The sequence below is a fragment of the Haplochromis burtoni genome, unplaced genomic scaffold, assembly GCF_018398535.1.
Source record: "Haplochromis burtoni strain Fernald_Lab_line unplaced genomic scaffold, NCSU_Asbu1 Contig_375, whole genome shotgun sequence".
Classification (NCBI taxonomy): domain Eukaryota; kingdom Metazoa; phylum Chordata; class Actinopteri; order Cichliformes; family Cichlidae; genus Haplochromis; species Haplochromis burtoni.
The window spans coordinates 17,082-88,823 of record NW_024582736.1 but is presented as its reverse complement, the minus strand read 5'-3'; the positions used below and the strand labels follow the sequence as shown (position 1 = coordinate 88,823).

The 71,742-nt window shown below is 39.2% G+C and overlaps 4 protein-coding genes across 17 annotated transcripts in view; 1 reads left to right on the top strand and 3 right to left on the bottom strand.

Annotated features, from left to right (window-relative positions):
• LOC102290566 (zinc finger protein 469) overlaps positions 1–10,925 on the bottom strand; it is a 218,745-nt gene extending 207,820 nt beyond the window's left edge. For all 4 annotated transcript variants that reach the window (XM_042229024.1, XM_042229025.1, XM_005943707.3 and 1 more), the window contains exon 1: positions 10,627–10,925. The gene's annotated coding sequence lies outside the window, so the exon portion shown is untranslated. The remainder of the gene's footprint in view (positions 1–10,626) is intronic.
• A 3,133-nt stretch (positions 10,926–14,058) lies between these two features.
• LOC102290878 (BTG3 associated nuclear protein) lies at positions 14,059–50,993 on the bottom strand. Of its 6 annotated transcripts, XM_014340540.2 has the most exons (15): positions 50,806–50,993; positions 47,604–47,659; positions 47,108–47,293; positions 46,483–46,561; positions 46,190–46,299; positions 45,899–46,098; positions 45,705–45,794; positions 43,209–43,381; positions 41,890–42,129; positions 39,753–39,911; positions 36,747–36,868; positions 34,577–34,648; positions 32,538–32,582; positions 19,036–19,176; positions 14,059–15,103 (listed from the first exon to the last, which is right to left on the bottom strand). In XM_014340540.2, the coding sequence occupies exons 4-15, from the start codon at positions 46,550–46,552 to the stop codon at positions 14,987–14,989; spliced, it is 1,539 nt and encodes a 512-aa protein (XP_014196026.1). In that variant the 5' UTR covers positions 46,553–46,561; positions 47,108–47,293; positions 47,604–47,659; positions 50,806–50,993; the 3' UTR covers positions 14,059–14,986. The 6 variants fall into 6 exon arrangements, with proteins under 6 accessions (XP_014196026.1, XP_042084964.1, XP_014196025.1 ...); XM_042229030.1 differs by lacking the exon at positions 47,108–47,293; XM_014340539.2 differs by lacking the exon at positions 47,604–47,659.
• Positions 50,994–56,040: 5,047 nt separating this feature from the next.
• Positions 56,041–65,072, top strand: fbxo31 (F-box protein 31). Of its 2 annotated transcripts, XM_005943709.3 has the most exons (10): positions 56,041–56,642; positions 58,579–58,650; positions 59,231–59,317; positions 59,716–59,792; positions 59,904–60,071; positions 60,204–60,278; positions 60,398–60,507; positions 60,632–60,785; positions 62,507–62,874; positions 63,297–65,072. In XM_005943709.3, exons 1-10 carry the CDS (start codon positions 56,219–56,221, stop codon positions 63,517–63,519), a joined length of 1,758 nt encoding a protein of 585 aa, XP_005943771.1. In that variant the 5' UTR covers positions 56,041–56,218; the 3' UTR covers positions 63,520–65,072. The 2 variants fall into 2 exon arrangements, with proteins under 2 accessions (XP_005943771.1, XP_005943772.1); XM_005943710.3 differs by lacking the exon at positions 59,231–59,317 and having other exon boundaries at positions 56,053–56,642.
• A 396-nt stretch (positions 65,073–65,468) lies between these two features.
• ces2b (carboxylesterase 2b) overlaps positions 65,469–71,742 on the bottom strand; it is a 7,042-nt gene continuing 768 nt past the window's right edge. The window contains exons 1-13 of one of the 5 annotated variants that reach the window (XM_005943717.3): positions 70,076–70,404; positions 68,232–68,424; positions 68,011–68,152; positions 67,591–67,724; positions 67,311–67,464; positions 67,119–67,223; positions 66,920–67,018; positions 66,619–66,762; positions 66,451–66,534; positions 66,220–66,367; positions 65,974–66,123; positions 65,802–65,874; positions 65,469–65,728 (exon numbers count right to left, since the gene is read on the bottom strand). In XM_005943717.3, coding sequence (XP_005943779.1) covers positions 65,542–65,728; positions 65,802–65,874; positions 65,974–66,123; positions 66,220–66,367; positions 66,451–66,534; positions 66,619–66,762; positions 66,920–67,018; positions 67,119–67,223; positions 67,311–67,464; positions 67,591–67,724; positions 68,011–68,152; positions 68,232–68,424; positions 70,076–70,151 — 1,689 coding nt within the window. In that variant the 5' untranslated portion in view covers positions 70,152–70,404 and the 3' untranslated portion in view covers positions 65,469–65,541. Of the gene's footprint in view, positions 65,729–65,801; positions 65,875–65,973; positions 66,124–66,219; positions 66,368–66,450; positions 66,535–66,618; positions 66,763–66,919; positions 67,019–67,118; positions 67,224–67,310; positions 67,465–67,590; positions 67,725–68,010; positions 68,153–68,231; positions 68,425–68,725; positions 69,131–70,075; positions 70,405–71,742 lie in introns of those variants that run through there. The other 4 variants (XM_005943716.3, XM_014340537.2, XM_005943718.3 and 1 more) reach the window with 4 other exon arrangements.

The window sequence follows — 71,742 nt, the reverse complement described above, 5'->3', positions numbered from 1 at the left end:
AGAGGCAGAAAGACAGCGCTCTAGCGTGTTTGTTTCACGCTCTAGAAATCAGATATTGGCTTCATACTTTGGTGATAGTGTTCACATGCTCATTTTAGCTGGCTAGATGGTTGCTAAGCATTGTTATCTGGGAATGGAGTCATTCTCTCAGCAGCTCCTTCAAGATCCCAGTCAAAAACGTAGGAGTTTCCCAGGATTAACTGTTTAACCTGCCAAAATACTAACTTTTTTTTGTTGTTTACTATCACTCAGAGAAGAAATGACTACGAAAAGATAAAGTCAAATGCCCAGTTGGCTTAGGCAGGCTGAGGTCTCATCTTCCTTTTTCTCTCTAAAGTTACGGATTTCCTTCACCGCTGATGCCTCTGGCTTCCCACCATCATCACGAGAGCTAGCCAGAAAGATGAGCTAAATAAACTGTATCACACTGCAACCCCTTTTTCAGTGGAAAATTGTGTTTTCTTGTGTGTTTGAGAACACCCACAGCTGTTTTTGCCACTTCTTCTGTGCTTTTCCTGACATAGATCATTTAGGCAGATGTACACTCCACCTGGGAGTTTGGTTGGGAACAGCCAAACCTCTCGTGTTTATTATGGATATGAAGCACGTCCTGTCTTAAAGAATTATCAATGAATCGCTATTCTGAATTGACCCTGAGCTTCTTGCCATTAAACAGATCCTAACCAATGAATGATCCATTCTTCCCAGAAGCTAAACACAAATGCAGAAGAAAGTAGAGACCTGCAATGCCTTCAGAGAACACAGAAAATGCGTGCATAGAGATGTATGTACTTTGGCTGGAAGCGCCATAGAAAGCCTAACATCAAACATGTTATTCTAACAGTCATTTTACATTTGAAATATTTCCGAACAACATTTATGAAAATGTAGTGCAATCAACCAAAAATCTTAAGTTGAAAACACTTCAGATAACCGTTCGTAAATTATCCAAGGTAACTAAGGCCACTGTGTATGCGTAGGTGTTAGTTCTCAAGGATTGGAAGTACTCATTCCAACTCTGAGAACTGCCAAGTGCACCAGTCTTGCCAAGATGTTGATGAAATGATCCAAGAAATTAAAGAAACAATTTGGTGTAAAGAATGTAAGCTGACATGGCCCTGCACCATGGTGCTTGGAGTAATTAGGAACAAATCACATTTTAGTGAGGGAACTAAATGTATTTGCTCACTTATACACATGGCAAGTGTAAAATTCACCTAATTTATGTCAGAAACGATGGTCAGCCATTGCACTGCACTAATTTTATAAAGTTATATTTTGCATTTGTGTGTTAAAATATGGATCCACTGTCCTTACATGTGGTAATGATGGTCAGTTATGCACCCTGGGATCACCAGATCCAAACTCACCCGTATGAGAACATGAGCAGATCTGAGTACCAAATTGGACAAACTTAATGTTGCTAACCTAAGTTGACACAAAACATCCCTTATTTTAAAAAATCCTCTGCAGCTGGTTGGTTTTTTCCATGTATGTTTTTTTTTTCTTTGTTCCGTTTCAGTTTTTACAGTAGATCTATACATACATGGTCCAAATTTCTGTCAGCAGTACTGAACAAGCCCATGGATGTGTCTTCGAAAATCTCCTAAATCTGCCCAGCATGTTCCTCTATTCCCCCTTCACAGTCCCAACCCCCTCATCATCTTCCTCATCATCTTCATCTGATTCCAGGGAACTCTAAGGCCATTTAAGCTCCTCGAGACATATGAGCCCCTAACACAACAGCAGATGCTATAGCACTGTGTGGGCCTAAAATGTGAAAGCATGCATAGCAGAAAGAGCAGAATTGATATATTGAACTAATACACACACACACACACACACAGTCACACACACACGCAGCAACAGTTCTGACAGAACTGAAACAATAATGACCGAGATCTGTCTAATCAAAATGCAATCACTCAGCACAAGCAGTGACTTCTGATTTTAAGCCCCGGAGTGGAGGTCCTAGTCAATAATGACCTAGATCAGATGTCTTATCATAAGATATAAATGTGAATACCTCTGTTGTACGGTAATATTAAATATCATCCAGAACTACTGTTTACACAGTAATTCAGTTCTACAATGATGTAATGTGGCTAAATTTATAAACAAAACATAGATCAATGAATAAGACGAACAAAGATAAAATGCTGCTTTTTAGAATCTAATAAACCATTAAGATCACATGGACTGCTCTGAGTCTATATGAAGAATCCAGCAGACCCATTTTTTGATTTCGTTTTAGAATGACACCATTGTTTGCACTATAATCTGTTTGATATTACTGTCGGTTACTGCATTTTCCGCAAAACTGCAAAATGTCTAATAAAATACATAATGCATGTGCTTCCAAACCAACCAAACCAAACCTGCCAACTTCAAATAATAAACAATAAAATAGAAACAATCATCAGAAATTCTTAAGCCCACAGTTTTAGAAGCAAGTATGCAAAACAGCATATTGAATTTGGGTGCAGGACAGAGTGAAAGAGTTTAGAAAAACAGTCACTGAGTCTCCGTTCAATTTACTTCATTTATATTACATAATTACAGTTAGGTCCATAATTTGCTGAGCAATGACACAAAGTTTTCAAATTTTCCTCTGTACAAAAAAACAGATGTGTTTTGGGTGTTTCAATAATCAATAATAAAGAAGTGGTGGATGTGCAGATTTTCACCTTTGATTCAAGGGGTGTAGCAAATGTTTTCATTACAGAAATTATTTTACATAGTATCAAATTTTCAAGAGGCTCAAAATTAACTGGACAATGAACTGTCAGTTTCAAGGCATTTCAGGAGAAATTCATCAGGGAAAAGATTTGGATTTGATTCAGGCACTTAACTTGAATCCGGTAGCTGTTCTCTGGAAATCTCAATATGTGGTCCATAGAGATATTGAAAATGAAGGACTGCACTGGCCAGCTCAGCAACACCGAAATGCCTGGGACTCCACAGAAGCCACTGAATTCTTTCCTTGGTTAAGAAAATTAACATCACAATCTAACTAAGCCAAGAAGACATTTAAGAAGGTAGGCATATCACTGTCAAATTGTACAACTAAGAGAAGCATTCATGAATACAAACACAGAGGATTTACAAAAATGTGCAAAACAAACCAAATGTATTTGGACTGAAAATTAACTTGTATGTAGAATGTACGGAGAAGGAAAGAAAGAGCTCATGATCCAACGCATATCACATTTTCTGTCAAACATGGTGGGCGCAGGGATACCAGTGGGGATTGGGCAGTAATGTCCTTTGATGATGTGACTGCTAATAGAAGCATCAAGATCAGGCTATACGCTTTAGTCAGATTTAAACAAATGCTGTTAAAAGAATGCAAATGAATAATGACCTAAAGCTTACTAGCTTCTCAAGTCAAAGAAACTAGATGTTCTTCAATGTCCAAGTCAGTCACCTCATCTCAGAAGAGCTTTTCAGGTACTGAAGACAGAACTGAAGATAAAGAGATCCACAAATGAGCAGCAACTGAAGTTGAATGCAGTAAAGCGCTAGAAAAGCATAATCCTCAAATGCAGGTGGTGTTTTAGGCTTCAGGTTTATTCATTTAAAATTATATTATATTATATTATTACTTTTGAGCCTCTAACATCGGGAGGTTGTGCAGAAAAATGACTGTAATTCCAAAATATTTATTACAACAGTTTCGTTAAAGCTGAAAGCCTGCACTGACAATTGTCTCATTGTTGTCCCTGAAGTGTACCTGTGCTATTTAACCGCCCAGATCAATATCCCACACTTGACTAACAGAAAGCCAAAAGACAAAGCTCACAAATAATGCCATTATTTTATATTAAAATATAAACATAATGTAAAAAGACACAGGAGAGTAATATAAACTGGCACCCCTGTCAGGCACTCATACACAGACAGTACAGCTAGCACACATTCTCAGGAATCCACTGTCATGTTTCTGTCAATATTTCTTCAGGTAGCACTCGCTGCATTGTCGCTAGGAATGTTTCAAAGGCAAAGAGAGAGCCAGTTCACTAACGCTCACTTCTCGTTCATTCCTCTAATTCACATCTGCTATCTCTGACGGCAAATTGATCTCAACACAACATCAATAACCGCTTTGTGACCTAATTGTAATGAATGACTTCAGCAATTACATCCTGAAAGTGTAATTAATCCCCTCCTGATTTCACTGCAGGGTGTATCTATCATAACTTTAACAGCAAGCTGTTAATCACTGAGGTTTTTGTGCATGTGTACAAAGCATTATTGGGAAGTAGAGATGAAGAAGGCAGGATAAGGATCGACAAATACACTAGGCTCTATGTGGTGCATTCAATTTGGTTATTTTAATACTGGTTTAGCATATGAAGATTAGCTTAGAGGACCTACATATCGATGACTGATTATCTTAGATGAACCCTTACTGGAAGTTAGAAAGGTCAGGGGGGAAAAAACACATAACCTGTGAGAATGTGCAATTGTGTTTTTCTCATGAGAGTCTAGCTAGTCCCAATAATCATTAAATTATGGTAGACAAACTTGGAGTAAAGTTAGGTTTAGGTTTTAAGTCAGGCAACTAGTCATTTGGGCTGTGGATAGGGGAAGATGCCAGGAAATGAATATAAGTCAATGTAATGTCCCACAACATGAATAAAACAGATGTGTCGGTGCGTGTGCTTGCACCAAACTATTTTACCCACAGATCACATGATCATGAAGAGCTGAACCAGATGCTGGAGAATCACTTTCATAACAAATGACCATCCAACACACAAACCAACAACTTCAGTGCTAATTGTATCATACACTGCAAAATGTTACTGTTACTACATTGATCTTTGATAATCATAACATTATCAGTGACGATCAAACATTATTATGCATGTTATTGTGCAATGACCTTGTGCCACCTTTTTTCCTTGCAAGAAATGACTGATGTCATGTGAAGTGTTCTTTAAAGCAAGATCAGAAGTTTTTGGTTTTCATTTTTTTTTTATTCCTCCTTGTTAACATTTGATTCATCCCTCGGTCTTCTGGGGTCCACTACCATCCACACTCACTTCATCACGTTGCTCAGCAGTGACAGCACAGCCTTTGGGTGTTTCCTGATCTTGTCTCTTACTTTGTAATTGCACTAAACTATTGCTGATCCAAGGCACAGCTGGGTGCAACAGCATTCACCTAATTCTCTTCGGCTGTGCTGAGCTATTCAGGCAGGGCACATCCCTAAAATGAAAAGGTTCTTGTTCAGCACTGATTGCATACATAACTGTCAGAGTTGGAAAGTTACCCCCCTCCGCCCTGCCCCTCCACTTCCACCATAATCATCAAGAATGCACAAAACCCCCGATTGGACCTGAACACCAACACTTGAGCCAATAAACAGTCTGAGCAAAGAAGTTCACATCACATCCGCTTTCCTCTGTTCCTAAATAAAACCAAGCATGTGATATACTTGACTGTGAGTGATTTAATGAGGATCTGTTTCTAGTTTTCTTTTCAATTTTGCCACACACCTTCTGGAGGTTGTTAGGGAAAATTAATAGAGCAACGTGATGTGACAGGAAGCAGATCAGAGGATGATTAGAGATGAACAGTGTGTACTAATCATGACCAATAAGTGAAGAAAACCAGATTTTGGGAATGACTTAGAGTTAAAAAACGTTCCCAATAAACAATGTTATACGAATAAATCTTGAGAAAAAATAAATAAAAGCTGAAAAAACATCAAATTTACTAGGTCTTTCTGAGGAACAGTCACTTGGTGTGAAAAGGTTCCCAACTGTAGACCAACCAAAGCCATGAACACTGAGGGTGTTTTCACACCTGAGTTGTTTAGTACGTTTAAATTAAACTCTGTTTCAATTTCCCACTTGATGCAGTTCATTTATAGAGATGTAAAACACTGTAAAAACACCCTTTGGAACCCTTTGGAGAAGGCAGTCTCAATCCAGTTCCAATCAAAAGAGGTTTGCAAGTTTGCAAGCCAGGTATGCTTTGGCGTGCAGGAGAGTAAGACAGACACATAGAGTACACAAACTGTAGCAATTAGACATAAAAAGAACAAAATTGCCCAGATAAATACGAATATTGGAAGTAAATTCTCCAGTGTTGTCCACTAATCCAGAGCATAAAACCTTGCCTTCACCCAAGACAACTTTGGCCAATAGGCAAACTGAACATTCTCACATGATTTCTAGGAATGCGTTTTAGATCTTTGGTGGGAAACAAATCATACTTTGTGAAAAGCTACAAGTTTACAAACTTATCAAGGGATATGGACCAAAGTAATGTGAGAAAACATTCTGAGATGCATGACTATGCCTGTGTTATGACTGATGTTGTAGGGTTATTGTTCAGTATGCAAATTTCAGTGTGCAGGTGCCTCTCCGTGAGAAATGTTTAGCGTCTCTTTGAACTGGAAGTTGATGCCAGTTCATTTGGTGCAGGAGCTGTTCTCTTGCAAGAAAATAAACAAGTTATAGATCACAAGGCTCTTGCCTTGTTATTTGCTTCACAGAACTTTGAAGTTTACGTTGGATTGAGTGTGCTGCCTGTACGAGCGTTTACCGATCAGAATCCATTAGTGTTCCTTTTCCAAATGCGCAACTCAAACCAAAGACTTAGGTGCTAGTCTTTATTGCTGTGTGATTTTAATACTGGTTTAGTATATGAAGATTAGCTTAGAGGACCTACATATTGATGACTGATTATCTTAGATGAACCCTTACTGGAAGTTAGAAAGGTCAGGGGGGAAAAAACACATAACCTGTGAGAATGTGCAATTGTGTTTTTCTCATGAGAGTCTAGCTAGTCCCAATAATCATTAAATTATGGTAGACAAACTTGGAGTAAAGTTAGGTTTAGGTTTTAAGTCAGGCAACTAGTCATTTGGGCTGTGGATAGGGGAAGACTTGCAGATCAACTGGGCAAAAGACCTGCAACTGACAAATAAAGGCTATCTCATCTCATCTCAACTACAAAAATAGTAAGAATAATGTGTTGGCTGATGCCTTGTCTAGATCTTTGGAACTTGCTTTTTGAATTAAACATTTAGAGGAATGTTAATTCTTGTGAAAGGAGGTGCTACGACTGATGTCATAGGGTTGTTGTTTAGCATGTAAATCTCAGTGTGCAGGTGCCTCTCCGTGATTGGTGGATCCAGAAGATGGATTGGTTATCTAGCTGGAGATGACATATGTTGAAGCTGCCATGGACTGCCATTCATTCATCCTCAGCTCATCCCAACAAAGAGTTCGTAGGGGTGGACTGCCTTTTATTTTCATTATAGCTTTCTTTTGTTTGTATATTTTGATTAGGTAAGTTTGGTAAATTCATTTTGTTTGTTGTTTTGGCACCCTGAAGTTATAACCAGCTAACGAAATAACATATTGTAAATAAATCATTGTAGAGTCGTACCAATTGTGTGATGTGGCAGCTTGAGGTCTGACGAGGATGGATCATGTTGTGGTCTGGCCACCCTTAGGCGGGCCATAACAGATAGAGTACAGAAACATCCTTGCCATGGATGGATAAGGATCTTCAAAGTCCCACTGGGAAACAAACCCATGCAGAAGTGACCAAGAGCAGCAGAGCTAAGAGCCTGTCGGAAAAAAACAGCTGTTGGCTAGCCATCTAAATATAGTGGTGGTTGACAAGAAGCAGAATATATGACAATTGTGCCTCATAGTACCATCAAAAAGAAGCAGCACAAGACGACTGACAAGTACAAGAGGATGAAAGAACAACTGGAAAATATGTGAAAAGTGAAGTCTAGACTGTTCCCAGTGATAATAAGAGTTGAGAGAATGGCTCCAGCAGATTCCAGAAATAACATCTGAGGTCTATGTCAAAGAGTGCAGTCCTAGGAATAGTTAAGATACCGCAGAACTCTCTGTCAGTGAATACACAACATTTGGCTACTTTATAATAGTAGGATAGCTAATATAATTCTCATGGAAATTAACCAAACTTCAAAGCTTTTCTTGCCAAGACAGAATATTTTGAATATTGAATATTTTTGAATATTGTCCACAGCTGTAATGCTATATTAACTAGATATTGTCAAAAAAAATTATTTTTCATTAAACTTAGTGTCTTGTTAATAATAACATGCATTCCACCTAAGTGAAGTAATTCAAGGGCCCTGGTATTGTGCCTGTTGGGTCACTTACATAATGGACACATGATGCAGTAACAGCCCATGATGCAACAGCCTTTTAAACAAACACGGTCACTTGTAAAATGAGGGCCAAGCCTCTCTCCGTTAATAAATATCTCACTCCTTAGAACACTCTCAAATAATCTCCTAAATAAATCCAGTTGTCCTCTCTTCAAGCTCTAGACTAACGTGACCTGGATGGTCTCGAGAACCCACACAGACACTCTATTTCCACCCTAAAACACAGACACATTTTTACGGTGAGCCCAATCTGAAAAATATAATTACGTCTAAGTTAAAACTCTTACTCCCCCTTTCTCCCCCTATTAAGTAGCTGACCATAACTTCTTGTAAGAACTTCGTAAATTGTAATGCTCATTAGTTATTACAAGATGATTTCTATACTAAACATCTGCCAGCTGTTTTGAAAACATCTGCCATTACTTGTAAACATGTAGGCTTTGTTATGGTAAGATGTCTTATTGTACTATTTTTCTTATATAGAAAACATGCTGCAGTGTAGCTGTTCTCTTCCTTTTCCCTGTCTCTTTCCCAAAACTCATATCTGTCTTAATCTTTTATCCCAAGATCCTCTCTGTCTCGTCTCCCCCTCACACTTAAGTAACACATGCTGAATTGCACATGCAGATTCTGTTGATCGCTCCATTTCTGCATTATCTTTGAATGTGAAATCTCTATGCTCATTCTAGCCTGGAATATGTTCAAATACTGAACAAGGCTTTCCTTTATCTCAACTTTTAGTGACTCTGGTGGCAAGCTGTTTTGTGCAAACTGGGATCAAGTAAGCTAACAAATGACTCGGCCTTGGGCTCGAAGCTTGTAGCACATCCACAGAATACCAAAAGGAACGTTTCTGGTCGACATTAATGCTCGGATAGGAGGCAAGTAGCTCAATTTATTAAGCCTCATAAACACTCTTGCCCCTGGATATACACTAACACACTGTAAATTCATGCGAGCCAGCCACATACACTCACACATACAGAGTGACATTATAGGACTCGTGGTGGGTTGATGGGTGATTTTAACCAGAGATGGTGGGATGAAGGATCAGAGATGGGTGTTCAACTGTCCCCGAAACCTCTGAGTCCCTGTTTTCCTGGCCTGACCTTTTGAATCAGTCGAACCCAAGAAAATCATGCTCTGAGACATCAGCCAATTGCGGCTCCAGACAAATCCATGTACTGCATGCCATCTTTGGCATAATCATATTTGTAACCATAACAAAGATAAGAGAAGGAAAATCAAACGGGTCATCTCAGAGTACTTACATTTGTGTTCAATGAAAAGGGTACATTCAGTTTTCCCTTTCATCACATGAGAGGGCTTTCTGGTGTTAACAAACAAGCAGTCGTTCTCCCATGGGATTAGAGTTGGGCTTTTCCCAAACTAGACAACCTCTCTCAGTCCCTAATGTCTCTGGAAACAGATGATTATTCTGGCATGTTAAAACTCACAAAGTGTAAATTTTCTTATCCTGATCCACAAGAGTGCCAGAGTCACAGAATTAGATTCAACGTTCCAGATTTTTCACTGTACTGGATGCAAATATAATAGAACAGCCTAGGCTGTTCATATTAATCCATAAAAATAGTTTGCTGAATGAAAGTCTTTCCATAAATCTTGTTACATGGAATGAGGCAATGTTGATCTTATTAAGTTCCCTGCAGCTTAAGTTAAACAGTAGGCCCTCCATAACTAACATAATGAAATTTTACTATGATGGCATTCAGTGCTAATAAAAATGTTAAAGTAAGTTGCTCAAACGAACCACAGACCTTACAGAATAAATTAATCCGGCTGAGACGTTTAATATATGCAAGAAAGGTTTGATGGTTATGGCACTATAGCTCATAAAACAGGCAAAGCTTCTGAGTCAACTCTGATGATTTCTTGCAACCAGCTCACCCATACTAACAGCACAAAAACACACATAAAACAATGCTAATATCACATTAAATGTGATCTCTTTTATGCGAGTATTTAAAAAAAAAAAAAAAAACTTACAAAAACAACAACAACTTGTCGGTTGTGTATATGTAGTTGATTACTGACAGTACAACGAAACTGCCTCCACTTTAACGCTTTTAAATCACTGCTGTTAAAGCTCATTACAGCTTTGTTTGTCTATTTTTAGGTGACATGGCGCACCTGCTGCGCACTCCTAGACGTTAACAGTCTGTATCTGATGACTGCACACTGTGCCAAAGTGCTATGACGCGCCACAACATTTGCGCTCGTTTTTGGAATTACTGCTTTTGAATGAATGTAGGCGGTCAAGTAGAAGCAACTACCATAAAGAGAACAGCAGAAAAGCAGCTCAGACATCATACACCCTGGGTCTGTCAAAAGCAGTTACCCCCTCACGTCATCACGTCCTCGGTTCACCTTCAGGGCAACGACGTAATGCGCATTTCAGTAATCAATACAAACGGCCGTGGAATTATCTAACTTACCTCTGAAGCTGATATCAGATGCGTGCGTTCAGCCGAAGGTCTGAGCTACCAACTTATGCAGTTTGTTTAGAGAAACTAGGAAGTATTTTGTAGCTGTTGTCTGGTTGCCTCTGTACCCCTCCTCTCTCACACATCTGGTCCCCAAACTAAAGGAGGACCTCCCATTCAGGCAGCTTCGGCTGGACTCTGCGGCACCCACTTCTCCTCAAAGGTTTGACTATTTTTCACGATTCAGGGAGTTCCCTATGCTGTCTCAATAAAATACCATCCAGTCTTTGAAACTGAACAATCTTTACATGGTTCTTAATCCTTGCGGGCTTTTTTCTTTTCTTCTCTCTCTCTCTCTGTGTGATTTACCAACGGCACCTGAACTTCTCGTGGCCATTTTAACCCTTACAAACTGTTCTGGTCAGATTTGACTCTTTTTGGCTTTTGACAACATCAAAAATGTCAGTCTGGTGCCTGAAATTTGATTGATTGTTCTTGAGTGACCCATTAACATTAATTTCAGACGCACCTGTGTGGGTTACTTGAATCAAGGAAAATTGTAGTTTTGTGCAGTCTTGAAAGTGTGAAACTGTACGTGCTGACAGAAGTCAGACTTTTGGATGTTCTGGTGTCTAAAACTCTACATACTGGTCTTTGAATGATCAGGGGGTCTCGAGAGAGTGAAATAATAAAATAGCATGTAGGACTGATCATATATGATACACATGAGGAACAGACACAATATAGAAGTCAGAGGGTGCCTTGAGGAGATACAGGGTGACTATATAGTTGGTTAGCATTGCTGTCACTTCACAAGGTTTATTTAGTTGTTATTCTGTGTTTGCTCAGATTTCGCAATCAGCATTCCAAAATTGGAGGTATTTGTCTTTGATGTATGGATGTAAAATTATGGAATTGTAAAAACTATACACAACTATATTTTGTATTTCACATAGTGTCTAAATTCTTTGCACTAATAAATATTTATGTTGTTGTTTTTGAGGTTTATATCAATAAGAAAGCTGGATAAATAATAACTTATAAGTTTGCACTTCTTCCCACTTTGTATGTGTAAACTAAAGCAGCAAATGTGAAGCTATATTGTTGTGTATTTTTGCTTTATTTTTGTGTATTTCTTTCTAAATTACTTTCTGTATACTGTTTACATATTCTAAACGAATGCAACAGAACAATGCATTTGTGCTCGTAGACATGAGCGAGATGATCTGCTTAAGTTCAAGCTAAGCAACAGAGTGGAAATTTTAAAAAAAATGAAAAAAACAATCAAATCAAATCAAAATATGTACAAGTGCATCTCTGAACGCACAACATGTTGGACCTTGAAGCAGATGGGCTCTGGCAGAAGATCATCCTGGATGGCACACCTGTCAGCTAAGAACAGGAAACTGATGCTCCAATTTGGATTGCCCCATCAAAATTAAACAACAGATGATTTAAAAAATATAGCCTGGTCTGATGAGTCTTAATTTCTGCTGTAACATTCAGATGTGGTATTTAGAAGTTGGTGTAAAAACATGAAAGTGTGGATCTATCCTCAGTGGCTCAGGCTGCTGCTGGTGGTGTATTAGTGTAGTGGTTATTTTCTTAGCAGGCTTTGGATGTTTTAGTACCATCTGAGCACTGTTTAAGCACCACGATGTACCTAAATATTATTGCTGATCATGTTCATCCATTTATGACCATTTGTTCACCACCTTGTTAAATATGCGCAACAAAGAATTAAGACCGTCCTGAAGGTAAAAGGAGAATCCAACCTAGCACTAGAAACCTGCAACTTATAAAACAGCAGTGAGTGTATGTGGATCCCTTTCTTTTATATTACGATATATTGCGGATAATACCTACTGCAAGCCTGTCAAACAGCTCTTATTAGCAACTTCTCGTTTTATATAGTCTGTTTAAATAATGAATAAAGCTTCAATTTTTAGACCTTCAACCAATAAAAACTGACATTTAGAAGCCCGTGCTGTTTTATGATGCATATAACAGCAGCCATGCTCCTGACTCTGCTCCAACACAGTGATACATCCACCCAGAATCCCCACAATTTCATCTATAAAAATATTTTTTCTCTGTTCATGCGTAACAGAAACCAATTCAAAGGACTGAAATGTTTCTAAAAGCCTTACCTGTGACCTTTAGGAGTAGAGTGAATGTGAGACAGATTTACATCTGCATTTGTCATTAACACACATGGTTTAGAAATTTTTGATCCAAATATGATCTTCACTCATCGCTGAACATCCTAAGGGATGCCTGCCTGTGGATGACGTAGACAAAGAGCAGATGCCAGCAGACCCACTGTCTCTGCAGGTGAACACAGAGCTGCTGAGAAAGAAGGGAAAGATACACGCCTGCTCTCTGCCTGTCACTCCTCTCCTCCTCTCTAAACACACATTCCAGACAATCTCATCTCTCCATCTATCATTTGCTTCAGTTGTCAGCAGGTTATCTTAGAGGCAGCCCACGAGAGAGCCCATAGTTATGGTACCAATTCCAGCTCCTGAATAGAGTCCATAGTTGTAAAAGTGAAGAGCAAGGTCTATCCCGTTCCAAGTCCAAGATTTAATGGAGGGCTCACTGTGAGCAGGGGGTTGTGCCAGCATTTCAACTCAGCTATGGCAAGGGATGCACTCACCTGACTATCCCATGAAATTTTAGCCCAGCTTAGTGCATAACTTCAATGCAACTTCCAAAAGGAAAAGAAAACACAAGTTGAGTGGGAGAAGAGCAAGACGTGGGAGAAGCAGTGAGGGGAATGTACAAGATGAAGAGGCTGTGTGAAAGGACTCAAACACAGCAACAGACTGAAAGGAAACAAAAGGAAGCAGCCAAGACTATGAATGTTGTTTTATCGAGTTCATTTTGTCGCCTAACTCTTTTCCCCACTCCAAAATACACTATTACATCATGCTGACCATGGGAAACATATCCCAACACAGTTGAGTGTCTCGCTCATCTTTTTTTTTCTTAGTCATTTCTTGAGGATCATTCTAATAAGAGTCCTTTGTCTTTACTTAAAGAAAGGCATAGACACGCAGTGGGCACAAAAAAATGCAGTCACAGTTTAAAAATTATAATGAGGACTAAACATAAATTTATAGTCTCCTGCCAAAAACCATGTCGAGTGTATGGAAAAGCTTATATTTGCTCTGTATTTTGTTAGGGTTCCTGACAGTACAGTAGCCTAATCCTACACTTATTGATGTTGACATGATACAGATTTACTTCAAAAATAGCTAATAAATTAGCTCAACATGAAACAAGACCTCAAACCCCAACTATCATTTCAGACTCATTTCGATTGTCTGTTTGTAGTAGATCAAAGCGAAGTCATGTCTTGGAGCTATTTTGATGACCATGTCTGATGAAAAAAAGAGAGAGAGAGAGAAACTAGAGGGGGAAAGCTAAACAAAAGCACACTTTAATGGCAACCACAAACATGTTTTATTCACATGAATGGATGTCACAGAGACAAAACTGGGGGATATAAACAACTTCAGGGTTTCCCTGGCTGTCTATAAGCAACTTGTACTGTCTACCATTGACCCGGTCTCTTCCATTTCACGGCCTTCTACCTCTGGAATTAAATCTCCCCCAATATTTCAACATGTTACAATTAGATAAACCAAAAACAAACAAAGCTGTGTGGCTGAAGCAACATTAAAACAAGTTGAACAAAATAAAGTGTCTCACAGCCAGGAGAGATAATATGGACCAGATCCAGGTGAGTGTTGGGAAATCAAATCAATTAGGACAAAGAGCAGCTGTCCACAGCAAATTCTACTTTCTCCTTCAGATCATTGTGACAAGAAGGGACGAAAAAAGGAGTGCAGTGCTGGTTGTTTTGAGGAATTTTCAGGGATTTTTGCAAACCCTCTGCGGAATCTCAGGGTTAGTCAAACAGCTGAAGTCCAAATAACCCACTATTTTCCAAAGCTGATGTAAACAAGTACTGGTGCTGATGAAGTGGCAGGGTGATGGTGTCCAGGAGCAGCACCCTCCTTGAAGAGACAATAATCCCGCTGTGTATTCTTCGGCCTGTCAGGTCATTATAGTGATGAAACCACCAGAAGGGGCCACAGTTGATTTTGAAGCATCTTGGTCTTTTCACAATCTCTGAGCATTTCCACATTGCGACATCTGGCTAACAATGAATTAAGCAGTTTGCAAGGGGAAAACAGAAAAAAGGCTCCTCTTTGTTTTATCCATGACCTTCAATATTTGTTAAAAGACTATCTAACTTGAGCGCTTGTCAGACTGTATGCATTTGTTGACCCCCGATCTTCCATAGACTCTTCAGGTCCTGCTGTAGGGAAAGATTCTAATCTTTGTCAAACCAGATGGACTCTCAAGTGGCCACAGATGTCACAATCTGGACGATCTCGCCATTGTCTCCATGGATAGCACCCTGGATGGCCTCTTTCACTTCCATGTCTGCCTGCAGGGCTGGTGCCAGCTCAGCAGCCTGAGATAAAGAAAAGAGAAGAGATGAAATAGGTGACAAGAAAGGTGAAAATACAATAAACGTTCAGTACTTTTACTGAATGTTCACCAGGTAAGGGGGACTGAGGACCAGTCTTAAACCAGTCTTAAGTCCTCTGAAGAGCGGAGTATATCAAAGGGTTATTTCAGATGATTTGGGAGGCTCCAGAGAGTATTTTAACTGTTTATTTTTTCCTGTCAGACAGTCTTTTCTCTTGTGTAACTGTAGCTATTGTGTTGCTCTCATAAAAACCACCAAAATCCGTTCACAAAAACAATTTTACGTGACAGAACGTTGCAGCTGATCATCAGCTGCTGTGACTTTAATGTTTAAACACAAACATTTGGATCATAACTAACATGTTAAAAGATCAAAAGACATGCAATAACACAAACTAACCAACTGAAACATAGTTGACTAAAAAGTACGCTGATCTCAAAGGAATATGTTTCCCCTCAGTTGAGGCTGGGACTTTCTTTGTCAAAAGTTTACGCCTTACTGTGGGAGTGGATCAAGTCTCCACTCATTGCTGCATCACATCCACCCTCTGTCTCACCACTTCCCTGCCTTTCTTAATCCATTCCTACCAAATGAAGGTACAAGAAGCCAAAAGTTAAATCTTTTTTGGTTTCTTATATAATGAATCTCGCCCTCAATTTGGCTTCTTTGTTGGAATTAGCCCTTGAAATCGGATCACTTTGCCAGTAGGGGTACAAGCAGTTAGAAGCTGGGATTATAGGCACTTTTAGGTTAACACAAAGTAGTTATCCATTTTTGACATGGCAAGTGGAAAAAGTGCTGGCTTGTAAAGCTGCCAGGAGGTCCAGTTGTAGGGAAGCTAGACAAAATGATGTTGGTAAGCAGCTATACTCTTTAAACCTCATATATAAACATCCCAAAATGTGACGAACATTCATTTTCACGATATGGGAGCATTTTCTCTACGTACTAGTCAAATATAGTCACACAATATCATTGCCTCGCTACAAAAGTCAAGTGAGATTGAGACAAAAAGCTGTCTGCATTTCATAAAGCCCATCCTAAAATCCCAAATGTGTAAATGGAAGTGGTCAGAACCCAACTTCCAGGGAGTGATCTTAAATTAGCAGGACCACAAAGGCACACAAGGAGACAACTCTGGGGGAAAAAAAAAATAGGGTGAATTTACATCTTTTAATGGCTGGAGTCCCAAAACTTTGCGGTCACACCTTGTAAAGGCCTAATGACACCTATCACAAATGATGAAGACTTTCCTGTGGACTAATCAATGTGACTAAGCTATATCCTGATTCCATTTTATTGTGTAAGACAACCACAGTGAATAACAACACACAGAAGGAGCAGAGGAATGACAAGATAGATTACAGAAGAAATATATAAGAGAAGGAGGGAGAGGTTATGAGGAGATTGACAAGTGGAGAAAAACAAGAGGCTAGCCATTTGGATTTAAATGCTTCCCTGACTGTCTCTATAGTCGATGTCAGATGTATCGAGTTATTGTGTGTCTAAAAGCCCTGTAAAAGATGAGGTTCATGACTCAGTTCTGGACGATGACCATGAGGAGTGACTCATTTGTTCCTCAAACACACATCCAAGGTTCCCTCAAACACACCTGCAGCGTTTAATTCTCTCTCCAGCCCAACGTGCTGTCACAAGACAACAGCATTGACTGTAGCACAGCTGTACCATAGCAGCACACACAACACAAACATGAGACACAGCGGCAGTAAAAATGGCAAGTTCAACACCTTTGATTCCAAGTTTGCTTGTTTTGTTTTTTAAATGAGAACTGAAAGACTCTTAAGCTATCATAGGACAGACCTAGCTCTACCCTTGCAAATAACAAATGGAAGAACGAAAATATGTAACATGTGTACTAAAACCAGGCTGCCGGTGCTTTGCAGTCTCAGCTTTAAACTGTGTCACAGTTTAGCCAGAAGTTAGAACTGCTATGCATTCTTTAGATAAAAAATATATCGCCTTGCATTGCGCACCACTTCATATGTCTAATGGAAACTATTAAATAAGAAAAAGAAGAAAATGCAGAGAAAACTAAATGCAAAATCTGGAGTAATTTTCCAGCATGTTGCATGAATGCTTCCACATGTGTGTAAACAGATGAGAGCCAGTGTCTTGACTTAGCAGACTGCAGAAAAGCAGGAAAAGAAATAACCTTTCTATGAACTCTGAAGAGAAAGTTAACAACGTTTAAACTAGGACATCAAAACAATACAGCCTACATGTCCTTTGTTTTATTAGGTCCTTTCGGGTAAAGTTTCTCATTTAAACCTGGAAAAATATCAATGTTAGCATACAGATGTGTTTTAAAACATCTTAGAATGGGAGCTTAAAGTCTACTCGGTTAGTAAACACACCGCTGTTTATGAGCAGTTTCAGTCTGTTGTTGAGCATGTCCACATGCTCTTGGTGAACCCCAGCTCTACTCAACATCAACATCACACTTGTGACTGATCAGACTTCTGTCAACTTTGTTGATATCTGTCAAGATCTGTGTACAATCCAACATTAGGAAAAAAAATGAGCTCATTTTAGATGTAAAGGTTCATTCAAACAAATCACTTGTGTAAACAAACAGCTTGAATTCTCACTGCGCACAGAAATATAAAGTACAGATTCTGAAATACAGTACATTGAGTGGCAAAAACTTTGTGGGCTCAGTACACAAATAAATTGTATAACAAGGCCATCAGTATGTGTATAATCCACACCCAAAAAATGTAATCAGTATAAAATGCTCTAACTACTTTCGTGTTCACATGGGCAAGGAACAGATTACTGAGACAACTGTGGACAGCAATTCCTTACTCAAAAGGCAAAATCTTTTTTTTTTTTCCTTTCAAATCCACTGCTGTATGGCTGGTCAGCACATTTGCTCTGCATTTCTTACAGGGAGATGAATAAGCCTGTCCTGATTCATATCAGGACAGGACTGGAACCAGAAGTAGGCTGAAATTCCGCCTATTTACATTATCACACCACAAAAACCTGACTCGTAGCACACGCGTCAAGGAAAAAAGTAGGAAAAAAAGGACTAAATATTCATCATATCTGAGGAAAAGAAAAGATGACAGAACAAAGGAGACGTGCATTTTTTGAAGGGTTAAAGTGACCACTTCAAAGACTACAAAGGCAAGTGTCTGCACAACATCCTGATTCCACATGTGGCTGTTGCTCAGCAAGCTCACTCATTGAAGGATTTTAGAAATATCTACTAATTACTACTTTCTCCCATCTTGTAACATTCCACCTCAACTTGATTATGTTTAATTACTGTTTGTCCAAACACCTGTCATAATGACAGAAAGCAGAATGTATGCCATTTAAGCGATGGTATAAGAAAAGGAGAAAAGCAGATTTGGTGTACCTACAAGTACTTTAGCTAAATTTTTGAAGCAATATTTGAACAGCATAATGAAAATATACAGTACATTTACTGCCTCTTCATGAATGCAGTTCAATAAATACATTTAAAGGTAGAAGACTGTACATTTCCTTTTCGAGCAATAACTGCAAGCTCCAAGATGCATCCTAGCTTGAGAAAATGAAACCAGCCCCATTTGGATTTATATACATTCTTGATTCTTGAGGTAATTTGGCATCTTAATGTTTGTTTGTTTTGTTTACTGAGTCTGACTGGCATCGTTTTAACAGAAAACAGATTATATTTACAGTTTATTTACAAACTAGACAAAAGTGATCAACATCAAAACAGACATGACATGTTTTCTTACAGTATTCTGAAATGCAACATTTATTGTGGAATAACTAAAAGCAAGCAATAAAATTGCAAGATTACTACTGGGGGATCTGTTCCATGAGGCTACTCAGTTACACTCAATGTGCTCTTTGCGGAGTTTTGCTTTTTTTGGAGGGTGTGTGTGTTTGTGTTTTACCTGTACAGCAGCCGTGTGATCTGCAACAGGAGCTAGTTGAACATACTGCACTTGGATGTCAGGTGGGAGTGGGGAGCCCTCCACTGCTGTGGCTCCTCCATCAGCTGAAGCAACAGCTATCAACTGAGCTCCACGAAGCACCTAGAGCAGAAAAAGAGTGGCGAGGAAAGCGGAAAGGTCAAACACAACTGGGATTTTTAGTCCTTTCTCTGATTTTTCATGAATCAGTTAGAAAAACTGAGCTGAATAAAACATATTCAATACGTTTCCCCACTGCCAAGTGTAAAAATCCATCATAAGAAAACTCATTATTTTACAGCAAACGCAATAAGAAACAACCACAGGAATATTTTATTGATGTCCTATCTGATGTTTTTTATGTCTTTAATGATTACAGTCATCACTGAGTACAAGCATGATGACACACAAATGCAGCAAGAAACTTGGCAACTGGGAACGAGTCATGCGGTGGCATAAATAAACATTTCATCCCCACTGTTCTCACTTCTCCACATCCCACTCTTGGATCATACATCACATCTAAGAGAAACTTTATGATCCAGTCATTTCAATTAAGTTCTGTTTTCCTGGGTTCTATAATGTGTTATGCTCACCAGCAATGTTTTTCATTTGGGTTCAAATTTAGAAAAAGAAAGGAAACTGTTGGAGAATGGTTAGTGAGACATCGCAAGGGGATCCTAATCTCCCACGGCGCTGAAAGTCAGCCAGACAACATTAGAGATCTGCGGTTTTGATGCTCTAATTACAGAGCAGTGCAGTGCAGCTGGAGTGTTGTTGAGTAGAGCTTTAGTTCGTTGAGGTGGTTCCTATAGATAGACTGCAACCACCAACAGAGAGGATTGCATTGCATGTATACACTTGCAGAGCACTGCTGTTAATTTGGACAACAAAACTTTCATGTGACAACAGACATACAAATTAACATACAATCATCCTGTCAACACAAGCATACAAAAAGAGAGATGGAGGGAAATATTCACTAAGCTTTGTGCTTGTGCATGGTTTGAAGAAATGCATTTCAACATGACCTGACAGCAGGATCTTATTGATATTTTTTTTCCTTATTTCAGTGATGCCTGGAAAGCTTTTAGTTATGAGAGCTCTGTACTTCGGTCCTATTCAAGGTGCCCTTATTGCTGAGATAATCTTGCATATGCTTAACAGACACACACACACACACACACACAACATCACACAACACACACACACACACACACACACACACACACACACACACACCAACACACAACACACACACACACACAAAAATAGGGCCAAAAATGCAAGCTGGCAAAAAAAAGAAAAAAAGAAAAGGAAGGGGAAAAAAAACTCATTACAGATGATGTTTGCTGCCCTGTAACATCCCACACTGCTTCCCAACCCCCCAGCCCAGCCATTACTTTAAAGTTCTGAGCTTGTGATGTGCCCCAAAGGTTCAGTTAACCACCCCAGTACCCTCCGCCAAGAAGTTCTGCCAATCTGACCACAAAATGTGCTGCTTCATCACCACAGTATGTTAGGCCAAGCCAGCCCGATGGAAGCTATTAGTGTAAGAAATCAGTCTGACTCACTCATGAGATAATTAGGACGCTTCAAGGACAGGAGTGGATCGAGGCTAAGTGGGCTGACCTAGTATAATCTAGTCATCTGTTAGATCTGGGTCAAAGGAATCACACTGAGTGAGAACCTATAAAACACTGAAATATTTAGAGCCTTAGCCTGGAGTTTTGGTGTAAAGACGACTCATTCGTTTAAAAAAAATGGATTTCATGTTCATACTCAACATGTTAAGATATTACACTTTTATATCTTTACTATAAATCTGAAACTGAGGCCAGCAGCCAGCCAACTTAGCATTAAGACTAAAAAATCCTGATAGAGCTAGTCGTCTTCTTCCAATCTTCAAACTCAGTTTAAATTAAAGCTCCCTGCCTTCTGTCTCCAGTTATATGTTTATTTAGCATACAGAAACGGTGTATAATGCTAACAATTCTGGGAAACATTTCCATTTCCTTCTGTGTCAAACGACGTTTACATTCTTGAAACAGCCATCATATTTTAGAAACTATATGCTAAAAGTGTTCAGACAGACAGCTCGGTGAGAAACTAAGAGGAAAGAGCCACCTGCTTAATGGTTTCGTTATGGCAGACATCCATTGCATCTCTACAGTCTCTACTCTTCTATTAGGGATCAAAACTGGCTTCTTTCAAGCGCTTGTCTGTCTGAAATCGTACATTGAGTATGTGTGCCTGTGTGCATAAACTCAAGCATGATCATACGTCAGTACTTACTGTATCTAAGTGTACAATTACCGGGGTTTAAGGGATGCTATGGTTGACACATGAGATTGTAAACACTTGTCTCACTCAATTAACGTCTGAACCTCCATTTGAGAGCAGTTTGCATTCTCAGCTGTGAGGAGCAGCCCACAGACTCACAAAAGCATTTACAAAGTTGGAACAGTGTGTGAGATCTCTGCAGCGATTACACACGAACTTCTCGGGTCCATATCCTGTCCCACGACTTTCTTTGTCAGAACAACTCGTCTCCAGTATTTGAGGATAATACTGTCATGCTTGGCTCTAAAGTATAAAGTCAGTCTAAAACAGCAAGACGAAATGCTCTCGCTCATAACAACTAAATCTAATCAGGGGATAAATTGTGGTTTTCTTTATCTTTCTCCCCCATTAGCATAAATTATCGTTTTGTTGTCTATAATTACCTCAAGGTTGGAAGTTTATATAAAGCACTATAAAGCAATTCTTTGAGTACTGATGATAATTACCACTCATTCAGCTAATAGAACATAATCATCATTAGGCTGGTTGGCAATGATGCAAAAACAAAGATCACTTTAATATATCAAGAAAAGTTTTCACGAGGTAAAAAGTTATGATTTTTGTAAATTAGGCTGAATCAACAAATAGACTGTAAGTAGAAACAAATTATACATTATACAAGGTGAGAAGTGTTTGTACTTGGAACACACGAGTCTCCTGACACTGAAAAAATTTACTTGGCCTGATTGCATAATAACATCGGTTTTCAACTAAGATTTGGAAGAAGTCACTTAAAACGTTGCCCAACATATTAGATTTGATCTAGGGGGCTTAATTTGTCAGACATAGGGGCCACCAGTGGATCTTAAGAGAATAAGTTACTGTTGACCTCAAGGTTTTGGGGATTTGAAGTCTTAAATAATCAGTTTGAATGGCCGGCCACCTTCATGACCAAGTGCCAAAGAGAAGAGCAGCCAGGGAGCATTAAAAGCTATGGTACTGCCCCACAGTACTGGAGAGAAGAGCAATTCTCTGTAGGCTTTGTTAGCTATCACGGTCTTGAGAGAAAAAGGGAAGAAAAGAATAAATCTTTTGCTGATGCTGTAATGCTTTCAGTAATGGATCCAGGACGCTAAAGAAATACAGCAATGGGAGAGGAAAGACAAGTGAACAACAACAGCAGCCTGATGCAGAAAACATTCGCAACTCCAACAGCGAAGGAAAATAACGAAAAGGATAAGCAAAGTTCTTTACCAAGTCTTCATTTACTTGCTTTAATTCAATTTAAATTTTTTCTGCATTCACTTCATATGAAAGTAGTTACACTTGATTTACACAAAGGTAATGGGTGTTAAGAAAAAAAGACAACACCTCTGAATACCCATCCTCATCCTCAGTCACCATCCAAGAGTAATGCAACAGTGAGACAACCAGCATTCACAAGGCATGAGCCAGATGCAAGCTGGCATTAATTCCCAGTCTTTCAGGAGGTCTCACTTAAACTCAGCTGTGGATCGGGTGATGCTATGAGTCACCCTGTTAGCGTGCGTGTGTGTCTAAGTTTCTAAAGATTGTGCTTCCCTTGCTAAAATTACACTGGGAATCAAATATAGCGGCATAGAAACATACCCTCTATTTATCAGGAAACAAAATTCATACCGACTATATTGTAGCAAAAGAGACCAATAAAAATCTGGTTCCTATCACTCCCGTAGGAATACCGCCTCTTCTTTCAGATCTGGAGAAAAAAAAAACTAAACCAAAACAGGGAAATGAAAAAAGAAACATTTGGACTTTGGAGTGCCTGGAACTTCCTCTCTCCTTAATAGCCGTCAACAACATCTGCAACAGCCATTCCTGAACAGATGTCCAAGTAGAAACACTAGCTCCGGGTGGGTAGGTGCGGTCAAAGTGGAGGAGTGGGGGGCAGGGGGAGGGAGTAAGGCCTGGGTTCAACTTGGCCATAAAGATGGCCATAGACACAGAAGTGCTCTAAGTGATTGTTTTGTGTGAACTGGGGAAATGATCACACCGACTGTAAAATGTCTCACTGCAGTCATTACCGCTTTGTTACATATGCCTTTTATTTTACTGCTGAGTCTTACGCTGGCTATTCTGATTTCAGCTGGACCTCAGATTGTAATGTGACTCAATGAAGTCAAAACACTGAAATTAAAAACTATGGTATTGATTTTTCCCCTCTATGTTTTGAGAATTACTCCACTTATTTGTTGATGCATCTTTACCATATATTTCTGACAGATATATCTCCTAGCTAAATATACTTCTTTGAAACTTGTTATGCATGCTATACATGAACTTGTGACCTGAACCAAAGCTTCCCATTTCCACCCACACCATCAAAGTGTTTCTACACTAGAGCTCAACACCTGCAAAGAATCAAGCCCTCCCTTGCATCCTTTGCTTCACAACTCCCACCAGCAGACTGGGAGTCGGATTCAGGCAGGGCTCAGAAAAGTTTTATGATAAAACCAACTTCACTTGAGTTCTGATCCAGAGCAGAAAATCAAAAGGGAACTGATGACAAAAATAACAGCTGTAATTAAGAATAGGGCCCCTTAAACACGAAAGAGAAGTACATTTCATTGACGGTTTTCACTGTTCTCTAGCGTAAATCCAAACTTGGCTTGCCTAATTGACCACGCCATTTTTATAGCGTCAGTAAATTTCATGATTTAAAAGGATGCCGTTATCATGTTTCCAATTATTCTGTTTAACTCAATGGAGCCAGGGAAGATGATAAATACAGGTTGTAAAATTCAATGAAGAAAATACTGCACTGTCCAAACTACCCATCGCAACAAGATCCTTTATCTAGTTAGATTTGCAAACACGCATTATTGAGGCCAAGACGCTTCTTCAATCAAATGTAATTTTCCTCAGTTGTCTAAAGCAATGCATCTTATGTTTGTTTTCAATTGTGCCACTGTCCTTTTAATACATAAATACAAAAAAAAGAAAATTGCAGTGAAAATTAGATCTCACGTACTGACATGTCCAAATTACCTCTGGCTGACCCTTTAGGCTTCCAAAGCACTTCCATAACAGAAAACCTTAAATGCACTCGGCGCCTTTGACACACACCAGCCAAGAATCCAACAAATTCAAATCTCAGATTTGTTGCGAAAGACATCTGTCATCTTTCATCAGCATGTAGCTTATTGGGAGTCTTTAACTCACTGATGCATCACATCAACTATGAATCTATCAGAATTACTTTTACTGCTTCCTGTAGATTTTCCAGTTTCAGTGAAATAAAGCTTGGGTACTTCTACCTCATCCTTTCTCTGGAGTTTTTATTTATCCAACACACACAGATTAACAGAAAGCATTTAAACTAGTAACCCCATTTTGGAGGTTAATTTTAAATCAGGGAAGTTGTTTTGCTAAAATTGCCATTCTTTACTGTAGCAACAGTAAAATCAGGGTCTGCTGTAAATATGTCAAGAGTAATTCGAACGACTGTTGAACGTTAGTCTCAAAATTATGACTCATGTGTGATAAATTCACTAATTAAGAAATTTACATGACAACGGTGCTTCATGGACTTGGTTACAGAGGTTGCAGCATTGAATGATGATGATGGAGCCATCTATGCCTGACACTGGTAAGGCAGATATGCACCAGGCCCCTGTGCTGAGGGTGACTCATACTGAAATGCATCTAAGACATCTGGTCTCTCTTACTCACACAGCCAGCGACCCAGACTTTGCCCACACAGACGAAAGAAAACACCACTGGGGGTATCCTCCTCTGAACAACTCTGAAAAGCTCACTTACAAATACCCCCTCCCACACACACACACACACACACACACACACACACACACACACACACACACACAACTAGGATTCCCCGATCTGTGTCCCTTTATCTCTGCCCCATGATGCCACAAGACATGAAGCAGACCACTTCTTTGAAACGTGATCCACCACTAGTCTTCCAAATCCTTGAAGGCTTACGTACAATCCACTTATACTAAACCCTGGTCATAAAACATTTTGTTTGTATCTTTTAATTGTTATCCTGGCCCAACATTGTCAATCACAGGAATTTCAACATCCCCTTAAATACCAGAAACCACATTTCGGAAAACAACTTGGGCCATGAGCCAGCAGTCTGATTCCATCACACCCTGATTCTGTGAGGTTAAGCCTACTTATTGTTCAAACATTTGCCTTTTGTGTAGAAAGGAACAAAAACACATTGTCCTCACACAGCAGACCTGCAACAACCCTAACCAACAACAGGCAACAAAAGTGCTTACAATATCATAAGTTCACAAAGCTCGAGTCAAACACAGTAATCCCCATTTCCTCTTAAACTCTACTTTCACTGTCTTCCTGTACTCTTCCTTTCCTTTCCTTTATCCCTATCTTGTCCAGTAACAATGTGTGCTTCCCTCACCATCACCATAAAACTATTTGTATCTGCTCTATGTTTGAATGTCCTGGCAGAAAAGACTGGAGGGACCAGTGCAGAGCTGGACTCAGTTCTATGACCCAGTTCTCATACCGGCCATGAACATTGTTATTTGGGATGTTTCAACAGATGCACCAAAACATGCGATGACAGAAAAGGATGGCAAATTTTCAACTGAGGGAAAATGAGGTGGGGTGAGAGAACAACATGTTTAAAACCCCAGATGGGAGGTAATCAGGTCCATCATCGATAAATGATGCAGGCAGATGATGGGATCAGTAAATTTCGTAAAGCTTTATAGTAGTCTCTTGAGATGTGCTGCATTTACAGACTGACATAGCTTAGGTTTAAAGCCATCTGACTGGAAGAGTCCTCTAATAACCCGAACTGCATGTTTTAATATGAGATTCTTTGTGTTTGCGATTCACGTTCAGTGGAATCAGGCAATGTTTGGAGCTGATTCGCTTCATGCTCTATTTATTGACATTATTTCAAACATACGAAAATTAAAAATAAAAACAATGAAATCTCTTCTATAAAGTATCCACTTGACTGAAGTCCAAATGTGTCAAAGTGTATCAGTTGGACATACACAGAATCCACAATGGATTTAAAGACAAAAACAAAACAACCCCCACCCACACAAAGCAATGCATACAGTCTTACTAGGAGTAAAGTAGGTTGTTAACTGTGAAGTTTGTACCGTTGGCTAAACTGCCAAAACAAAATAACTGAGCAGGAAGAGCCTTGGTCATGAAGACCCACCTGCCGCTCTAGCAGAACCTCAAGAATTCTAATTTAAAGATGGCAGCTCTCCATCATTCAGGCCTTTATGGCGAGATGGCAAGAGTCAATCTTGCCCGCAGACCGCTTCGACTTTGCTCAACATAAATGAAAGACTGCAGAGCTTTCAGAAAAAGATTTGCAAGCAAGATGTGACGAGCATTCGTCTGCTTCCAAAAACCAGTTTAGCTGAAGTTTACTGACTTGTCTATTCAGAGATATAGATTACATGCAGTGAAGATTTGAGCACATCAAATAACATTAGATCAAATAAAAGTTTAATAAAGTAAAATAGAAGTATTTTTGGCCAGTATTGCTAAGAATGTTTTGCATTTGAATATCAGCTCAAAAGCACAAAAGATGCAGTTATTACAGTTTTGCAGTTTTGCATCCAAGAAAAAAATAACACCTGCACGTAGAACTGTCAGCAGCCATTGTGAGCATACTGTATTTGCCTGAGCCAGGCAACAGTCCAGCAGAGGGCACAATCTCCACCTGTGTTTTTAACCAGTTATACCTGGTACATTGCATTTGTATTACAGAGTATGCTTTTGTTCACCAGCTCAGCTGGTGTCTGTTTTTAAATCATCAGCATTACAAAACATGTCTTTCAGGCATTTTTTTTTTTTAATGCCTTTCCCTCCCCATATTTTCTCTTTTCTCCTGTTCTCATCAGTCACTCCTTTCATCTTCTAATCCTCCATTTGGTCTGCATCAGTGCAGGATAAGATCACAGCAGAGATACAGAAGGGCATAAGATAAGAGGCTATGGCAGACAGGCAGTGCAGTAAAAGGCTAGTTATTTTATAGCTTCATGGTCTGCCTTCTCTTCCGTCCGCATGAGAGGGTTTTATGAGCAATTTGGGAACTTTGGATCGCTCTAAACCAGTTTTGCTCAGACTTTCAGCTGGCACAGTGGCACCAAGTTCATGGCTGAGTTGGCATAGACTCCCATGGTAGAAGTAACAAAAACATCTGCATCCATAATGCACAAATGTATACTATAGTGTAGATGAAAAAAAAAACCAAAAAAACCCCTCTACAGTCATCTGTACTACACAATGGCTCAATCACACTAGCATGCAAAAAATGGGACGCGCCTCACTGTGACTAAATTGGTGGTTGTCCAGTGATAGCATTGAATTTTTTCATATTCAGTGCCCAACTTGAAGTAGCTGCAGTGACCAAGTGATTGCTCAAGGGGCTGATCGTGCAGCACTCAACTTGTGGCTGCATGTGATCCAAATGGTCTGACTTATACTGACAGCAGTCACTCTCGGACGACCTAGCAAAGGTTTCCAAATAACTCCCCTTACTGTATTTGGGTTATATTCCTATATAGAAGTTAAAATCCATATGTTAGCAGTTAAATTGCTGTCCTGCAATAACCATGAAAGAGGAATTTCTGTTTCAAATCTATGAAGTACATGCTGGGCTCTGAATATAAGTAGTTAGTGTGAATTTCCGAGTATGCATATGGCAGCAGATTTATCAAAGTTAATCACTCAGTCGATCAGGTTGTAACTGCCAACTTCACCCCATTCAGTTTCAAACTGAAAGCAGACCGTCTCTGTGTTATTGATATTTTATTGCTGTCTTAACACACTAAAGTCCCTTTGGCAACTGACTGCAATTGGTTGCACACCTGGTTCGAAGCATTTCAAGCACCATTTCAAAGGTAACAAGATCAGAAAATCATTGCACACAGTAACAATCATTTTGGTCATGCAGTTGTCTCCTGGACTGTTTTCCCTAATGTGGCTGTAGCATTAGACAAACGTGCAAAACTAAGATGTGTGCCGCACATTTCTCTTCTCACTGCATGGACATAGTCTCTAGTAGCAATACAAAGGATGATAGATGGACAGACGGTAGACTGCCAGCAAAGCATGTTCTGTATAGGTATATACTGCAAATGTATTAATAATCCAACAAAACTTAGCCTTACTTAAAGGAGAAAGGACACTCTTTTGAGGATGCCACATTTTAGATAGAGTAGACAGATGTTTTTAGAGACTAGTAAAGGAGGCCATCTATATCCACTGTGAATTACCATTTTTAAACATAGGTGGTGGCTTATGGCACCAGCTATCAGCCGTGTTGGGGCAATGTTTCATAGAAGTTTCACCTCTCAGCCCCAGCGACAGGAGTAACCCACAACTTGACTCATGTGATGACTCAGATCTATAGGTGTTTAGCAACTCTAAGGAACACCTTGATTGAGACAGCCCCAGTAGGGGTTTAGTACCCGGGACTCTCCACCATTGTTCTAAAACCAAAGAATCCAAAACTAGAATATCAATATGTTTCTGTGAACAGGCAGTATTGTCTGTTTAGAACATAAAAGGTAGATTTGAACTCACAAAACATGCTATTTAGTAAAAACGTGTTAATATGAGAGTTTAAAAAAAGATCGATTTGGCAAAAACTCCAAAATTAACCTGTCCACTATCTTTAACAGTCCCTGGTAAAGAGACAAGGATATAAATCAACAGAAGAAGTTATTTAACGTCTTTCATGATAAAGCTTGTAAAGCCAGATTTAGACTCATCATCCCAATGAAAGATGACATCGTAATTTGAAACTTTAGGAGTGATTATTCAGACTATACAGACTGTGACCAGATATGACTCATATAAAGTCTACTCGCATAACAGACTGATGAGACAGAATAATGCAAGCCAGACCACCTTACAAAAAGGAAATAAACATGGATTAGAAGTCCCCAAAAGAGCTATATAGTTATTTAGAAAAAGAAAAAAAAATCAGTGCTGAGCTGAAAATTTGACTTTATTTTGATGTGGGTATCAGGTCCAAATATAGCTCAAATAGTACCACAGAGTGTAAATATCTAACAGAAAATGGATGTGGCAGGTAGCTTTTAAAAGACAACCATAGCCACAACTACACTACATAAGTGTAGTGAAAGTTAAATAAAGAAGAAGTGGTCCCAGAGTGAGATAAAAAGATGGCTTTTCTGTGATGAATTGCGTAGGCTAGGTTACACCAACATAGCCTCAGCACTAGTCTGCCAGATTACAAAAACACTGACATCATTCATAGTCCATTTGATGTAAGGCTCTCTGTAAACAGACAAATTACACATTTAAGAAAATACACATCAGGATCAAGTGTGATCTTTACTGTGTGTCTGAGGTTCTTAACAAATGACGTTCCAAGACACACTGCAGCAATCATAATATAGCTATAATCTGTCATTTTCCTGAGTAAGTGCTATTACTACTAACATACTTGTGGAAGCACCGTTTCTTTTAAATGGCTCAGTGATTTAACTGCATGCTATCAAGATTTAAGAGTTGACCCAAGATTTGCTCTCCCTCCAGTACATGAGAATATGAGAATTTGTAATTGAAGAGATACTGCCATTGTCGCATGTAACTGGATGTGTGTGAACAACTCGACCTACAACATGAGGTCTAGCAGAGTAAGTCACTTGGTGTTTGTTTTGGAACAATTCTGATATCTTTTTACAAACCCAACAAAAATATGAGCTTTAAAAAAGGGAGTGATAAGAAAAAAAATAAAGGAGCTTTTCATTGGAATAGACTCTCAGATACCCCCTGAGGAATACAGAGCTTTTAGTTCCTCTATCTTGGGATGCAACACACATGAAAATCCCCCACAAAAAATACAGTTTCAAAAGTTACATTTTTTTTTAATCTATGCCATGCAAATCATGGTGTAAACCACAAAGAAGAGCTAACCCCAATGGCAATCTGCAAGAGTAGTTCATGCACTCTTTGAACTCATATGAATAACTGCTGGAAATGTGTGTAATGGGACAAAATCTAAACCACACTCTAGCCAAAACTCCTTCTAAGATCTTAGAGAGAGACGGAGAGGAATGCTGCTGTCAGGCTCACCAAACAGGTCATCTGAGGACATGAACACGCATGTGTGAAGAGAAGGAGCATATGGATGTGTGCTGACTACCTTAATCAATTGACAACACGCACCAAGCTTAACAGTCAATAAAGGAATACAAACAACAATAACAACAACAAAAATCTGATATAAAGCAGATGCATTCATGCAACCCAAATGTATGCACATGCAGAGTAAATGGCATCTTGAACCTATGAGGGAACTGAGTGATGGGATCATAATCAGACTATAAAATGAAGAACTGACCAGCTGGAAACAAGTGGTTTCAGCTGCTGGCTGTGGTGTAACTCCTTCTTTGCTCCAGATTTTGAAATATTATATATTGATGAGTGTATCTGTTTAAAAGTAAAGTGTTGGGGTGCCTAAAAACATAGTACTATTGTAATTGCTTACTGCTTACCATATTGGAAAAAGCAATTACCATACTGACTGCATAGATGGGTTGTTACATTACATTCTTTACCCTGGTTACTGGCATAATGTGTACAGAGAAAGCCTTGTTTTATTGTTTCCTCAGTTTATGATAAAAACAAAATTATGACCAGACTTTATAAGACAACAAAATCTACGACCACGAAAGCCTGAATTTTAGGCTACAGATTATTTTTGACTTTTTTCCTAACAAACCCTGGAAGAAACCAGTAAATCGGCAGTGCTTTCAAACACAATAGCTTTTGTTTATGTGCAGAATGAACTGCTGAGACACCGAAATAAAATCCAAAAAGGCTGGCCCGAGTCACCATTTTATAGCTCTACCAAAAATTACCATGCTTTCATTTTATGCTAGTAGAAAAGTATGCTTGCACATATTTGACTACCCCATAGTGTGCCGTACCTACGGGTGACATCAGATTGTTTGGTAAAAACGTTTTGCAGATGACAGCATGCTTTTTTTGTGCTAGGTTGGCAACCAAAGTGTACAAACCCAGCAGCCATGTGATGCACCATAAGATAAGTTAAAGATGGGTCTGTGACGCACCCATCTCTTAATTGCCTTTAAAAAAAAAGGTAAGTAAACAATCTCCTTTTGATGATCCCAGGAGGGAGTTTGTGTAGCCTCCATTCAGGAAGAAAAGGCCCTCTGAGGCTGTTACATAATCACACCTGTGGTAACAAAATAGTATAACCACCAGATGGAGCGTGAGAAGGCACTTCCTTCCCTAAAGCCTAGCTTCTAGACAAACATGATGAAATAATGAATGTGAAATGGTGGTTGTCTTCAGGCATCCATATGTGGCATGTATCGGTGATACACAGCCAACGCTGCTTTGATCGAGACTCACTTGGATCTCAGAGGAAAGAATAAAGGAACAGGAAGGGCTCTCAGTCCAGTGACAAAGAAGGAAAGAAGGGAGTGGTATGAACAAAGACACGGACACCAAGAGCACAAAAGACATCTTGCTCTGTGTGTGTGTGTGTGTGTGTGTGTGTGTGTGTGTGTGTGTGTGTGTGTGTGTGTGTGTGTGTGTGTGTGTGTGTGTTGTGTGTGTGTGTGTGTGTGTGTGTGGGGCATGTATCTAATTAGTCTATCCTGAAACATACTGTGTTGAAACATAAATGGGACACAAGCTTTTGTTATTTGACACCTTACCTGGTTCATTGATCACATTTACATTATATATGAATGCCAACAGAGAATTTCTCCTCAAAGTCATAATGACCTGCTCCATCCTTTAACCTCTAATCAGACAGTGTAATTGCAAACATAATCCACGAAGTATGAAAATATGAGATATATATATTTTAAAATCTACAGCAAAGATCAGTTAGTGTTTTATAACATCTTTTGAGTTGCTGTCAGTCTGAGAACCCAACCCAAAAGCCTCTGGATTTAGCCTTGCCTGGCAACTGTCAATTTTCAGGACTTTAATCAATTATCAGTTGCTGGCTTTTCAGATATCCTAGATATACTTAGGACTTCCTATTCCATCTGCATTTCCCCCCCCACATATGTCAAGACTGCATTGCAGTGCCTCAAAAACCAGAAAGCTTCCAATACCAAAAATCGTGTCCCTTGCTTACACATTCTGCATATTCATACAGAAATCTTGCTTAAACGTGTTCTTACCTGTCCATCCTGGCCAACATGCACCTGGTGGATTTGGAGATTTCCCTGAAATTCAGAAATGTCATGTCAGTCAGCAGCCCTATGTTTTAATATATAGACTTTGGTTTAACTACTTTAAGAAGCTGAAATCACATTAAGTTAAACAAGTCATTAAACTATCTAAGCCAATCAGATATGCAGTGTGAAAAGGTCAGCATGATAAGTTCCTGCCAGTGTATGTAATTGAGAGGAGGTGAATGGAACATCCATGTATTTTCATTTCTGGATAGAGTTCGACTCCCTGTTAACATAAAAAGAAATCTGTTTGCTCTGACATAAGTGCATGATTGTCTCAGATCGAGATATAGTGGCTATTAGAAAATCTCTAAACACCCACAGTGATATCAACAGGACCATTTTGCAAAAGGATATTATACAAGACACATTTAGCTATCCTCAGGTCTCAGCTGTTTCTGCTCTAGCTAATTTTATCTCATGTATATATGCAATACTGTCTGAGCTACCATATGGCCAGAGAGCAGTGTAATCTCTCAAACAGCTCATTTCCTTTTTAAGCACACTAAAACCAATCCCTTTGATGAAAGGGGCCCGTTCCAAATGAAAACATATTCTGTGAGTGGCAGTTGGGAGAAGTGGGATTTTGTTGCTAAGCTTTGAACTCCAAAAAACAAACAATAGCATGGAATACGAAAGAGAAAAGACAGGGGAAAAAAATCTGGGCTCAGCCACAAAGTGCAGGAAAGGCTTTAGTGTTTTCTGCCTCCAATTTACTCAGTCTCTCTCCTTCAATTGTGCATTTCTTCCTCTAAGTGTCCTCTAGGAGTAGAACCGAATAGGAAATTAGAAAAACACTTGGTTAAGGTGTCAATTGCTTTTGCAAAAATGCCGAGCTGTCAAGCATGTGTGGCCTGAATCATATACAGTATGTGATTACATGTATATATGTGTACACAGACTGGCGCCTTGAAATAAATCTCTCTCCCACATCCTTTAAAATCATTAGCAAAGATGTTGATGCGGAAATTCCTCTTTAAAAGTTGGGGTGGTTTGGAGTTAGAGTTTGATTTCAACTGACAGGCTGTGTGCGCGCATGCAAGGATGTGTGGTGGGGAAAATAAGCCACCTGGGCATTACATGAAAACAAAATTCAAAACCTTGTGCATAATCTGGCAGATAGCATATATAAACAATAAGACATTCACTGAAAAAACTTTACTTTGGCTAAAATTCACTAATGTCTAAAACGTCTAGTGCAACACCAGACAAGCAGCTAGCTGCCAGCTAATTGTGTGAGCAAAACAAACATACAGGTTCTTGATAAACTTGTTTAAATTGCTTTGTAGAAGTAGACTAGTTTAGAGACTACAATAAGCTGCTTGTGAGATTACAAAATTAAACAGCCATTGTAAAATCAATGTAATCAGGACAATTATTCCACACTTATGCTTTCTTATAAGACATTGTATATTATGCTAATCAGCAGTTCTCTTGCCGTAAGAAGTTGGCACTGAACAGATGTAATGTCGTGCAAAAAATTCATTTTTCAAGTATTCCTTTGTTTATAGTTAAACAAATGCAGTGAAAATCATACCAGTCCTACCATTGACTAGCTAAAATGAATAGAAGTGGTTGTTTTTGGTTGTTAATCAAAACAGGAGATTCTTCCAGCTCTAACAAATATTGTGGATAATTTCAGATAGCTCTTTAAACAATTCAAATCACAAACATTAACTAAATTCAAACAATACAAATTAACATTGTGAACTTCCCCCACAATAACATACACAGAATTGATTTTCTACCCCCGAAACTTAACTCTGCTTAAATTTGACTTAACTATAAACAATAAAGAAAGGTAGGTATCAGCAGATGGCTGACTACAACCACTGGCACCATCGTTCTACATAACAGTCATATTCTTTTTAGATACATGTTTAGTGAAGTGAATTTAATAAATCTAGAGAAGTGACTCAGGGTGGTTGTTTATTTTTCTTTTCTATTTTACAACCCCTCTTTCACGGGCGCACTTGCACACTAACCTCACTGTCCTGTGTGATCTGCACCTCCTCTCCTTGTGGTACCTGGGCTATGTGCAACTGCCCCTGTGGAATCTGAGACACACAGATGAAGATGAGGTATAGCTGAAGCTAGAACAATTTCATGAATATGATTTAAAAAAAAAAAAAAAGTTAAAAGGTATGTTTATATAATCTTCATAACCCACAATAACAAAATTGCCCACAGTGGTTAGAAAGTGTTTTTAAGTTAATTCATCCTCTTTGGGTTTTCCCAGTCATCATTACTGTAGAGCAGGGGTGTCGGACTCCAGGCCTCGAGGGCCGGTGTCCTGCAGGTTTTAGATATCAGCCTGGGTCAACACACCTGAATCACATGATTAGTTCATTACCAGTCCTCTGGATAACTTCAAGACATGTTGAGGAGGTAATTTAGCCATTTGAATCAGCTGTGATGGATCAAGGACACATCTAAAACCTGCAGGACACCGGCCCTCGAGGCCTGGAGTGCAACACCTGTGCTGTAGAGTGATAATAAAAAATGTAAAAAAGAAAAAGAAAGAAAAAGAAAAAAAAAGGAAAAAAACAAACAGTTGTGACTAAAGCTTTCAAACCTAATGTTAAAGCTAAAGAAAAATAAGGAATTGACCTTCGATCCAAGATCAAGATCTACTGGAGATCACAGCCCGGGTTTGATTAGTAGTACGAAAGTTGAACAAGCGACGACTTTTAAGTATTTCTGTGTTCACTTACAGTGGGTGTGTGCATGATTTAGCGCTTGCATTTTTTAAGAAGGCTTAGGGTCCATGGAGTGAACAAATGCCTTATGTTACTATTTTATAGGACAATTGTTGAATCTATTATCTGTTACAGCATCTCTACATGGTTTGGCAACCTTTCCATCAAACTCTGACCCAAAATTCAAAATGTGAAAAAAAGGGATGGAAAAAAGGTACGGGGTACCAAACTGTAAGTTAAATAGCTTTAAATTTTCTCTACTGCCATTATTGATCAAATTACTGAATGCTAATAGATGGAATTGTAAATGAGAGTTTGTATGCATCTGCTAGCTTACATGACGCGTTTCCCTGGCTTGTCCAAGGTAAATTTCTCCCAAGGGAGACACAATAAAGGCTAATCTAATGTAATCTAATCAAATTATTTGCTAAACAACTAAGCTGCTCTATTTTGGGAAATATAATTTGATGATGATAAATTACATTGAGTTACTATGGAATGATGGTTGCAATGCTCAATCACTCTTTGCAAGTATTAATTTCTCCTACTGCATTAGGAGTACTAATAAATTTTAGGCTCAACTGTAGTCTTTAATACTCAGATGTAAGGTTGGATGGTCTTCCCTACAGGACTAAGTTATCATATTGAGAAGGTGTTGCAATCCCTCTCTCACTCAACAATGTGAATCCTTGAGACCATTACTTGCACAATCCTACTCAGGCAGGCAAGTAGGGAGAACTCCTGACAATCTTTCTCACCCACCTTTCCCTGAAAGCACTTCCTGCCTGTCTACCCTGTATTTTTTATCATCTATCTGTTCCCTTCCCAGGGAAGTGGTCTGTCACGAGTACTGCCAAAACTATGCATCATGATATAATATATGATATAATGTAGTATGATATAAACCAGAAACAGCAGAAATACTCATCACATTGTATCCACATAGGCTTATCAAACCTGTACAAATGAAGTTTTAACACTAGAAAAAGAAAATATAAATTAGTTCCTTCTTGAATAACCCATCAGGACTCTGAATATATTGACATTGTGACTCTTGGTATCTAACTCTGATCATCTATTCTGGGTGATTTCAGAGCTGAGGGAACTAAAAGATCCAGTCACTTCCTCTATCCGCCTACCTATAACACTGTACTGAGCCTGAACGCAACCTCTGACCATAGCATCTGTTCATGTACATCCCATGAGTCACTGGTTCACTGACATAATTTGCACTATCCTCCAGAATGCTGTAAGGGTAATTGTAGTGGGTGGTGTGACCCATTCTAGTACACTATGAACTCAGCTCTGAGGGCCTCTTAGATAAAGTACACACATGACAAAGAAAAGAACAGAGATATGAGCAGAAAGATTTTCTTCTGTTGTGTTTGCCAATCAATAAAAATGTTTTCTTATGAATTTAAAGAGAGTTGGAAATAAAAAAAAATCTGACACTCACCACCTGAACTTGTCCATCTTCACCAATACGGTGAAACTGGACCTGCTGATTGGCCAATGTATAGTGCAAGGTTTGTTGAGTGGCAGTCTCAATGTGAGCTGTTTCTTCTGTGATTCCTTCCTCTAGATAAGAAAAGCAATAAGATTAGTGATGCACTCATGTACACAGTAAAAACAGGTGAGAAATAGCTTTCAATGGATTCCAGGATACATAACCAAATTCTAATAAGAAATTCTGGATCATCCTAGGCCATCCACAGAATATTACGGTTTTTAAAATGTATCAGACACTTAAATATACATTAAAGACTCCAGAGAATCATCAAACAGATTCATGGTGTAGCAGCCAAACTCAGGGTCTGGGGTTTGTTATCAGAACAGCAGTCTGAAAGCCTGACCAGACCTGGCCATCATCCCACGGAAATGCACAACAGCATCTACAGAGATGTCAAATAGATATCAGTACCCTCATCCAAAGTGGAGCCTGGCCGCAAAATAAAATATCACTTTCTCGTTTTCAATGTTTAAATATAAAGTAATAAAAGACCTATTTACAAGAAGTGACATTAATGAGAAAAGTAGTCGGATTGCTTTTTTTAAGCATGAAAACAAAGAAATTTGCAACATGAGGAAGAACTCCTGCTTGGGAAATTTTGGACTCTATATGATAATTGATTATTAAATATTCCAGTTCTGATTTATGCAAAATGACTAATTTGTGTTTGTGATTTATGTTATTGGATGCATTTGCAACTAATATTTTGCATTGTACATTCTGGGGTGTTTATGGCTCATAAAGGCGGGGCCTGACAACCCACACCTAATTTGTGCTCATGGGTTATTTGGGTTTCCCTGCAGTCTTACATTTCTCTGGACAGAGGTGAGAGGTTTTGACTCACAGGGAGGGAAGGACTGCAGGCATTGTGTGCAGATTACAACCATCTGCAGAAACTGCTTTTGGGTTCCGGTCTTGAAATGGCTTTCATGTAGCTGAAAATAACTAGCTAATAAATAGCTAAAATAAGATGAAGCAAAGTACTCTGTGTCTCTGTGGTTGTTGACTGTTTTCACTCCTGCCAAAAAGCAGTTTTAAAAAAATATGTGGAAATTGATTTAATTCACCCTGTGCTGCAAATAAGGCTATCTATCCCAAACCATTATAATAGTAGTGTTTTTTCAGTTCTCAATTTTGGATTCCCAAATTTGCCTACTAATATTTGCTCCTGCAAAACACTGAAGTGGGATTCATGGTCCTATATAGTCATCCCTTTGCATTGCCCTTAACCAGTGCACTCGCTGGTTGATGGCATTGGCTGTTGTGATGGCAACCCCCAAACCACACGGTGGACATGATTTGGAGCAGTCAAGCTGAAGGGGCTATATGAGGCTTCATTAGTCTTTCGGACTCTAACCACTGCCGACAGGTACCGACAGGCCAAGGAGAGTGTGGCTCTGGCAGCAGCTGAAGCAAAAACTTCAGTAAGAGGGGAGTTTGATGAGGCCATGGAACAAGTCTTTCAGTCGGCCTTGAATTGATTCTGGCAAACCATGAGGTGAGTCAAAAGGAGAAAACACTGCTCTATCGTTCCCTAGGAAAGTCTATGCCAGCGTACTAGAAAGGAGAGTCCATCCGTTAGTCAAACCTTGGATTCAGGAAGAACAAACCAGTTTTCCTCCTGGTCAAAGAACTCTTTATCCTTTGGAGGATATTGGAGGGTGTAAAGGATGCAAAGGAGTCTATAAGTCTATACGAGTTCTGGGTAGTGAACAAAATAACAAGATCACAGATAAAAGTGACAAAAATAAAAGTTCCCCTAAAGAGTGGCTGGCCCAGTGGCCAGCCACTCAGGTTGAGAAGTTCAGTCACTTTGGACAGACTCAGAGTAAAGTACTCTACACACTGAAAGGATAGATCGAAACTCCAGTAGAGGTGGTTTAGGCATGTGATAAGTATGTCTACTCGCTGGAACAATGGGGTGATTACACCTCTTGGCTGGCCTAGGAAAGCCTTGAATGAACTGGAGGAGATGGCTGGGGAGAAGGAGACTGGGCTTCTCTGCTTAGACTGCTACCCCTGGTTGGATGGATGGATGGATATAGAGATGCACTTTGTGCAGTCCTACAAAAAGTCAACATTGCCTGAATGCAATAACGCTAAGAGTAGGTAAAATGGTGATTAGTTAAAAAGCTGGATTGAACAGAAAAGAGAACGGAAGATTCACTTCCAAGAGAAAGACACACAAGAAAATCACAGATTAGAAAAAACAAAACAGAGACGATGTCCCCATTAGGAGTTTGGACACCGTTACAAAATGTAGCCAAGGACCTGCAAAATGTCTAGCATCTACATATTGCCATTCCAGGAACTTGGTGAAAATCCTGAATATTAGCAGGTGCAATTAATTTCAAACATTTTGAAAATAAGGTAGGTGTGCCCAAATGAACTATTTGATGTGATCTAAATAATAGCAACCATATAAAACGTGCCAAGCATCATCCAGAATCTGCATGGAGAATGTGCGTGGAACAAGACACAGAGGGTGGGTTTATTACTCACCAAATAAAAATGCATGCATATTTACAGAGAACAACTGGTTTAGTCCATCTGTTGACCCATCCTCAAACCAAACGTGACCTCATACTTTTGCTCAGACATACTGTGGCCATCACCAGTATTTACAAATCGAGATTGTGTGACTGCAGAGCTCTTTTAAAGATGAATCCAGTGGTTTCACTTTCTGCTCCACTGACACTGACAAACAGAAAACTAGTTTTCTAACTGGCCTATAAATAAAAACAAAGAGTGTGCAACAGATGTCTCCTTCTGCTGCAGTTTACTTTTACAATTTTGCCTCTACTTTGATCAAAGAATAATTACAGAAAACTAGCTAAATTTATCTCCACATTAAGACAAATGAACGTGTACCAGTGATGTTAGAAACATTTATACTTATGTAACAAGCCTCTGGTAAAAAACAAAACAAAAAACAAACAACCTGTACTTTACCTGTGACTGTGTTGCGAGGTGTTCGTTTAGAGAAGCTCTTGACAGCCAGACTCTGACCACGTTGCTTGCGTCTCCAAGCAGTGCGACACTTTGAGTCAATGCTCTGCTTGATCCGGTACCAGTCTGATTCAGTGATGCCAAATTTGTGGAATAAGTGGCCTGTGGGAGCATGAAGAGGTCAATGTTACCTAAGGTTTAAATCAACAACCTAAAATTAGTGAAATATTCCTTACTTCATTTGTCTCGTTCAGTCTCTTTCAGTACTGATGGGAATAAAATATTTTGCTTTTAGCTTTGGTGACTTTCTGTACACTTAAATATTAACACATTCAACTGGTGGCAAGAGCATGAGCAGATTGCTCATTACTTAAGGCTTAATTCTTAACATTTTTAGAAGAATACAGTCATATAGCTTATACTTAAAAAAAACACATTAGGAATTTTTCAGATCCACATGCAGAAAGGGGGGTGGGGGGGTGGGGGGGTTAATAAATACCTAAATAAATAAAATCGCACTTGATCCAAAACATGTAATACTGCAGATTCATCCTGCTGAAACTGTGTGCTCGATGTGAACGGCACACCATATTCATACACATTTTACACATCAGGTGTGTAAAAGCCCCTGATTTGCAATTGGTAGTTATTCTGTAGGTAAGGTAAATTGTCCTTTCTTTTTTGTTGTTCTCCTCTGAATGGGAACCATACATAGAACAAATAATGGCTCATACTTCAGTGACATCACTCTTCCTCATTAGCAAATGAACACACCCTGGAAATCCTCCCTATTTTAGATAACACTTTATATAGCTCAAAATGACTGAGCAAGTCTATAAACTTCTCAGAGAAGTGTTAACAGAGATCAGGGCAGAGGGTCATTTCCCCAAAGACTTTCGTAGAACGGGAGCCACATATATCGCCCCCTGGCAGCCCAAAGATAGAATGCAGGTTTAAGACACTGGGTTTGGTTTGACTTTTTCATTTTCCCAGAAGCAACATTTACCTTTTACACTCTCTTTGGCCTGAACAAATCTACATGTAACTACACACCCATGCTGTTGAGAGGAAATAGAGTCTGATCGGCCAAACTACAAGGCAGCAAAAAGGCATGATGGTGTATGCTGTGGGGATACTTCTTTCTTACCTCAGCACAGCTGGCCAGTCATGGTGTGACTAGGCTGTGATTGTTGGATGTTTTTTGTTTTGCCTTGTCCAGACACTTACAGCAAAAGGTTACCAAGACATCCCTTAGCCAAGTGGACAAGGTGTGGGAGGAGGGGATTTCTGACTATTTGACCATCTTACATGCAGTTCACAAAGAATATTAATTCTGCTTATGTCTACTTGCACCAATGGGGGATACAGTGGGTACATCAGAACTCTGGAGCATAGGTTACAGATAACTGAGACCCTTTTAACACTGTAAGAAGGGCCTATAGTTATATAAATAAATACCCTACCAGTGTAACCCTGACTCCACTTAATCAAGAATCAAAGAGTTTTTTGCACTGAGAGTGACTCCATTAAGATCTTTCTACCAGACATGTGCTTGTCGTTTAGAGTCTGGTATGTTCTGAAATGTGTTGCACATTAATGCATGTGTGCAATGATGAATGGATGTTGTTGTAACCCGTCTTGGGAATACAGAGTGCACTCTATTTTCTGTGTTTTACTCAGTGCTGCTTTGTACGAAATGTGGGACGAAACGTGGAAAGGTCTCAGAGAGTTCATTTATTACTTAAAATCAAAAACTGAAAAAGTCAAACCCTGACAGAGTGAAATTATTAGTATATAAGAAACCATGAGGTAAATAGTAGTTACCAGATGCTCTCTGTGCACTTGACAGGGGCTAACTTTACAAACACTCCCAAAGAACATATTCCAAAGCCCATGGTAGCATGAAGCCCTAAACTCCTAATACTTTCTGAAAATGTATCAGTACCAGCAGCCTACAAATAAAATGTTACGGTATCTCTACATGGTTTGGCAACCTTTCCATCAAACTCTGCATGACAAATAGCATGTCAAGCAGCTTGTCATGGAAGTATGTTCACTACCAGACCTACCACTGCTCTGTCAAAAACAAATAGTCCCCCAAAAATTACCAGTATTAGATGGTTATGTTATCAAGACTCACAGCGGATGCCATAGATCATAAGTGGGTCCAGCTGCTTCTTTCCATGTTTGCCCTGCCCAGAGAGATTTGACATGGCCTGGACCTCACGGTGGAATAGGTAGTCCAGCAGCGTCAGTGCCATTTTCTCTGCTGTGCGACAATTTGTGCTGATATGAAGCATATCAGCTGCAGATATTGGACAGCGAACTCGCATCTCTGGGTTGTTCTCATCTCCTAACCAGGTGCCGGCTGGATAATCATCTAAAGAACAGAGGAGGAACGGCTCTTCAAAGAGTTGCACAGATTGAGAAATATTTTACAGCAACAGCCACTGAGATAATTGATATAATATGACAGCACCCCCATGTGGCAGTAAAAAGGAAGTGAGTGAATTTGTGTAAAACTTAGTATAACTGTTATAAAAAAACAGAATATGTGGTTTGGCTGTTTGGTCACAGTGTATGCTAGCTATTAAGTAAACCACATGACCAATGCATTAGGCATATGGTAACATCTAACTTGTTGACTAACAGAAATTTTTATAATGGTAACCCAAAGTTGCAAATGAATGAATAATAGTTTGCCTTTGAAGGTAACCAAGAAATTCAGATCCAATAAAAATTCTCCAACCAACAAGCACAACAATGGGACAATGTGGACTTCGTTTAAGTTTGCATAGTTAACTATTTTCTCTTGGTTTCAGACAGAAAAACACAGTAATGCAACTCAAGGTATGAATAATGCCTAACAGCATCTGAGGCAGAAAAACAGGGAAATTAACACATCAGCACAGTTTGCCATCTATTTAATATGGAGATTAGCTGAAAGAGTCACGTTAGACACATTAAACAACTAAAAACTGAACAAAACATTCAAAATCAATTACTGAGAGGTCTAAAAATGTCAGGGGGTAATTTACTGCAAGTGACTTTTCCTTAGAGTTGACGCAGATGTTGAGCACTGTGTACTTTTAGTGCATAAGTGTTTTTGCTATTAGTGGGATTGCAGATGTGACATTGTTGAGGCTTGTTGCTGTGAAGTCGCCAAAGATCAGGAAGTCATTTTGAAAGAAAAAAAAAGGCTGAAAAACCCCTAGCTTTTTCCCCCCCTGCCACAATCAGTAATGGTAGTGCTCACCATATGTGACTGTCACTCTCTACTGTAGAAAAATTGTGATACAGACATTTTGAACACATGGCAGAACTAAGTTTGAAAATGAGTAACATGGGCATTAAAAACAACCTATGGCTCTATGTAAGTAATATACTTGTCCTTTTCTAATTTTAAGAAGAAACTAGAGATATGTGCCTTGCTGTGCCTCTTCACCAGCGTGGTCATACCTTCTGCATTGAGTGTGATGAGAGTGACATTTTGGCCTTTCTGTGCATTGCTTGATTGACCACCGTTGGAAACACAATCACTGGCCTCTGAGCCACTCTCCTGTTCCTCTTGACTCTCTTCTGGGCCAGGGACCTTTACTAGGATGGTGTTGTGTCGCCTCCTGGTCACTGTGCTGCAAAGAAACACAATGCATTGACAGATCTTGTTTGGCCAGAAAAAAAGAATAGGTACACTCAGTCCAATCCAATCCAACTTTATTTATATAGCACTTTTAAAAACAACAAAGTTGACCAAAGTGCTTTCCAATAATAAAACAGAGATAGCAGTTAAAAACCATACTTTAAGCATACAATGAAATCAATAAACAAAATAAATATATAATTAAAAAAGATAAAAATAAATCAGTGTATATACTAAATATCACAACATGAGTAGAATAAACAATAAGATATACAATGAATAAGATTAACAAAGTACAAAGATTAAGAATGATCAACAGCTGACTAAAAACTGACTACAAACTGACTCTGATAATACTCCTAGAAAGCCTTTGAAAAAAAGTGTGTCTTTAAAAGTGATTTAAACATTTCAAGTGTTGGGGCCAGCCTGATATGGAGGGGCAGTTTGTTCCATAGTTTGGGGGCCACAACAGCGAAAGCTCGGTCCCCTCGGTGTTTCAGTCTCGACATGGGGACAGTAAGGAGTGACTGGTCAGATGATCTGAGAGATCTTTGTGGAGTGTATTGGTGTAAAAGGTCTGACAGGTAAGACGGAGCCAGGCCATTTAAGACTTTAAAAGCAAGCAATAAAATTTTAAAATGAATTCTAAAATGGACAGGCAACCAGTGTAAGGAGGCAAGAACAGGGGTAATGTGCTCATGTTTGCGTGTCCCTGTCAACAGGCGAGCAGCAGCATTCTGGACCATTTGCAAGCGCGATAGTGAAGCCTGATCAATACCAATATAAAGTCCATTACAATAATCAAGGCGAGTGGTCACAAATGCGTGCAAAACTCTCTCCAAGTCACAAAAAGAAATAAAAGGTTTTACTTTAGAGAGCTGCCTCAACTGAAAAAAGCTTTTTCTCACCACTGTATTTACTTGTTTGTCCATTTTAAGAGCTGTGTCAAATTTTACTCCAAGGTTGGTGACAATTGATTTGACACACGATGTAAGAGGACCCAAGTCAGATGGAGGGACACCAGATCCACTCGGCCCAAATATAATGACCTCAGTCTTCTTTTCATTAAAGTTTAAAAAATTCAAAGCCAGCCATGCTCTGATATCCTTAAGACATTCTAAAATAGGCCTGAGGGGGTTAGGGTCATTGTGTTTCAGCGGTAGATAAATTTGACAATCATCTGCATAAAAATGAAATGAGACTTTATGTTTTTTAATAATATGGCCAAGGGGAAGTAAATAAAGACTAAAAAGAAGGGGCCCAAGGATGGATCCTTGAGGTACACCACATGGGAGGGGGGCAGAAGATGAATGAAATTTACCAAGTGAGACTGAAAAACTTCTATCAGAGAGGTATGACTTAAACCACTCCAAGGCAGTGCCTCTAATTCCAACATGATGTTCTAGACGATAAATCAAAATATTGTGATCGACTGTATCAAAAGCTGCTGTGAGATCCAAAAGCACAAGTAAGACAGACTTCCCAGAGTCAGCAGTTAATAAGATATCATTAAAAACTCTCAAAAGTGCAGTCTCTGTGCTGTGAAGTGCTTTAAAACCAGATTGAAATACCTCAAAAATGTTTTGACTCTCTAAAAAAGTCTGCAGCTGTGAGCACACTTCTTTTTCTAAAATTTTAGAAACAAAAGGAAGCTTTGAAATAGGTCTAAAATTACTCAACAAAGAAGCATCCAAGCCAGGGCGTTTCAGCAGAGGCTGGACCACTGCCTGTTTAAAAATTACAGGTACATGGCCTAAAGTCAGGCTGCTGTTTATAAGCCTTTGAATATAAGGTCCAATAGTGCCCCAAACTTCTTTAAAAAAGCGAGGGGGAAGAACATCACTGGGAGAGCCAGACTTGATTTGGGTGACAATTTTACCCAGTTTAAATAGAGACACTGGTTCAAAATGGCTAAAAATTGCTAAGGGCGTAAGAATAACAGAAGGGTCATAAGAAGGGGGTAAAATATGTGCTCTAATAGATAAAATCTTCTCCACAAAGAAATTTAAAAAAGCTTCACAGGTTTCAGCAGAGGCTTCTATACAGTTGGATTGGGGAGGGTTAAGAACAGAGCTTAAAATACTAAATAAGACACGGGGCTTATGGCAGTTGTCATTAATAACACCTGCAAAATAGGCGGATTTCTGGTTCTTGACAATTTTCTGGTATCTATGCCAGCTATCTCTTAAGATATCATAAGACACTCAGACTATTAGCTCAACTGAAAAATTGTGATAAGGCAGTAACTTGACATAACTTGTGTGGTGGTGTGTTTGGACAGATATAACATACAGTATAATAAGTGTGCCACTCACTTGCTAAGCAGGTTCTCCAGAGGAGTGTCTTCTGGACTTGAGGGCTTCGGCGGTTCACTGCTCACAATAACATTTGTTTGTGGGACAACACTGAGAGCAAAACAAATAGTTTTCATTTTCATTTTCATTTTCATTGAACTTTTAACCTGCCTGACTGACTGGTGGCCAATATGGCACCAACATTTAGAGCTTACCATCGCACTTTGTTCCAAGTCTGAGTGGCCCCTTGAGGGGATCCTGCAACCATAGGAACCTGAATGGGACTTCTGGCACATGGTGCCATGCTATCCAGTTTGCGTGCAAGGTTTTTGCATGCAGCATCCAGAGACTGTAGCTTTGACTCAATTCCCTCCAGCCGCTGGCTGATTGACCCAGTGAATGATACCAACAAGTTCTGAAAAAAATTCAAAGGCAAAATTAAGCTCTACCAACTACATATAAATGTATGACCAGTAAACAGTATATGGTTTATAAAGAGCTGCTACCTTAATAAGAGCGATATCTTGATTGCTATTGTTATTCTCCTGGCCGTTGCTTAATTTCCTTCTTTTCTTCTGAGACCTTTCTTCATCATCTTCATGATTGTCCATCATGTCTGCCATGAATCAAAGGAAAAGACACCCTCAAAACAACACACCAAACCATCCTGTTAGATTTTACTTCAAGAGTGAAGGTGTGCTTCTACACAGGAGAAAAGTACTAACTGTCTGCTTAATCCTAACCTTATATTATAAAAAGAGTCTAATGACCTTTTTTTTTTTTTGCAAAGGAATCTTACCAGTACGATTTTCCTGGTTAAAGTCCTCCACTGTTATTTGCACAATTTCATTCAGCTCTTGTTCAGACATTGTTCACCGCTGAAATGCAGGAAGAACATGTTCAACTTAAAAAGACATTAAAATATTCATTTACTGATATGTTTATATAAATTAAAATATCTTTTTGCTATGTCTGTTTCTATTTACACATTAGCAGTGGGCAATATGATTGTAGGGAATTTCTGTTTTCTTTGTATTACTGTATAGAATAGAATAGTCCTTAATTGTCATTGTACATGTACATCGAAAATATGGGTGCTCCATGCCAACTGCACAGGAATAAAATATAAATAGTAAGACAACAGGAATAAATAGTAAAAAGGAGAGATAAAACAATTAGAGGAATATATACAAATATAAGAGAAAGGCACACATTGGAGAACAGAGTGCTTGGAAGTAGTTTAAAGGAATTGGTCTGAGTATAGAGTCCTTATGTGAGTGGCCTGAGTGATGAGAGTTACTCGGACAATGGTTCAGATTGGTGAGGTGCGGGGGGATCGTTTTTGTTAACAGTCTGAATAGCCCAGGGGAAGAAGCTGTTTGTGAATCCGGAGGTGTGGGACCTGATTCAACTGAGGCACGGACCAGAGGGCAGCAGGTCAAACAGGTTTCTCAGTAGTGGCCCCTGCGTACCAAACATCCAGGCAGTAGGAGGGCACGCTCTCCACTGAAGAGTGGTAGAAGGCCAGCAGCAGGTTCTGGTTCAGGTTATTCTGCCTCAGGACACAGAGAAAGTGCAGCTACTCTTGGGCCTTCTTTACCAGGGCATTTCTGTTGTGGTCCAGGTGAGATCAGTGGACATAAAGTGCTGTGAGGCAACTGTTGTTGTGATATGGTACCATTTTAAATAACACTCAATTGAATTGGATTGAAATTTAATTTAATCTCTTCACAAAAACATACAACTTTTTGCAAATGAAACTCTTTAGTGCCATGTAATAGTGCCGTGCAGAGATAAACCACCATTAGGTATATTAAAAAAATCATGCACAGACACCTGTGGCTGCAGGAAGAATGCTACTGTGTGTGTATTTCCCTTCACTGTAAGCAGCAGTGAAGCTGCCTTTGACATTCTACTCACGTTTTAGGCATAACGACAGCCCTGGGCACCTTCTTCAGTTTGAAGTCTATTTTCTTCTGTTTTGCATGCAAGAGAAGTATCGTGTATTGGACTCTTAAAGTAGCCAAAATGTAGGTAACCACAAAACAGTGGGTGAAGACAATGACCGAGGCCTGCAGCTGCAGCTGCATGCACACTGCTTCCACTAAATACACTAAATAACATGTGTAGCAGAGTGTGAGAAACAATTTAACTAAAGAGGCAGTGTTCTTCTCAAGACTGTTAAAACAGTACTGGAATAAACAACCCACTTTCTAAAGGTTTACGAACTGATGATTAGGTAATAATGCTACATAAATAACAACCATATTCCTTTAGTCTCAAAAGCTGACTTTGTGTTGGCTGCTAAAGAACTACTACCCCTGGCAGAGAAGGAATGCAAAACCAAAAAAAATGATTTGAGCATACAGTGTGCCTCAGCTTTTCAGATCAATCCATCATTTGAAACATTCAGTTACAATTTACTGGCAGTGGTCAACATCCTCAAGTCAAGTATTCATGACAGGATTTCCGAAAAAGGCATTCGTGCCATTTATCTTTTACATGAAGTCTCAAGTTTTCATGACACATACTGTGTTTGTATCTGATGTTCTACAATTTATGCTCAAATACTTGGTTGGGTACGTTTGTGTGTGTGCAGTTAATCATTATTTTTGAAAAAATGTATATAATGTTATTAAAGTATTCGAATACCTTAGCAGTATTCGTGTTGTGTGCACCCCAAGGTTTACTTATGTAATCTCAAAGGTCCTCTTCCATTAAGTGTAGCTTTATATAATAACCACTATGTTATCAATAGTACAACAATAAAGGTTCTCTCCTTCAGTACAAATGTTTGACATGTTTAGTTAAGTTTTATCTTTTCTTGTCCTCACACAGGAACTCCATATTCTTAAACCAAGTACAACTCTGGGCTCTATAACAAAAGATAGATCTCTACAAAAATGCCTGTGTCCTGAGTAACACTCCAAAGTGGCAGTTACTACGACGGAATATTAGGAGCACATTAAAAGAAAAGCAATACTGTTGATCATTTTAATAATAAAGTAGTGGAAACGTGGAGATCATCATTGTTGTGTCAAGACAAACTGCCATATTTTCTATACCCTGTACAAAAATCCTTTGTTTAGATGAATTAGTGAAACAAATTAATTAGCCCTTCTGTGATACAACATACATCCTCTTCATTGGACAAGAGTGGAACCATCAACAACCTTGCATCTGTCCATTACCAGCCATTTAATTTTGTACAAACCCACTCTTCTTAATTTGTGTCTTTGTCTATCTGACCAGATGCATCTTTCTGCAGCATATTTTTGACTTATCACTTTATACTTATCAGGAGATGAGAAATCATATGCTTCCTTGTTACTAAAACCGATTCTGAAGTACGGTTTCCCTAACCCAGAGTCTATGGCAACTGTGGTAGTTTGTTTTGTGTAATCGCCACATATAATTTTTCTCCCCCTTATAATAGTATTTTGACTTTAATCTCAAAATGATCGATAATATTTTTTTCTTAATATGGTCCTAATACTCATACATACTCATACAGTTAGGGTTACACTTTTAATAAGCTACCTTTACACAACAAATATATGACAAAGTAACTCCCACAAAACTGTCAAATTCAGTAACCCAAGAAAGATCTAGCACTTACACACTCCAAACTGATTTATTTTTGCAAGTTGCAGTAGAGTATTTGCAACTTCTGATCCGTGTATCAGTTCACTTGAATACATGTTATAAGTTGTCCTGTTTTGAGCCTTTATGTATTGCCAAATATTGAAAAAGAAAATCCTGTGTAATTCATCGAATTTTAGCTGCTGCTTTTCATTTGTTGCATTGCTTTGTTTGCCTACTTTCAAGGTTTCCTTGGTCTTTGTGTCATAACTGCACAATTGCTTTAGTGATTTGCCTACATTTTGGAAACAAAATGTTGGAGCTGTAATGCAAATGCTAACACCAACACATTTTTAGCGCAGTTGTGGAACAAATTATTAAAAACAAAAGTATTACTCCAGAAATGCACAGCACCTCAAGTAAAATGTGTGAGAGAAGGATCCATCTATTGTAAATACAAGGCTTATATCCTCATAACAGCCACGAATAAACTAACAATCATGTTGTGTGTATGAGAAATGATATCCAGAGTCATGATCTCGCAGCTTTGTCTTCCTGAGTCATTTCCTCGTTTCCCAAACATGGCAAAAAAAAGCATAGATGCATAAGGGAAAATTACAATAATCAAAGTATGACATTTTTATGTGGGCCCGTCTCTACGTAACTAACAAAAGCATGGATTGCAGCTTAAGAGTAATAGTTTGCGCCATTACTTTACATTTAAAAAAAGAATAATAAATGTGTGTTTTGTCCTTAAACTTACACAAAGGAAACTTTGTTACTGAAGACACACACCATTTATGTAAGAGGGTTTATTTGAATGCTATGCCCAACATAAAATGAGCGAAAATCAGTTTTAGAGTAGCTCAACTAAATTAAGCTCTATGTAAAACGGTCTGAAATTGCAAAAAGCTCCTGGCGCTTTTTTTAAAGCAGGCTACCGTTACCTGTGATAGTGGCTAGCTATAAGGAAACGCGGTCGTACACAGCTGTTTCAGACTATTTTCTTTAGACTTTAGCTGCTTAGCCTAGATTACTACAGTTTAGCTTACAAATATAAAGAAATGGCACGGAGCTAGTACACGTCTACTAGCCAAACTAACGAGCTTTAGATTGGTTAGTTAACTGGGCGGGGGTCTGACGATGCTAAACACAGGCGAATAAACGGAGGAAAACTAACTTGGAGCATCTATTTGTTATGTATCTATGTAATGCGACTAGACATACGGTTCAAAACTACTGTACTTCAGATATTTTATTTATTTTTCATTAGTTAATTAGCGTCAGCAGAATCATAACTAGCAGCTAATGTTAGCTGCCGCTACAAAATCGGATTTGAAAGCTTGCATGCTAACTTAAAGGAGACGCTATTTAAGCTAGCGTGGTAGTTAGCATGCTAGTTGGGCCTAAAGGCCTTTGGAGCGTAATGCAAAATTCGTTTAATGCTGAAGCAATCGCTAAATTAAATGTGATTTTGATGCAGCTTCTCTCCTCATTCTCGCACACAACACATGTACCGTGTAAGATTGGGTTATATTACCGTGTGAATGGTGAATTCTCGTGTTGTTTGTAGAGCTTCCGATAATGGCGTCGTTCCTCGCGAGAGATGAGACCTTGCCTTCGTGTGCTTCACACGGAGGTTTCCTCAACGCTCATTCAAGGGAGCTCAGTCTGCAGGAGACCGCTTGTCACCGCTGTAGACGCCACTCACAGACTGCACGATTGCTTCTTTTCAAGCTGTTTTATCTGAATCTGAAAAAAGCCGAGTTCCATTAAATTGTACAGTTTATTCGACTACTCATCATGATACCCCATGAAAATAAAGCACAGTATCTTAATACAACCTCTGTGGCAAGCACCGAGATTGGATAAAGGGATAACATGTTTGTTTAACCCTGTAATTTTTAAACGTCCACAAAACGTTTCTTACATCCATGGTAATCCAACTCCTCAGGATTGTTTGTTATCTTGATTTAATCCTAGTCTTTGTTTGCATCAGTAGATACCTTATACTGTATTTTACTATTTTGGTTTCCCAGTGATTGGAGTAAATGGGTTTATTTTCCTCTACATTGTTTGCCCTTTTGTGTAGATGATTTGGCACAAGAAATTAAGCAGGCCACTAACTATTGTTCACAATGTAGATGACTGATGTTTATTTCTGAGACAGATAATCAGCAAAAATGATAAAATACAACAACAAAAACAAAGAAAATTCAGTTGAAACATTACAAAATTCAAGGTCAGCTGAAGCGCAAGTGTATTTTTATCAAGCGTTTTACATTTACTTGTTTGGTCTTCAGTGTACATATAAAGGTGTTTATTATATTCAAATAAACACGTTAACTATAGAGCAAGAATAATACGTGCAAAATGTTGCAGGATAGAGAAGAATAACTTATACAAACAATATATTTTATTTTATATATTAACATCATGGAATATGCCAATATCTAGTATAGAGCATATTGCTTTGCACTAAAATGTAACTCTCTCAACAACTGTGGTGAAGAGGTGGTGAGTGCTACAAGTAAAAGCAGCAAATGACCAGCAGATGGAGCCACTGGCAGGCTCAGTCCATCTTTCAGCTAGGCAGGGATTTGACACACTGTTTTTAGGCATTTTTCTGTTCCTCTGGGTAATACAAGAATAAGAAAATGCAGCAGATATTAGGTTATTACAATCACTATATTAAGTGTCTATTAACTCTCCACATAGCAGTGGTTGCACTTTTCATCATTAAGAGCTGTATAGGTAGAGCTAGATAGCATTGTTTAAAAGGACTCAGATCTGCAGATGAGGCTCAAGGTTCAGTTCATAGTGCGAATGGTGATGCAGAAGGGCTGTTCCTGGCTGGAATACATGTCTGTAAATAAAAATATTTTTAAAATAACATATTCTTATATGCACACCAGTGTGCTACCATGGGAGAATTTTCTGCCATACATCTCAGAATCAGAAAGGGTTTTATTGCCAAATGTTGAGCAGGTTTACAACATTAGGAAATTGCTGCGGTACTTAGTGCAAACATACTGTCATATAACGCTTAAATAGACATAAAAATAAGAATTAAAAGTGCTAAGTAGATAGATATATACATGAGTGCAGGTGGTGATCAGTGCCAAACATGGAATGATGCAGTGAACACAGCGTAGGGTCATGTGTTAGTGGTGGGAACAGTCATACGGTTATTGTTCATGAGTCCAACAGCAGAGGGGAAGAAACTGTTCTTATGGCGAGAGGTTCTGGTGCGACTGGACCCTCCTGCCTGAGGGGAGCAGGTCAAACAGACTGTGTCCAGGGTGAGAAGGGTCAGCTGTGATCCGAGCTGCACGCCCCAGTGTCCTGGAGGTGTACCGGTCCTGCAGAGATGGAAGTCTGCAGCCAATCACCTTCTCAGCAGAGCGCACAACACGCTGCAGTCTCTGTTTGTCCCTGATAGTGGCTCCAGCGTACCACACGGTGATGGAGGAGGTGAGGATGGACTCGATGATTGCGGTGTCGAATTGCATCATTGTCCGTGTTGGCAGGTTGAATTTCTTCAGCTGCCTCAGGAAGTACATCCTTCCTCCCACTCCCACTTCAGGTCCTGGGTGATGGTGGTACCCAGGAAGTGAAATGAATCCACAGAGGTGATGAGGGTGTCAGTCAGGATGATGGGGGGGGAGTGGGGCTGTGTGCTTCCTGAAGTCCACAATAATCTCCACTGTCTTCTGGGCATTCAGCACCAGGTTGTTGTGGCTGCACCAGGACACCAGACGTTCAACCTCCCTCCTGTAGGCAGACTCATCCCCGTCTGAGATGAGTCCAATAATGGTGGTGTCATCTGCAAACTTGATTAGCTTGACAGACTGATGGGTAGAGGTGCAGCAGTTAGTGTACAGGGAGAAGAGCAGAGGAGAAAGAACACAGCCCTGTGGGGAGCCGGTGCTGATGGTCCGGGAGTCCGAGACATTCTTTCCCAGCCTCACATGCTGCTTCCTGTCCGTCAGGAAGTCAGTGATCCACCGGCAGATGGGATCAGGCACATTCATCTGGGAAAGCTTGCCTTGGGGAAAATCTCCTCTGATATGTCTAAAAAATACTTTCCTCATTCAACCTGGTAAGTTTAGATTCATATGCCTAGAAAAAGGTGTCAGTTTCCAGTGGTCACGATGAAAAATGTTAGATCTTTCATACTGTATACATGGCTCGCTCATTTCCTTTCCCTTTTCTTATTTTATTTTTAAATGTCTACTGTTTGTTTGTTTGTTATTTAATTTCTGGGTTATTTTATGAATATAATCCTTTGTTTGATTCATTGTTCGGGCCTCCTCGATTTTCCTCATCATGTCCTAGTCCATTTAGAGAATGACAACATTTCAGATTGTCATCCAGGGTTAGAAAGAGAACAGGAAACAGATTTAGTGTATGAGCAAGTACTCCTTTGTGTTGCAGTTGTCTCCAGTGATTACTATTATGAGTGTTGCTGCCAGAATGTTTATTGTTTAGCCTTCATTAAATGTGGAGACACTCACCCGTCTTTCTTAGAAAAGACGAGTGTCTTCTCAGCTGTGTCATTTTTTCCCTTTTTTCTTTTTTGGCCTTTCTTGTTTTCGGAGTAATCCTTGGTGGCGATATCTGTTGGGTGTAGGTATTTCAGAGCTCCGGCTGTTGAGGTTTAACCTTTCAAAATGCCTCTAATCCAGCAAGCGCTAGAAGATGGGAATATAAAGCTCAGTTTAGGCAGGATCAGGGGAAGTTTGTAGATTGTGGCCAAAAGGATTAAAATTATACTCGCCTGCATACATCAAGTGGCTAAGTGGCAGATGTCTAGTTAATGGTGTTTTGAATATGGCAGCATCTGAAGGAAGTGTTTGCTGGTATTAGATGAGTCTATATTAGATACAAACTGCAGGAATGATGACTTATGCTGCATTATTCCTAGAAACAAGTGATCAGAAACATCTCAGTCCTTTCTTCTGATTAACCTCGTATTGTGGTTTATCCTTTAGTTTAGCTTTTACTAAATAAATACAGGACTTTTTTTGAAACATGTGTTTTCATTCATAGTTTGACCTCCCTGACATCCCTGAAAGTGAATGGCAGAGAATGGCACCAAAAGGGCACTAGAGATATTATTTTATTAGTGGATATTATCACATGCTGTTCACCATTGTCTTGTTCATGTATATATGAAGACAGCATGACCACCAGTGTTAAACATTTTCTACAAGGGCGGCAATGCAGTTGGTTGTTCCCAAGATAGTGTGAGATGAATATCTGCTTTTAAGGTTATTATGAGAATGAGACCTCTTGAATTCTTGAATTTCTGATCTTAAGCATACTACAGGACATGAATAGAATAGTAATATCTTTAATAATGCTTATGGCAGTTTAGATTCGAGAACCCTCTTTTGAAAACTTTCTTCAGAATTTCTGAATCATTACGATAAAAGCCATTACTCCACAAGGAACAGTTGAATATATTGAAATCAGGTTAAGTACAGATCTTATTTACTTTAAAGTTAATTTTGGAAGGTTTATATAACCACCAACCATAACCTATAAGCAGTATAGATATGGGATAAATAATATAATAAATAATGTAGCCTAATCAACCAATTAATCAATTAAATATTAAAATAAATACCATAAAAGTAGAAAACAATACTTATAACACATGAGATAAAAGTAATGAAGTACCAGTAGAGAGAGAACATCAAAACATAACTGTAATGAGATACTGACCGTGAATGAAGTTACAATTCAATAAATGTGTTATATGCCCTGCCTGTAGCCTAGACTGGTTAGCTCGGCCTCGTCTATTAATACCTCTGTAGCAGACTGGTTCCTGCTATATATTAATGTGAAAAAAGGACAACTATGGAAAACATCCTGACTAAACATTCCCCTTCCACTCAAAAGTGGAAACTGCTTAAGGTGCAAGAAGATTAAAATTTCAGTTTTTGGAATTCAGGGTGGCATTTGATTGGTAAATAATAGAAATTTCTTTTTCCCTCACACAAATGGACGGCTAAATCAAAACTGACACCCCGTGTGAAGATGAAAAGTGCCAGTGAGTGAAAGGAACGTTTGACAGAAAAATGAGTAAAGGACAAAATAACTCAAAAGGCAATCATTGGCGGGGATATGAAGTGAGCTGGGGAAAAGTGAGAAAAGAAATAAAAATAGAAATCTTAGTGATTCGAATCTAACTGGACAGAAATAGTTAATTTTGTATCTTTTTCATTCAGGAGTGTGAACAACACATTGTACATAACTGCTTTACATAAACTAACTCACAGAAAATATTGTGTTTTACAAAACTATAGTAGAATAACAAGCAATCAATGTTAAATTAGCATTAGAAATAGGTCTTGGTTTAGCAATGCCTGTCTTATAAAGATTGCTGTTTGATCCCTAGTTGAGTGCATGTTGCACAGAGAACAAAAACACCTCCCACCTTGACAAATATACAACCTAAAACATAAATGTTAAAATGCAATTATTGGCTAACAGTTTGGATATTATTCTGCAAGGATTCATGCTTATTTTGAATGAAAGCATTTAATAAAGACTAATGTTACTATTTTATATAACAGTAAACTGATCTTTTAGAGGGTGACTTTCTAAGCTTTTCTCCTAACTTAAAAAGGAACCATGTCGCTGCAAACTCCTGCAGCTGTGTGACACGAGCTGATCCGTGACCTTTAAACCCTGTGGTAGTAAGCGGTTACAAAGAGCATTGTCTTTCAGGCATAGGCTACCCTTAAAAACTTGCGTAACTGCAGGAGATACTGCACACTACCGTCGCTTTATGTTCAAAAGCAACAAACTACGCACTGTACGGGAACATTGTGACGTCAGATGAAATGCCTTTGCCCATGCTCGCGAGGACGGGGAAGGATCAGGCACACTGCAGCTGATGGATGTGTTGTAGTGATGTAATGTTGCCTGTTTGGTAACTACGGATGGCTGTTTGCGCCAGGCTCTGCGGAGTTGGTCAGTCTCGGAGGTGCCGAAGGCGACAGAGGCATAACCAGCAGGATCAAGGCAGCGATTCCGACATGGACGAGGAGGAAGAGGAGCGGATCGTGGGCAAAGGGAGATTCGACGCAGGTGCTTGCGGAGGCCCAGAGCGCGGCGTAGCAGCCACTGCAGGGCCGAGTGACGCTTGCGAATATGGCAGCGGTCGTGTCAACACAGGGGGCTTTCTGGATCGCACGAGCACGGGACCTCCACACCCCCAGTCCTTAGCGGAATTACCACCGGAGCTTTTAGTGGAAATATTCTCCTTGCTCCCAGGAACAACTCTATCAAATGTTGCCCTCGTTTGTAAGAAATTCAGACAACTCCTCAAGACGGAAACCATCTGGAGAAGGCGATGCATTGAAGGTAAATGTAGCAGCCCTGGACGTTTATTGCAATTTAAACATAGAGCGATAACGTAAGACCGAAATATAAAGCTCGGGTCTCTGATCAGAGTGTCCGAGCTTCTTTCTTGTCGTAAGAATTTATGTATCAGTTGATTTCGCGGAAACGAGTTCTCTTAAAAGCATTTCAATTGATCTCTGCGGGAAATATGAAGGAAATTACCCCACCATATCCCAGCTGCTGGCTCTGTAAACACAGCTGCTTAAGAATAGACCAAGGCCTGTGACTCTCATTAGGGCCATGTCAGCCATTCTGTCTGGCGGTTTAGACTTTTGATGCAGGCCCTGACCAAGCCCTCTGCGATTATCTTAGGTGACTGCAGATGACAGGGTTCAACAAAGGCGGTTCAGTCACAGCCCATGTAATCATGACGAGCATAAATTGGTACAGCTGAAGATTCACTTCCGGGTTTCCCAGCTCATTTTCAGTGTTTTGAAACATGCAACGTGCAAAGTTTAAAAATTAATGGACAATAATAGGCAATTGCAAATGATTAGAAAATTGCAAATTATAAAATAACCCTTTAAATCAGTTGGCTGATTAGGTAAAAAATGAGCCACTTAAACATATTTGTGCAATAAGCATTTATTATTTTCTGTCTTTTTTGGGGGTGTGTGTGTTACCAATCTATTAACTAGGAAAATGTAATATAGTAGTGCATCAGTAATAGCCTAATTAAGTCTTAGATGAAACATGAGTGTTGGAATTTCAAAACATCAGCGCGTGAGATAACCTTCTAGTCCTGACTTGACACACATTCAGAATACCAGCTGTTTAAACTAGGAGACATTTTCTTAAATGTCTGGCAGAGAATAACAAAGAGAATAAACATGTCTGAACAGCATCAAAGACAGTAACATGATGACTTTTGGAAAGCGCTTTATAAGATGGGAATATAAAGCTCAGTTTAGGCAGGATCAGGGGAAGTTTGTAGATTGTGGCCAAAAGGATTAAAATTATACTCGCCTGCATACATCAAGTGGCTAAGTGGCAGATGTCTAGTTAATGGTGTTTTGAATATGGCAGCATCTGAAGGAAGTGTTTGCTGGTATTAGATGAGTCTATATTAGATACAAACTGCAGGAATGATGACTTATGCTGCATTATTCCTAGAAACAAGTGATCAGAAACATCTCAGTCCTTTCTTCTGATTAACCTCGTATTGTGGTTTATCCTTTAGTTTAGCTTTTACTAAATAAATACAGGACTTTTTTTGAAACATGTGTTTTCATTCATAGTTTGACCTCCCTGACATCCCTGAAAGTGAATGGCAGAGAATGGCACCAAAAGGGCACTAGAGATATTATTTTATTAGTGGATATTATCACATGCTGTTCACCATTGTCTTGTTCATGTATATATGAAGACAGCATTATAAGCAAGTCGTCATTTCAGTGGCCCTGAGAGACATTACTTGCTGCTCAATAAGAGCAATTAATATCAGCAACAGATGCCACCACTAGTACTTTTACTACACACATACACACATTCTCTTTTAAGGTCTTACTCTATTTATATCTCTCTTTAGTACAAACAGAATTTAGGCATCAGAGCAATCTCCAAAAGCATTTCCACTGTCTTATTTTTGGATTTCTGTTGAAACTGTTGCTCATGCTTTTGGCTCTGTGTGCCTGAGAATTTGTGCAATTCAGATCTGGTCAGGTCTGTGTCTGATGACTGGGGTTTAACTTTGCCCTATAAAGTCTTTATTTCGCTGATCTCAATTTAAAGGGGAAAAGACACCAGGAATATCGGAATTGTTCTCACCTCACTGCTTTTTCTCAATTAGATAAATACCAAGGTTATTTATCACATTAATTATAAGTGTGATTATCTTTATAATCAAAGTCATAATCAAACTAAGTTTTGTTTTGTCTTGTTCTTTTTTTCCTTGCAGAGTTTGGCATGAGGGAGGATCTGAGGAAGGTGGAAGCACGAGGAGTGACTAGCCAGGATCTCTATGTTAAACGTTAGTTTCTCAGCTCTCATGTCACATATTCATCCTTCTTTGTCTAAATATAACACAATATAAGACATATAAGAGAAGTAAATAGTTTGATAAAATAATAAATTCAAACTAAGATAATCTATTTATCGATTTAGAGAAGCAGGTTCATTCCTGCTCATTTAGGTTATTCTGTAAATCGACACTCATATTTTGATGCATTTAATATTTACTGGTTCAAAAAAGGGAAAAAAACTGACAGTTTCAAATATAAATAATTATATATAAATATATAATATATGCATTCTCTTTGTATTACTGTGTGTGTGTGTGTGTGTGTGTGTGTGTGTGTGTGTGTGTGTGTGTGAACTTCTCATGGTATAGGTTTTAAAATGTTGTATATCAGCAGAAATTTGGAGCAACATTTATGGCTTTTCTTTAATACCAGCTTCCACCAAACATAGGTAGCAAACTGGCAGGAAAAGCCACTGGGTTTTGGATGAAATGATATGGCACATTGCTGCATTCATTAGAGCGCTGCATTTGGACTGAGCCCCCCCTGGCCCGCAGCTGCTCTACACATGCCTGTGTTGTGCCCGTGCAGGTGTCAACCCACGAGTGAAGTCTGGGCGCTTTATGAAGCTCCTCCCGGACTACGAGCACATGGACTATAAAGACGTGTACACACACTGTATGTACATGGGCCTCTACGTGGAGGCTGCAGCATGATGGGTTACGTGTGGGGTGACTTTTATTGACTTAATCTGCAAGCCACAGTCATAGCAGTGCAATGTAGTCTGCGTTATGGTTATTAAAAAAATATCCCCTGAGCTTCTTGTGTGAGTATTGAAAATGAAATGGAAAGACAGGTGTGCTGTGTGTGTTGTTCAGAAACGTGGTTGGCAGGAACACCGTCAGTTTACACATTTCTTCCCTTTGGCTCATAAACCAAAAGTTGAGTGTTTTTTAACATCTACTGGTGTTTGTTTGTTTGTTTTTGTCAACCAGACAGTGAGCTAATGTTAAACCTCAAGTGAAGCAGTGCATATAATGATTTGTATGGTGTGTTATTATGCTCTTGTTTTACAGTACTTTACCCATACAGGCATATTTTGGGCCTATGGCAGCCTGACATTGGCCCTTATGGTGGATTGCTCAATGTTGTGGTAGGTAGTTTTCCTCTTTTGCACAAAACTGCTACATATAGTAAATATTGGTATAAAGGAAAATATAATTTAGGTAGTGCAGGTAAATTCTTCAAAATATGTTTCATTCAGGTGGACGGGTTGTTCATCATTGGCTGGATGTATTTGCCACCTCACGACCCTCGCGTGGAGGACCCCATGAGAAGGCGCCCACTCTTCCGGATCCACATGATGGAGAGCAACAAGGCCACTGTGGAGTGCATGTATGGACACAAAGGTCCTCACAAAGGAGACATACAGGTAAGGGTTTACACATTTGAAAAAGCGGAGTGATAATGTCTTTCTTGACACAAATAGATGATGTTAGTTTGAGTTTAATATCTTATCAAAGTATGTAATTCTCTTATATGTCTTATATTCTGTTATATATAGACAGTAAAGAAGGATGAATTTTCAACAAAGTGTAACCAGACTGACCATCACCGCATGCCAGGAGGCAGACAGGAGGTGGGTCAAATACCTTTACTACCTTTACAGTGTATGCTATCTTTTAAAGCCCATGCATGCTGATGATGGTGAAATTCAGGGACTGTTATCAACTTTTTACGATGTGTGTGTCTGTGCAGGAGTTCAGGACATGGTTGGAGGAAGAATGGGGGAGGACACTGGAAGAAATATTTCATGAGCACATGCAGGAGCTAATCCTAATGAAGTTCATTTATACTAGTCAATATGAGTATGCATTTTTTGTATTTATTTTTTGTTTACGTGCATTTTCTCTGTTGTACTTCCATGTTAAAATGATAATGATTAATATGCCTAAATAAACCTGTATGCTTTCATCTATTTTCCTATGACAGTAACTGCTTGACATACCGAAGGATCTACCTGCCACCTGCAAAGCCCTCTGATCTGCTGCAGCCAGGCCTTTTCAAAGGCACCTATGGTAGTCATGGCTTGGAGATTGTCATGCTTAGTTTCCATGGAATGTCTGCAAGAGCAACCAAACTCACTGTAAGTAATAATCATTATTAGTGGTTGTACTCATTTTAAATGAAAGTGATTCTTAAATGTGGGCCCTGCAGCTTAAAATCCCTCAATCTGTTCATGCATTCTTAGAGGAGCAACAAGATATAACATGTTACATTGTGTCTTTTATCTCTTTAATTAAAACTAAGCCAAAATTCTGGAAGTGTGTGAAAAATTAAGTGCACACTTAATGCTTTTGTAGCAACTAAGACGGTAAGTAGTAACCACGTGCTGCTAATTAAAAGCACTTGATTAACTGATCACCAGTGAGTGTGAGCAGCAATCTGCAAAGTAAAATAAGCCATTTCTAAACAATTTCAAGTCCATCATTCTACAATAAGAGAGATCATTCAGAAGTTGAAGACAACAAATCTTTGCAGGAGTGGACATCCTAGCAAATTTACCCTAAGATCAGACCCTGCAGTACTTGCAAGTAAAAATTGCAAGAAACCCAAGAGCTACATCTCAGACTCTGCATGCTTTAGTTAGCATGTTAAATGTTAAAATTCATTACAGCACAACTAGAAAATGACTTAACAAGTATGGCTCTGATTCTAATTCTGATTCTGATGGCATGTTTGCAAGGGGTGACCGGAGAATGCCTCTTCTCTCTAAAAAGAACATGTCAGCACAGCTTAGGTCTCCAAAGTATAATTTGAACAAACCACAAGACTTCTGCTACAGTGGGCCTCACTTACTTATATTTGTGTGGAAATGTTTTTGCCATGCGCAAAAAATACTTTCACTCTCAAAAGTTCTCACCCTCACCGTCACCTAGGGTCATGAACGTTGGTTAGTGACTGAAAGGATATGAACAGCGGAAATGAGTTTCCTCCGAACAGTGGCTGTGCTTTTCCTTAATGATAGTATTTTGTTTTCTTTACATCCCTTTTTTGTAATTCTGAGCACTTTGTGTCCAACCAAAAGCCAATATTAATAATAACTATAAGTGTTATTGTTATTATTAGTATCACTAGTAGTAGTGTGCATTTTAAAGACCTTTGTTTAAATTCCTTAGGTGCAGTGCATGGTCAGAGGGACTTCTAAATTTATTCCTAAAGTACCAACAAATTCAGGCACAAAAATTTTCTAAAATCACAGATTTGTGCCTGAAACATTCGTGTGCACAATTTACGCACAGATTTGTGCATGCACACTGTAGTAAATGAGGCCCAATACCCTGTTTGGCCATAATGCACAGCACCAGTTTCAGCAAACACATTCAGCATTTCCAGGGTATGAGTTGTCATACATAAGTCATACAGAAACAGTTACTTGAAGTTATTGCTGCTAACATTGGTTTCTGTTGAATCTAGTGTACACTTATTTTTTCACACGCCACTTCTGTATTTTGGCTAATTTTTTGTTAAATAAATAAGATGCTGTGTAATGGTATCATGTGGTATTGTTAATCTGAGATAGTCTTTAAATAACATTCAGACCTGGTTAAGACTAGGTGTTTTTTTGTTTATATATCTATATTATGGCTAAAGCACTTCTGGATGGATGCAAACTGCATTTCATTGCCTTGTACCTCTGACATGTGCAATGACAATAAAGTTGAATTCTATTCTATTATTTCCCAATTATGTTGTGATACATAAAACCTTAGAACTGAAAATGGGTTTTTCTTTTTCAAGACTGTGGATTTAAATTGCATGTAAATCTACTCATGGTGCATACTCTGATTTTATGGTTTCCTGCAGGGAGATCCCAATGTTCCTGCAGGGCAGCTCACACTGGATGTTAACCTGTGTCGGCCTGTGGTCCTCCCAGACTTGGAGCAACAGTGTAACATTGAGGAGCTGTCACGGCTAGTAATGGGAGTGCATGAGGAAGTACAGAGGGAGCAGGAACAAAAGGAAAATGGCACTTCTGCCACAGGTAGACGTGCAGCTGAAGGGGCCTGTGGTGGTTCCAGCGCAGCAGAGGAGATGGAGTCAGATCACGGTGCTTGTTCAGACAGCTGTGACTCTAGTCACAGTAGCAGATCCAATCCTGAAACACAGCCTTTTGTCTTGCCTATGGGGGTCATGGCTCGCAACGAGGAGTACCCTCGCACCTGCAGAAAATGGTGAGGATTTGGCTAACAGGCTTTTGTTACAGAATTCAAAATATTTTGAAAGGCATTTACCATAAAGGGCAATGATAATAAGTAATGGTCACAATTAATTCATCAATGAAGGAAAATACTGGTCTTCACTATTGTCTCCAAAAAGTTCATTCTGTTCATCTGGACATAGCATTTTGTGGGGGAAACGTTTCGTCACTCATCCAAGTGACTTCTTCAGTCGAGACTGAACGCTACGTCCACAAAACGCTACGTCCAGATGAACAGAATCAACTTTTTGGAGATTTACTTTTCTGGATGATTGAGAATGCATCAAGATGTCTTCACTATTGCTTTTAATATCCTGTGCATAGTGTACGTTTATGAACCAGTCAATATATGTAACAAAATGTATTAATCGATGAGGACATGTATCTCTCTTTCAGCTTCTATGGGACAGGCCTGATTGCTGGGCATGGCTTTACAAGTCCGGAGCGCACCCCGGGGCTCTTTGTGCTGTTTGATAAGGACCGGTTTGGTTTCATCTGGCTGGAGTTGAAGTCTTTCAGTCTGTACAGTCGCCTGACGGACAACTTACCTCACGCTCATGCCCCCGACTTGGAGCGATTTGAGGCCATGCTGCGCAACATGCAGTCCTGGACATCCTGATGCACCAAGCTTTAAGTCTCCTCCCACAGTAATAGCCATCATAACAACCATTCTACACAATTACACCTCTGTCTTCTGATGGCAACAATACTATCATGATTAACTTAAGAGTTTGAAAGGCATTAGGTGTTACCATCTAACTTTAGCTTGTTCCAATCCAAACTCTTTGAAAGGCTGCCCGTGTCACTGTTTGTCTTCACCTAACGTATGACCTTAATCCTCCAGTGCAGCATGATAACAGGTCACAAATTTATTTATTCACTGTAGGACAAAAAAAACAAAAACAAAAAAAAGAACAAAGGAATGACACCATTTATTATAGATCAAACTGTATGTGCCTCTGATTCTAAATCCATGTCTGTACTTGGCAGTGCTTGAAGAAGACAAAGGTGTCCAATGTATTCTACTATATAATATAGTATTATACTGAGTTCAGTGCCCAACATATTAAACTGCATGCTGCATTTATTTACACTCATAACCACTATCTGAACCTGTTTTGTTTTCAATAAAGCAGCATGCCTTTTTTCCCCTCAGTTTTTTCCTTTAGAGACATCCAGACTTTAGAAAAGACAGCATCTCAGGTGTTTTTCTCTTTGCCGGACATTAGTGATACAAGGACAGACAAGTATTAAGTACAACAAACGTGTTTTAAGTTTCATTCATTGTATGGTGTCAAATAGAATTGCTGAATATGTTTTACAAGCGGGCAATTTTCTAACTGTTCACCCGCCGTCTTATCAAACACTGTACTTACATCAACCAGCGTTGGTCAGACGTTTATGTCCTTCAACATCAGACATGCTTACTATCACCACACCTGAATTATTATGTAAGATGGAAAAAGGAATTGTAATGTGACAACGATAACAGATACATAATCTGGATTTATTCAAAGTATCAGCGTTAGACAGTTTGTGCTTCTGTAACTATGGTATGAAACTGAAGCTTCACTTACCTTTGAAATGTATTGAGTTTGTTTAATGGCTGACACAGTGTTTGCCTGGCTTTATACCTGCAAAGTTATTCCCTACAGGTTTCCCAGTTGTTTTAAATTCTAGACCTAGTAGCTGAACATTATACGATCTAACAGCGCAGTACCAAGTAAGTGTCTGTATGTCTCATTATGGCCTGATGGTGATGCCCAGTAGCTTTCCTACTCCAAGTGCACTTTTCTGGGCAATATATTGAATCATTTGAAAACCACTGGCCAGCACTTTTATATCAGACTGCAGCTTTACTAATATTTGCAAAAAATAGATATCTGCTAAAGCGTTGTTGTGTTTCCTTTTTGTCCCTCCATTAAATTCCATCTCAACTTTAGTGTATTTGTTTGATAAGTTATTTTCTCTGTGATCCCAGCTGTTTGAATAATTTGCCTTTTAAAAAGTGTTGCTTTGTACTATTTTAAATGCCATATGCCTGAATTTGTGGAAAACTAAGTTTGACCTATTGAACTGCTCACATCAGACTTCAGGGAGCTTTTCAGCTTAAGCGCTCTTCTCAGTAATGAATAAACAAAAGAGGAATAAAATAAAAAAAAATTAAAAGAACCAGGTTGTCACATCTGTTCATTTCGCACCGTTTTGCATGTGTATTGTCATCTACTCTCACCCCCAGCCGATCCAGCAAATAGTCACCCCTGCCTGAGCCATTGTTCTGCCAGAAGTTTCTTCATGTTACAAGGGATTTTCCTTTCCACTGTCTCCAAAGTGCTTGCTCATAAGGTAATCTGGCTATCTGATTATTCCAAGGCATTTACTTTGCATCATAAAGCACCTTGAGAAAACTGGTGTTCTGATTTGGCACTATGAAAATGAATTAAAATATTATAAACCCCAATTACAAGCAGCAGAACTGAATCGCACATCTACTATTAACCATAGATTACTGGCTAGTATGAGTTTTGTGTGAATGTAGAATGGAAAGGCAGGCAATTAAGTCATAAGTGATTAATTTATGCATTTTATTATTTGGTAATGATATCAAAAACTGACGTAACAGAGACCAGATGTGAGTTTTCTACAGCTCGCTGCGTTTTGCATTTTCCTCATGCCGTTTGAGCTTCTCTGGCACGGTCTGAGTCAGGAAGACAAAGCGCTCCTTCTTCAGGTGCTGAGCAGTTACCTGCGTTGTTAAACCAATCGCCAGGTACTTTTCATCTGCTTCATACTTTGGCCAGTGGACAAGGTCGTGCCCATTAGGAGACCTACACGCAGACAGATATACACAATATAACAATGTGGTATTATCTCCCAGTATACCAAAATATGTAAGCTTACCCTGTGCGAGCAAAGTTGCCCCAGTAGCTCATCATGGTTCTGCTCAACTGTTCCTCCTCCACAAAGCATGGATCTAAAGTGATAATCTTGTAAAAAAATCCTGCACTCCAACCCCAGAAAACAACAAACCAAATATCTCATGCTCAGATTAAACTTTTTAGGTTTCACTCACGAGGCAGTTTAACGTGGGTAGTTGTGAAGCAAAATCCCATCACTGTAAAAATTTCATCTGTATGATCACTCCCAACAAAGCTCGGTCTTCTTTTCTGCACCATTTTCAAGGAATGCTGGTACTCATACAGGTATACAGGAGCACCCGCTTCTAGAATTAGACAAACAGGTGTTTGTAAGGGCGGTAAGGGCGGTAAATATGAAATAATTGTTTCTAGATTAATGTGCATTAATCTATAAAAGTTACCTCTGTGCGCATTAGCAGTTTTAATGACTGGAATATTGAATATAATATCTGCAGTAACCTCAGAGAACCCATCTCGGTTTTTCACACGGTCGGCACCGTTTCCAATATATTCATCAATTATCAAATTTTTGATGAATGCATCTTTAGGCTTAAGGAAATAAAGAACACATCAGTGAAAGATGCTTGAGCAGGTTGGGTTCATTTTGTGATATCAGGCAGTGTGTGCTTTACATTGGGATAGAAGAAGGCCATTGCATTTATGACTTGTGCCCAATCCATTCCTTCTGCCCAATTTTGTGGAACACTAATGAATAACTAAAAGAAAGAATAAAAACTTTGCTGCACTTAACATTGCCAGTTTAAACAAAAATAACATATCAAATTTTGATGGGCACTTACATTTTTTAGCATCCATCCCGCTTCATCATTATTCACACCCATCATGAATGGTACAGTGAGGAGTTCATGTTTACGAAACAGCTCATCCACAGGTTTTGTCAGGAAATGCCCATCAACATTTACAGGACATCTTAACCGTCGGTCCTTGTGAATAAAATGCACAAAAGTAAAAATTCCAATAGCGTAAAACAGTAAAAGATAAGTAAATAAGTAAAAATAGTTCCCTTGAGTTATTTAAGAGACATCATGAGACTGTTCAGCCAATCAGAAATCCACATCAGGTTTCCACCCAGTAATTTACCTTGGTAAAATCCACTATGGTATCAATATCAAGGCTTCTTATGCAATCAGCAAACGTCTTTGTGCTTTTAAGGCTGCAGCCAGATGCATTTGAAACCTCCTGGTGGAAAGATATCAATTTAGAAAAGCAAACCTGTTGTATTATTCTTACTGTTTTACAATGAAAAATGATTAACATCCCCCAGAATAACATAATAAACCTGTGCCTTTAGTAGAGGATAATTTTCCACAAGTAAATCCATAGCAGCTGTACCACTCTCAGCAATTGCATGATGAAACAGCCCTTCAGACAGTGGTGACAGGAGCTGGTGATTCAAGTAACACATCACATATTAATTTTTGTTCTAGAGTGAAAAGGTTTATATAAAGTTCCTCTAACTGTAGATTCTTACCAGAAGAGACACGCTCACTCCACCAGCAGACTCTCCAAATATAGTAACTAATCCTGGGTCTCCTCCAAAGATGTGAATGTGCTGCTGAATCCACCTGAGAGCTTCAACCTGATCCAGCAGGCCAAAGTTCCCTGAAATGTGCTCATCTCCAGTGCTGATAAAACAAAGAGTTGAATGGCATACTAAGCTACATTTAGAGTAGGTGAAGGTGAGCAGTCTTTGAAAATGGAAAAGAACAGGACAACAGTATGTTCTAATTTGGTAACTTAAGTTTATTTACCTGAGAAACCCCAGAAGTCCCAAGCGATACTGGATCAGAACCACAACCACGTCCTGGTAAGCAGCCAGGGCAGATCCATCATATGTTGAAGCTGATCCTACTGTGAGGCCTCCACCATGGATCCAGACCATGACCTGGAAAAAAATAATCAAAGATATTTTGGATTCTTCATTCTTATTTTTCCTTCAAATCAATTTTTGTGCCTGCTAAGCACACTGCATGAGTCTCAATTAATAAGTATTAAATTAATGTTTAAGATAAACAAAAAATATTTGGGTATAAAGGCAAACCCATTGCAACTGGCTCTAAAAGGGGGTGTTTTTTTGTCATATGAAAATCCTTAAAAGGAAACCAACTGTCACTGAAAATTTCTTCAGCAATGACCAGCAAGGCTCAAAACCTACAGCAAAAGGTTCTTACTGGGAGCTGGGCATCATCAGCTCTGTTAGCAGGAGTGTAAATGTTGAGGTAAAGGCAGTCTTCAGAGATGTCTGGGATATCAGCCAACAAGAAACCAAGTTTATCAAGCAGTGCCAAAGCAAATCGTTCAGGTTGTATGCACCTGAAAAATAAAAACATTTAATAAATGCTGGATGTTTTTCAAACTGTGTTTTACAACAACTGAAGCACATGTTTCTTACATTGGTGGCTGTTTAGTGGCATATCTTACTCCTTCCCATCTTTCTGCAGGCTGAGGTGGAGCCAGTCTCAAGGAAGGGCCGAGGGGTGGTTTAGCAAATGGGACACCCAGGTAGGCATGGACGCCAGTCTCCTTCCCTTTCACACTCACATACTCACCTTTCAGGCTCCCGAGCTTTGTGTGGACTACAGGCGCTGTCAGGATATTAGAAATCAGTGAGAATCATAACATAAAGCTTCATGATTTATGAAATCTAATATTTCAGATTTCAAAAATACTTATAGTTGCAAAAAGCAGGGGGGAAAAAGAACTACTTATTTATTTGTAGCTTCCATCAAATTACAGTCACCCAGCTATGTGAAGATCAGTAATGAAATACTAGAGCCAGTTAATATAAACCATGTGTGTCCTTGATCCAGCTGGAGGTGCACGGTCCAGAGATAAACACAAGGGCACAGATGTCATTGTTCATAGAAGCGTTTCACCTTAACTTACCTCTCAGCTGTGTAGCAACACAGAGAAATAAAACGGACATTGAAAACCAGAAATTCAGCTTTGCATTGGACTTCATTGTGGTCTTGATACACGTTACAACAATCGGCGACTTTGCAAAAACTAAGTGCCAGGAGAGGCAGTCCCTCCTCATGCAGATTCCTCCGCGTAACTTAAGACTTAATATAGCGTGCAGGGTGTCACGTGATTCCACCAATTTTAATCGACAGAAAAACAATCTCACTTCTTCCATTTAGGATGAGTTAAACGCGGAAATTGTTTTTACTATCTGGATAAATCTATGTTGTTTTTTTTTGCGAGGGTGATCACTTTTCATAAAGGTATTTATGAGGAAAAAAAAGGTCGACAGTATAGATCAGGGGTGGGCAATCTCAGTCCACGAGGGCCGGAGTCCCTGCAGGTTTTAGATCTCACCTTGGGTCAACACACCTGAATCACATGATCGTTACCAGGCCTCTGGAGAACTTCGGGACACGTTGAGGAGCTAATTTAGCCATTTAAATCAGCTGTGTTGGTTCGAGGACGCATCTAAAACCTGCAGGGACACCATGCCCACCCCTGGTATAGATGCAGTGGCGGTCCTAGCCTGCTTACCTGCATCTTTTGCTCGTTTCTCCTCCTCTTCTTTTTTCTTTTTTCTAAACTGGGGACTTGATGGCTTTGAACTTTTCTTGTCCATCTTCCATTGCTTTTAATTTTGAACTCCAGTATGAACACAAATCCCCCAACCCGACGATCACCACAACATAACCTAGTTCACAGATTCACTTTGTCTAAGGTGTATTTCTAGGATTTCGCACAACCCAGGATTCAAATCATGAATACATGATGGGCTTGGATTTACATCATTATGAATGAAATGTGCTCTATTTGGAAGCAGCCGCCCCCCTCCCCTTTCGACAGGTTGTGTGTGAGACTTTAAATCATCAAACTGTAAATTATAAATTTCAAATTGTTATTGATCCCTTTACCCCGAGTCCTAAAGTGTAGATTTATTTTCTTACTCTTCTTATATTTATTGTTTGTTTACTTGCACTGCTGTAACTGGAGCCTCGCCGTCTCGTCTCTCTATATACTGGACTGTATGTAGCGGAGATGACAATAAAGTTTACTTTGACTTCAGCAGCGAGCAGGCGCACCAAGGGCTCTCGTGCTCACTTTTCGCGTATAGAATTTCGAAAAAGCATCGATGCAAATTATAAGTCTGTATCTTATTATTGTTGGTTATTAGATGCTTCTCCAGCCAGCCCGTATCAAAAACCGCTACTGTATAGATGAAAAAACGCAAAAGCACGAATGTCAATGTTCAAAGAAGTGTTTCCTCTTACTCACCGTCCAGGTCTGCAGCAACACAGAGAAATAAAACGGGCATTAGAGAGCAAAAAGTCTGCCTGGCATGGCACGTCATGGTGGTGTTGGGGCAGATTACGACACACGATTGTGCAAAAAGTGAGAGAAAAGCCAAGAGAAGTAGGGCTTCCTCATATGACGCAGTCTCCTTGTAAGCGCATGTACTGTATCCTGCGGGGTGTAACTGGATTGCACTGATTTTAAGGCACAGCAAAAAGTGATCAAAGTACAGCAAACTGTCTGTCCCACTGCTGTCAAGTCAGTCAGTGTCGTTGCCTGTAGGTTACGCAGACGGCTGCGTGTTGAGGGAAGCAGTATCCAAAAGCAGACGCGTGGAGGCGGATTGAGCTGTATCAATACCAATACTTTTAACCAATAAAGTGAGGTTATGTAGACGAGAGCAGCGAATCATTATCCGTTTGCCAAATTTTGAAACCAGTTTAATGACCATTAAATCACTGTGATTTTTACTTTTCGCAGTAAAACACATCTTTCAGTTTTTCACGTACGGTAAATACATTGTAATGTAAATGTGCCGGTCTTTAAAACACTTTGGGTCAACCTCTGCTGTTTAAATGTGCTATAACATATATAAAATATGTACAGAAAAGACATGACAGCCAACACAAAAATATTCAGACATTTTTCATAGTGCACGTTTGAGGTATATATTTTAAATTAGTACCAATACCAACCAAAAAAATTAACATATTTTAAAAGATGGAATGCTAAGTTATCAGGTAACACCAGAAATACGCATACAATCCCCATAGCTAAACAACTGCTCAGATTTCTCAAATGGACTACTGAAATATATTTCATGCCAGACAATTTTATCAAAAATACACATAAAATACAAACACTGTTAGTAGAGGTAATGCCTAACAGGCGACCTGCCAGCATCACCATTCACCAATCATAGTGCTTAATGTTAATCACTAGCACAATCACTGTGCTGTGTAAAAGAAACATCCACTCCTATATAGGTAATATGAGTGGGATAGGTGTAAAGATGAAAAGCAGTTTTGCATCAGCCATGAAAACATGTAAGCTAATCACAACACCTAAAGTTTTATCAAGGCATGAAGTTAAGATGAGTACTGCAGTAGAATAATATACCTAAACAGGGTATATAATCCAGATTTCATCAAGGGGCACAAAATTTATAGAGTGCATGGTGGCCTACAATTACAATGCAGCTTTACTGATAGGAGGCTCTTTTTGGCTGGTGTCACAAAGGGTCACCACAGCGGTTAACTTAAATACCTCTTATGAGAAAAAAATAAAAACTGAAAAGAACCAGGATGTCACATCTGTTTATTTTAACAAGGTTTTTTTTTTTATGTTATGACAGCTGCTCTCAACTAGCAACCTTTTATCTACTATTTTCTTTCACTTCCACAATTACACTTTGATTATAGTTAAGTAAAAACAGTTGCATTCGTTTATCGATGATCAATGTCTTAAACTATACAAAAACTGCTCTTGTCATTATAAAGGATTATTTGACATACCCTATGTTTACTATGTGTAAAGAATGGTCGCTAAATGAATTATGATTTATTCTAATTATTTTAAAAATTGATGGAGCAGAGACCAGATGTGAGTTTTCTACAGCTCGCTGCGTTCTGCATTTTCCTCATGCTGTT

Excerpts from the sequence above, each read along its gene's own strand:
- LOC102290878 (XM_042229029.1), bottom strand. The coding sequence starts at position 46,552 with ATGTCTGAACAAGAGCTGAATGAAATTGTGCAAATAACAGTGGAGGAC. Across the intron at positions 45,795-45,898 it reads ACTTGGAACAAAGTGCGATG|TGTTGTCCCACAAACAAATG; the intron begins GTAAGCTCTAAA and ends TTTTGCTCTCAG. Across the intron at positions 15,104-19,035 it reads ATCACACGGCTGCTGTACAG|GCTGCTGAGCTGGCACCAGC; the intron begins GTAAAACACAAA and ends TCTTTATCTCAG.
- fbxo31 (XM_005943709.3), top strand. The coding sequence starts at position 56,219 with ATGGCTGTTTGCGCCAGGCTCTGCGGAGTTGGTCAGTCTCGGAGGTGC. Across the intron at positions 60,786-62,506 it reads CAAGAGCAACCAAACTCACT|GGAGATCCCAATGTTCCTGC; the intron begins GTAAGTAATAAT and ends GGTTTCCTGCAG. Across the intron at positions 62,875-63,296 it reads CCTCGCACCTGCAGAAAATG|CTTCTATGGGACAGGCCTGA; the intron begins GTGAGGATTTGG and ends TCTCTCTTTCAG.